The sequence below is a fragment of the Hydra vulgaris genome, chromosome 04, assembly GCF_038396675.1.
Source record: "Hydra vulgaris chromosome 04, alternate assembly HydraT2T_AEP".
NCBI classification, from domain to species: Eukaryota; Metazoa; Cnidaria; class Hydrozoa; order Anthoathecata; family Hydridae; genus Hydra; species Hydra vulgaris.
Window position 1 is genome coordinate 37,362,075 of NC_088923.1, and position 72,089 is coordinate 37,434,163.

General features: G+C 29.0%; 2 protein-coding genes across 8 annotated transcripts in view; both read right to left on the reverse strand.

Moving 5' to 3' along the window:
• Window positions 1-18,936: 18,936 nt before the first annotated feature.
• On the reverse strand, window positions 18,937-54,917 carry LOC100197310 (solute carrier organic anion transporter family member 4C1). 2 transcript variants are annotated; one of them, XM_065796231.1, is made up of 8 exons: window positions 54,782-54,917; window positions 45,333-46,130; window positions 40,928-41,321; window positions 35,775-35,952; window positions 33,255-33,399; window positions 33,004-33,164; window positions 19,854-20,039; window positions 18,937-19,583 (listed from the first exon to the last, which is right to left on the reverse strand). In XM_065796231.1, exons 2-8 carry the CDS (start codon window positions 46,077-46,079, stop codon window positions 19,439-19,441), a joined length of 1,956 nt encoding a protein of 651 aa, XP_065652303.1. In that variant the 5' UTR covers window positions 46,080-46,130; window positions 54,782-54,917; the 3' UTR covers window positions 18,937-19,438. The 2 variants fall into 2 exon arrangements, with proteins under 2 accessions (XP_065652303.1, XP_065652304.1); XM_065796232.1 differs by having other exon boundaries at window positions 19,301-19,583; window positions 45,333-46,117; window positions 54,782-54,895.
• Window positions 54,918-70,942: 16,025 nt separating this feature from the next.
• The window catches only part of LOC100212553 (solute carrier organic anion transporter family member 4C1), a 51,689-nt gene continuing 50,542 nt past the window's right edge, over window positions 70,943-72,089 (reverse strand). For all 6 annotated transcript variants that reach the window (XM_065796235.1, XM_065796236.1, XM_065796234.1 and 3 more), the window contains 2 exons: window positions 71,502-71,687; window positions 70,943-71,370 (listed from right to left, as the gene is read on the reverse strand). In XM_065796235.1, the coding sequence (XP_065652307.1) occupies window positions 71,223-71,370; window positions 71,502-71,687 (334 nt within the window). In that variant the 3' untranslated portion in view covers window positions 70,943-71,222. The remainder of the gene's footprint in view (window positions 71,371-71,501; window positions 71,688-72,089) is intronic.

Here is a 72,089-nt window from a genome sequence, read left to right on the forward strand (position 1 = left end):
TTTTAAAAGTGTCAATATATAATATTGTATATTGTATAGTTGTTCATATCATTCAAACAATTTTTGTTTATTTGCAGTATTAATTTGCAAGATCTGCTGTTTAGCAGATCTTGCAAATTAATACTGAATCTTTGGCAGAAGTTTAATTTTCCTGTTCTTTCCAAACAACAAGTGTCTGCTAATGTTGACAAACTTATCACATCATTTGAGAAACACAGAAAGCGACCAAATGCAGTATTTGAAGAAAATCTTGTTCATCTGTTCGATATAACAAAACCAGATGTAAAATTGGCTTTGTAGTGAGGACAAACAACTGTACAATGTACAAATTGAATCAGATGGCAGGGTGGGATATACAACTATGAAAGTGGCTCCTATGTCAACAATCCATCCATAAAAAAGGGCCAAAAGCACATCATAACCCTCAACAAACCAAGCGGTTATCTCCGTACCACTTTCCTGCGATAGTGAGGATTCTGAGGAAGGAAGCAGCAGTGGTGACTCGGAGGCAGTTCCAGGAGAATCTCCCAGAAAGCGTGAAACACGACAGTCAACTAAGTCTGCTGCCAAACTAGTGTCTAGTCACTCTTTGTCAACCAGAAAAACGTCACGGGTACTTCAAAGTCTGGCTGAGTATGGAGTTTGTGTCACACCATCACAGTCTGGAGTCTGGCGTCGAACAATCAGAGATGCAGAACAAGTTAAGAACGCCTCATGGAACTGATCTCTGAAGAGAAATTTTCTTTGCATTTTGATGGTAAGAAAATTGACAAGACTGAGTACCAAGTTGTGTGCTTGAAAAATGACAAAAGAACATTAAAACTTGGCATTTTGGTTTATGACAGTGGATCCTCTGCAAACATATATAAAGCGCTACAAGACCAACTTGATGATTACAATGCATAAAACAGTATTCAGATGATCATCTCTGACACAACAGCTGTTAATACTGGTGGCAAGAATGGAGTTGTAGTTAAGCTTCAGAAAACATTTCGAGACAAGGGATTCGATGAACCTCGGATGAATACATCGGCTGCCAACACCACATTCTTGATCTTATTCTACGACATGTGTTGGATTTCTTTTTTCTTGTACAGTCACAGTCGCCTAACATTAACTATAAATTTATTGATGAGATTATGGAGCATTATGATGATTTAAAAAATGTCTACAAGGGCACAGCAGTGGTAGCAGAGTATGAGAACCTTGGCTGGAGAGATGACTTTAAATTTCTTTTTCAGCTTTGTGAAGCATAAAAGTTTTACAAAAATGAGGAAAAATGGCCTCGCATCAAATGGCACAAGCTGCCATCACTGCAAAGTGCCAAGTGGAACTCAAGAGGCATTTTTGTGCTTATTGCATTTTTCATTCTTCCAAACTGGCGAGAACAGCTGAGGATAACTTGCGATTTCGTTGCAACTACATGGTCGCGGGCCTGGTTTTCAAACCAGCACTATGCAGAGGCGGTTTATGAAGACCTGCTGTCAGCAATATCCCAACTTAAGTGTTCCAAAGCTGTGAAATGCTTCTCTATCCACTGGGAGAAGGAACCATCAGTGCTTGATGTGCCTCGATCCAACATAGTAGCCGAGAGAGCTGTAAAGTTGATGGAGGACATTCGTTCTTCTTGCAGAACAAACAAATATCTTAACTGTAAATTTATTAATACTAATACACAAATCTGAAAGATTATTAACATCACTACAAATGCCGTAGGACAGTGTAGGTACTCATTCTCATGTATTTCTCATGTGTATTGTATATAAAGCTGACATATTATAATTAATAGCCTTTGGGCCGCTATGTGTTGTATGGGTAAATATGAAACTGTCTTAGGTGCGGGAATTTTTTTCAAGGTATGTTGAAATCAATGTCATTTCTGTGATTTATAGGCAAAAGTTCATTATTTAGAACCCCAGGCTAATTGATTTAAAATTTATCATATACCTATTGTACGGACAAGACAGACGGAATAATAGGGGAGGTGGAGTACGCATTAAGTCCATAAAAGCATCAGATCTTTAATTTTTCTAATAGTTGTTTACGTAACTAACAATAGCAATAAATAGTCATAAATTTTAAACAAAATATTTTTTGTTAAAATTTGAAATCTGTTATTGAACACTAAACTATTTTAAGATAAAAATAGAAAAAAAGATTAAAAGTTCACTTGATTTTTGAGAATTATTTAAGGAGGAGAGACGGGTAGGTAGATTTTTATTGAAAATTTTAAGTCGAAGCCTGAATAACAATGGGTTTTTTGTAAATTATCCTTATTTGACAACTGTATAAAATATCAAAATTTGCTTCATTAACTTTTAACTTTTTGCTTTTAACATTTAAAATTAAAACCAGAGTGAATGATGTTTTTCCATTTAAATTAATCCCAGACTAGTAGTAGTAATTACAAAGAATTTGTTTTATATTAGTGACCTATCACTAATATAAAACAAATTCTTAAATATTTAAAGAAAAAAAAATTAAAAATAATAAATTGATTTATATTAATTAATAAAAACATAAATGCATTAGATTATGTGCATTAGTATTTGGGTTCATCCATAAACGATGAGAAAAGAAAAGACCTCCATGTATATTCTTATGCAACAGTTTAAAGTTTTCAGTTGGATTTCAATAGGGTAAAAGGAAGGTGTCGCTTTTAAAAAGAAATGTCTAGATAAGAAGAAAAGGGGTAAAAATGTTGCTTTTAAGTTTTTTTGTTGTTGTTTTAAACTCTAACTTTTAATTAGCATTCTCAACTTTTTTTTATTTTATTTTGTACTGTTTAATTGGTCATGTTCTTTTTTATCTTTACAATGTCTTTAGTATGCACTTTTCATTCTAACTTTAATTTTTTGTGCTCTGATAAACTCTAGCTCCATTTCAGGAATTTTGAAACTTGCAGAGCAATTACAAGGTTAGAATTACAGATTGAAGAATTGAACAATGAGAACATTTAGAGTCAGAGCAAGTTGGATCTTCCTTGCATATAGTATTGTGTTTGCAGCAAAAAATATAAAATACCATGTCAATTTTATTATGTAATTTATTCTTTATAGAACATTCCTCAAACATTTGAGTAACTCTTTTCTATTATTTTTCAGTTCTCTGAACTATATATTGATTAGGCTGAATTTGAATATTGATATTCCCTTTTTTATAAAACTTTTCACTCTTCCCCAAACATTTGAGTAACCCTTTTCTATTCTTTTTCAATTCTCTGAAATATTGATTAGGCTGAATTTGAATATTTATATTCACTTTTTTATACTGCGCAACAACCTTAGTCAAATTAAACACTGTTCCAAAAAAAGGCTTCCTACCCAAACTTTCTGACCCAGAGAAACCTTGAGGAATGATTGTATGTACCAAGAGAATCAAAAAAATATTAAACTCAAAATCACTGATTGGCGTCCGAAAAGGAAAATTGCATTTAAAGTTTATGCTATAAATGAAAAGGTTCAAAGAAAATAAAATCAGTTGTATTAAAAAAAATTTCTGTATTAAGTCAAAGTAACTCTACATACATAAAAAACAATGCAATTAAATTCACTGTCAACAAAAAAAACGAAAAATCTTTTTAAATTTTTTTTCTTGAGTTAAGCGAACAAAGCTTTCGGAGTTTTGTAGCGCAACACAAACCTAAAAGTCGCGTAAAATTCTCGGAAAAGACATGTATATGTTTGTTTACATTTGTGTTTTTTAGATTTGTGTTTATTTAAAACAAAAGACATAGATTTTCATGACATTTTTAAGGACTCAAGAAGAAAACCGAAAATGTATCTGCTTTCTTTGTTTCAAAAAGGCTTCTATAGCACTGACTGACGATATGAAACACAGATCACAGGCTATTTTACAGAAACAAATTGATTTTCAAGACCCAAAAGTCCCTCTTGGTGTATGTGAGGCCTGTAGACCATCACTTAGAAGATATAAGGAAGGTCAGAAGGTCACTTTGCCAGAAATTCACAACTTTAATTCAATCAGTCTAAAAACACTGACCAGAACTTCAACCTGTGGTTGCAAGATTTGCTCAACTGCAAGACTATTTGGAAAAACTAAGCCTACTTTTCTTGAAAACTCATCCAACCCAGGACCAGCCAAGGTTACAAAAGCTTAAAATACTGTAGAGAAAAGATGTGGAAAATGCTTTTCAGTCATTGGCCGTGGTTTTGCTCATGTATGTATAAAGAGTACTCTACACAAGAACTTGGTTGAAGTCACATTAAAGGACAGACTTGCGGCTGAAACAGTTGCAGTGTCAGTCATTTCTTCATCTGAAGCATCTTTATATGGAACAATTCGTCTTAAACAAGCACAAGGAGGCAGTCCATTTCCAGTCCTTCAAGGTAAATAATGTCTATAATGTGATTAAGAAATATAATTGGTTTGTATAATAGTTGAGAATCTTGACAACATTTTTAATCTATTTGCAGGTTCATCACGATCTAGGTGCCTCTTTCCAGAAAAAAAAGTCCTTTGTGCTGAAGACTTAGCATAAGTACAAATGAACACGGGTCTTTCTAACTCTGGAGTGCAGAAATTGGTTTCAACCTTGAACAATGTGTCACAAACCTGCATTGTAGAAAAATTTTTTGCAACTAACTTTCAGTCTTTACTCACACTGAGGTTTTGTTTTCATCAGATAGCAAATCAGCAGAATCAAAAGTAGTTGCACATTGCATTAGTGCAAAGTCTCTTCTAGAAAAAACTCTACTCAAAAGAAACATTTCTTAAAACCACCTTGTGAAAGTGGGTATAGATGGGGGAGGAGGTTTTCTCAAAGTCAGTTTGGGTGTTATTGATTTGCAACAAACCCCACAACATGTCACTAGAAGACTTCTTACTCATCAAACTGCAAAGATTCCAGTGTCAAAAGGCAGCTTTTATTTGCTGTTTGTGAGGAACTTCCAGAAACCTATGAGAATGTGAAAATAATCTTAGAACTCGTCCAAGTGCACCAAATAAGTTTCTTTTAGTTTTGTGACATGAAACTTGGAAACATTATCAGTGGAATTCAGTCACATGCTAGTTCACACCCTTGTACATGGTGTGATATTAATGCAAAGAATCTTGCAAGCTGTGGAACTTCTCGAACCTTTGGTTCTGTCAAGTAAAACTTTGAAGCTTTCATTGCCTCTGGGGGTGATAGCAAAAAAGCAAAAAGGTTTAACTACACTATTCATTCTCCAATTATCAGTCTTTCTGATGATTGGTTCACAACTCCTAATAGCAGATGGAGCTCCATCTGCTATTAGGAGTTGTGAACCATCTGCTTAAGTCACTCAAAGACTCTTGGACTAATGTTGACAAGTGACTTTTTGCACTACACATTCAAATTAAGCCATACCATGGTGGGCAGTTGGCTGGACCAGAATGCAGAAAGATCCTGAAAAACATTGACTTACTTCAACAGCTAGCTGAAAGAGAGTCTGCATTTCAAGTTTTTGACTACGTTGACACAATGCGAAAATTCAATGCTGTTGTAGAGTCATGCATTGGCAATGAACTTGACAAAGACTATTCTGAAAAAATCAAAATTTTCAAGGAATCCTACATTGCTCTCAATGGGCCATCTGTAACAGCGAAAGTTTACACAGTCTTTCACCACATTCAACATTTCATCAACAGAAGGAAATGCTCTCTAGGCATCTCCAGTGAACAAGGGACAGATGCACTAGATCATGAGTTTAAGCTCCATTGGCAAAGATTCAAAAGTTTTCCTGGTCATCCTCAATATGCTGAGCACTTAACCAACTGTCTAGTTGATCTTAACAGCAAGCACATGTGAAGAATGAAAACTTCGAATTAAATTCAAAATTGTGATAAATTTTTAAGCTTGTCAAAGAAAGAAAAGTATTATTTTCTCATCTATTTTTAGAATTTTATCTCTTTTTCAATCTTTTGTGATTGTTTGATGAGTTTATGTAAGAAAATATATTTCTGAATAATAAAAATTAATAAATTCCTTTCATAGGTCCTTCAAATTTTAGGCATAAATTTTAAATCCAACTTTCTCTCTCGAACGCCAATCAGAAATTTTGAGCTAAATACTTTTTTGATCCTTTAGGTACATACTATCATCCCTTAAGAGGGTTTTCTGGGTCAGATGGTTAGGGTGGGAAGCCTTTTTTTGAAACAGTGTAAGATAAATAATATCAAATACAGTAATACAATAATAAAACATAATAATATAATAATAAAACATTAATATAATAATAAAACAAATTGAAATAAATACAATGATAGAATAATAAATATAAAAAAAATTACAATATTATATTAGACTAAGCTTACAAAATGACCTTTTGGCAGCTTTGTGAATTATCTCCTTTGACACATAATAAAGATTGGAGCCATTTCTTACAGAATTAATTTCAAAACTTTTCTGAGGGTTGTCAATTCAGAGGATAACAAATCAGCACCAAGACCAATAAACTCTTTAACTACTTTGCTGCCTTGACAAGAATTATTTTGTGTCCTTTTTATTTCATTCATATTTTTTAATAAACTAGAAGAAATAAACTTGAAAAATACATTAAATGTCTTGAATTTTTTAAAACATAAGCCAAAGGGCATTATGTTTTAAAAAAGAGCATTTAGACAAATTTTTTTTATATAATTCTAGGTTTTTCTTTTGAAACAAATGAATACTGTGAAATTCATAAAAATTTTTTCAAGTCGCAGAAAACATTTTTTATACGAGGCATGGGACTTTATCCTGAAAAAAAAAAGATTTAATGTTGTGCTAATACTGGTAAGTTAGTAAGAATAAAAATCGCAAAAAAAGAAAAAAAAAAAGAAAAAAAAAGGAAAAAAGGGGCAATAAGAACAAGTATACTCCAGGTATATATTTTGACCCAGACTTAGCGCAAATATTAAACTTCCATTTGATAACTTAAACATTTATGTAATTAAAGTCTTTAATATTGTATAATTTGCTAAATACGTAATAACAAAACCCATTTATTAATTTTATCTCCACTTAAATGATAACTACTGTTTCCACCTAATGGAAAAATGTTTGTTTTGTTTCAGTTAATCTCAAAGAAATAAACTAGTATTAGAAAGTTGAAAACAGATTTCTTTTTTGATAAAATAAAATTTTTGTATAAAATTGAACAACTTTTCATGCAGAAAAAATATGTCAGATGTCAAAAAAACAGCCATATAATGTCAAACACTGACATTGGGGCAAACAAGATTTTTTTAATGTTTTAGGTAGTACACTTTTCGGCGTTGTGCGAGCTCCAAATGTTATCCAGTATATTTATCCAAAAATTTATATCCAGTATGGGGCTGTCCATTAGTTACGTCAGCAAAATAGTGGGGGAGGGGTCTGGAAACTTTTGACAATTTTTGAGAAGGAGGAGGGAGGTCAAGAAAAGTTGACATCAACAACGTTACTTTTTTAAATAAATTTAGTTTCTTCGTTACTAGTCATGCATACTTACTTAGTTACTACTTAGTTACTAGTGGCTATTAGCCTACTGGCCGAGAAAAAAGATAACAAAACTATTTGTTATCTTTTTTCTCGACTATTACATGTCAGGATCAGACGGCCTGCCACTTGCAATCAAAGTTGCTCATTTGGAGACAGATCTTGGAGTTCTTATCTCAAATAATCTTAAATGTAATGTTCAAGTTTTAGCAGCTGTTGTAAACGCTAACCGCTCCTTAGAGAGGCTAAAAAAAAACTTTTCGCAGCCGTTGTTTTTCAGTATGGAAAGAAGTGTGCACCACATATATTCGTCCTCACCTAGAATACGCTATTCAAGCATTGTCACCTTACCAACGGGCAGACACAGAAGTGTTAGAAAAAGTTCAAAACCGTGCTACAAAAACCATTTCTGAGATTTAGCATCGCACCCCTGAACAGCGAAGAGTCATGTTAGGTCTGACGACACTCTTATTTCTTCTTTTGAAGAAAGAAGAATAAGAGTTGATTTAATTCTGGTGTTCAAGTTCGTGTGTGAATTTGATGAAATAAACTTTCACGTATTATTCAATCGTCCTTCTTTGTCAAAGTATATTATGCGTGGTCGTAATCAAAGACTTGCACAGCAAAGAGTACTCAATTGCATGCTAAGAGAGAAGTTCTTCACGAACCGTGTTGTGGTATATACCACAACACGGTTCAATTACTATTTGCTGTAGTAACATTTAAATTAGTTAAAATAGAACTTTTTAAATGATAAGTAGAAATAAACTCTCTCCACATATGTTTCCAGTATTCTATTATGTTCTTAAAGTATGGTACTTGTGTCGCAGATGTGCACAAGTATCTTAAGGCTGTTAGTATAGAGGTGCCTGATGCAGCACATCTTTGTTGGTAATTTAAACTTAGAGAACATTTATGATTTTTTAAAAGTCTATAAATTTATTACGGATTGTTGTAAATATTTTAAATTATTGACCACTAAAATAAACTAAACTAAATTTAAAAAAAAGAAAATTAGGCAGCGTTTGTAGTCTTGTGTTACATACTCACCCAACCTTTAGTATTTTAATGACATTTTTTGTATTCTACTTTTTTTAAACCGTGTTGTGCTTTAAAAACACCTGACACATACAGAACTAAATAAGCACAGGCGAGATGTTTACTCGTAACTCTATTATTTTTTCAAAGTTTGTGTTTGTTGGCCTGATATAAAAGCAAATAAAGATTTATGTAAATACATAATCTACATTATATTATTTAAATGTTTATACTAGAATCGGCAACCTGCTGCTCGCAAGCAGGTTGCCGACCCTGGTATAAATATTTGATGTTAAAATTTCAATGTTACAATGCGACTCTCCAGCCCCATGCACAAATACTATTATAATATTGAAAACAAGATGTTAGTAGCTCTTTAAAAACTTGAAAATTTTTATAAATTTTAAACTTTGGGTCTTCCGTCCTAAAAGATTCCTAACCCCTTGTTTATACAAATTATCAAATGCATTATTTTATTATGCTAAACTCTATTAGAATTAGTTTGCTTTCAATGTGGAATTGGATTAGGTCTAAAGTTAAAGTAAGGAGGATTGACACATTCACGTTTTGCGACTCTGCACTGTTCATAAATTATGAGAAAAATATTATGGTAAATATTTAACATTATCTAGGAGTAGGTCTGTTGACGGGCTCATTGGTTACTACCGTTATCCCAAATTACCAAAATACTGACGTTATCCATGCAAAAACAGTGTATATATATATATATATATATATATATATATATATATATATATATATATATATATATTATAACTTTCAGACTAATTATATATATATTTTTTTTAAGTTTGCAATTATTAATCGTAATATAAAAACTTAAAAATATAAACTTGTATTGTTAAAGAAGATCTTAAAGATCTAATCAAAAATTTCATTAGTTACGATTTCTTTATCGTAGTAAGAATTTCGGAAAACATCGAGGAGTACTCTCCTCCATCAAAGTTTTAATGTTTCTCTTTGTTCTTTTAAATTCCATAACTAAAACAATTTCTTTATAACTGACATAATATCGACTTGCAGTTCTTCGATAAGTTAAGTGAATTTAATTTTTTTTTACCTTCTATCATGCACTGAAAGAAGTTTAAACCAATAGTATAGTAAAAACCAATAGCATGTAGTAATCACTTTTACTCCTATTCACTTTTTGTTCAAGTAAGTCTTTGTAATTTTAAATGGTTATATATATTTAAAAAATGTTTATAAGTTAAAAGTTGAATTAAGTTTTTTTCTAAGCATTTTACTTTTAAACACATTTTCTTGAAGTTGTAAACTACTACTACAACTACGATTTAAAAATATATTTTTTTTTTTCATACTTTTTTAAATTTACATTAGAAGGAGGGGGGGGGGGGGGGAGGCGGTATAAATTAACTGTTGATGTAGTTTTATAGGTCTCTGAAAGTTTGACAAGTTGTTGACAAGTGGAAGGAAAAAGAGGTAAAAATTGCCAAAGAACTGTTGACGTAATTAATGGACAGCCCCTATATTCATCCGAATGTCAAATGAGAATGTTTTGCAAAAAATTGTGGTGACTTGAGCCTGTGGACTAAAATACCTTAACTTTTGACAACCTTATCCAATATGTTAGGGGCATAAGCTAATAAATATTATTATTATACTAAAACACATTCAAATTTATCATCAGGTTTTAAATTTGGTCTAATAATCTTTTAGTGATGAAAATTTAAGATAATGTGAGATTTTCACCCTCTCCAAAACGAGGGGGTTGCATATTTTACTTAAGAATAACTTTTGAATACTAAAAGATTATCAAAAAAAAATTAAAAATCTACAAATTAATTTAAATATATTATAAAGTAGTACAAACTATTTTTAATGCCTCATTGCCTTTACGATTGGGGGTAGGGAGAAAACATATTGGGGTATTTTGATTACTTGGCTCTAGCTCGTGCAATTTTTTTCAAAATGTTCTTATTTTATATTAGAATAAACATAATTAAGTTTCAAATTAACGCGTAGCGTTGAACGTGATCTTATGAGATGATTATTGAATTTAGGTTTCTTCACTGGTAACTGAAAATATCGGTTAAACAAGGGTGTGTCACTTGTATCCTTGTTTAGAGAAAAAATGCCAGCGTTTTTAAAACCATTCTTGGCTTGCTCCACAGTTAAGGAATTCTAAAAAAGGTGTGAAGTAGTCCTGGAAAATCTTTCTTTGAGACTGGTCAATTTTGTATTTTTATATATAGTGACGGATTCAGGAACTTTTGTTTTGGGGAGATTGTTGAAATATGTTTGGTTTTGTACCACATTTGCGTCTCCTAAAAAAAAAAAGAGGTCCTAAATTTCTAAGATAATTTAGGACTTTCAGATTTTGGTGGGAGGGGATGTATGCCTCCCATCAACCCCCCTTCCTGCCGGATCCGTTACTTACTTGCATGTATATTTTAGAAGTAAACTTTGTTATTTATATTTTACAGGTCGAAAAACAGATGCATCTAAAAGTTGAAGAAGATGGGTAAGATGAGCAGGAATGCGTAAAAGAATTGCACTATTTTTTTTGCTAAATCAATAAGTGGGAAACTAATATGAGAAGCGTGGCCATCAAATATAAGAACACAGCGGAAACCATTCCAAAAAATAAGGACAATCTATTCAGCTTTTATTACTAGTAGTATAAACTACTCCATCAGGGCCATTTTTAACCCAGTCCATATACAATATAGTGGCACTATCTGTCCACAATTTACAGTAATTTGCATCCGACATGAGTTACCAATGGTCTGCAGCACTCAAGCAGCATGTCGTTTTGCTAAAAAACGACATGCTGCTTGAGTGCTGCAGACCAATTATATTTGAATTTTCTATCTAGATAGTAGGAAATTTATAGGTGATTTAAATTCATGAGAGAGCTTTGCCATTTGTTACTAGTCAGGGCAGACATTAAGAGCAACCTATTTTTATATAAAGTTGTTTACTTTAATTAAACAAATAAATAAAAGATTTAAATATAAGCATCTCACATAAGCCTATTAACACAAATTGTTTTTTGTGTATAAAGGTATATGTTTAAGATGTGTAAACCTTTATTTGACGGCTCAACGACTTCGCTATTTTTTACTAAAAAAAGACATTTCAATTATTTTTTTATGTCAAATATTAAATAAGTAGAAATGTGTAAACTTAAGAAAAAACGTACTAAACTTAGATACTACTTTACTTTCAAGAATAATAAAAACAAACAACTTGATACTTTTTAAAAAACTAATTAAAAACTTAAAAGCACTGATTTCGGAAAAAAAATTTCATCAATTGCGAACATAATTAAAAATGCCGTAAAAATTATCAATGTTGAAAATCGAATTAATACTGGTTATAAAATAGTTGTAAACCCAAGAAATATTTTAAATTACTCTTTGATTAAATGAGTAAACCACTATCATGTAAAAGTAAGTAAATTCCTTTTTACAAAACAGCAAAAAAAACGTAAGTTAGTTTAAACTATTCTAAAACTGATCCTATTGCGCAGTCACAGTGCAGTGGAACATACTTCAAGACCATGGTAGACATCCCAAACAATTTTTTTTTTTGATAATGAACATTTTTGAAAGTTTGTGTGATAAAAAAATCACATGAAGTCTGATTTTGACGTTTTTTGTGTCAAAATGACCGTCTTTTAAAATCAAGAAGGTTCGTTTTTCTTCAACAATATTAACCGAGGTCGTATTCACTGTCAAATTGTCTTATACACATGAAACATGATGAATCCTTAAAATGAACATTTCTTTTCATTTCCGAAAAAATGTATAACCTATTTTATATCTAAAACATATTTTTAGAGTCAATTTGGTATTTTTGGTTTAGGAGGTACGTTAGGTTTTAGAAATGTGTCAATAAATTAAAAAATTAAAGGAGTTGTAAAAAATTATATTTATTAGATCAAAAATGTTTAAAGTTATAAGCAACAGTTGCTTTATTCAGTGCTGTAAGATAATTTGGGCTATGCTGCCTAACTTTTCGACTATCCCAAAACTGCTTGAAGTCTTGATGAATATACTCCAAGGCCTGCTCTGTCCAGTAACCTAATCCTAAACATCATATATATCTTGTATAAGGAAATAGGACTGAAAAATCAAAAATTAAATGTATTGTGTTGTATTTATATTCAATATTATTAAATTTACTAAACAAACAATGTAGAAATTTTACCTAACTGTCCTCCCTTCATTTTGATGAACTCCTCAATATGTTGTTCTACTATGTGTACTTTTAAAGGTACTGTGGCTCCCAGGTCCCTGTAGCTTGAGGAGAATTCCTTTATGTCGTCAATATATGTAGGACTAACAGATTTGCCAAAACATCCTTGAACTGTTTTGTTTAAGTTTCAAATTAACGCGTAGCGTTGAACGTGATCTTATGAGATGATTATTGAATTTAGGTTTCTTCACTGGTAACTGAAAATATCGGTTAAACAAGCGTGTGTCACTTGTATCCTTAAGTCTCGTAAAACTTTTATATACCTGGCTGATTGAATACCCAGGCCTTTCTGTTAGAAAAATACTCCCAAGCTCTTGATTTTTTTCAGGAAAAGGTTGCAAGCATTGCCTTCCAGGCAATGCTGCCCTTGGTAAGATACCCGGTTGAGATTATTAGATGCCAGAAAAGAACTTATAGATATAAATCCCTCCTCCTTGGTTTCAAATAACTTCTTTTCCATTTCTGAGATTAACTTGTCCACTACACCTAGCAGTATATGTAGACCTAGTATATTAACTATTTCAATTATCTTCATGGCTGGGTCCCCAGTTAATAAAGGTGGATGTACAACATTACTAAACTCTTTTGCATTTCCTAATTTTGCACCGTCCACCATCCAATCATCGTACAGTTTGCAAAGAGAAGACAACGTATAATGTTCAGATTTCATCATTTTGGGAGATGAGGTTTTACAGAATGGGCAAGGATGTTTAGATGCTGCTGTCTGTTTGCCAACTATCTGGAGCAAAACTTTCAAACCTTCTGATACAGTGTAGTCCAAAGAATTTATCTTCAATTTATCAAAGATTATTTTTAAATTTTCATAGCTTTTATTCATTGAGGGCAAAATGGCGAGAATGAGAGTTTTGTGAACACTTGAATCCTTAAAATCTTGGCTTGAATATCCTTTCCTAATTCGACTTTTTTTTTTGGGACAGTATGTGTCTTCATTTCTGGCTTTAAAGTAATTGACAAAGTCACTTTAAAGTACCCATCTACGCCAAGCTTGATATCAACATCATTAGGGACCTGATTTCTGTGTTGAAGAACCAGGGTTTCCTTCATAAAAATAGAAAATAAAAATAGAAAAAAAATAGATTTTTCCATTAAAAAGGTCTAGAATAGCATTATTATTGCTTGTCAATTTCTTACTGAATCCTGGTTCAACATTTACACTCTCAGACCGAAGAAACTGATTTATCTTAATCATTTTACGATCACTGCAGTGAAGTTTCAGTTGAAGTAGATTAAGTTTTTCTGATGTAAAATATGGTTTTTTTGGCTCAGTTCCAATCCTGACAACCATCTTATTCGGGCCAAAAGTCTTTAGAATTATTTCCTTATCTGAACTAAGATCTTTCAAAGATCTTGAAAGAACTCTTTGTTTCGTCACAGGGGATGCCGACTGTACAATAGCTGACAAATTCTTTTGTCTCTCTAATTTGGTGCAAGGATGAGACTTTCCTTTTCCAACTTGGGCATAGCATGTATTGCATAAATCTCTCTCTACAAACTGGTTTTCAGGACCTCGAGCAACTGAATTTCCGGTAAAGAATTCTACCATTGGGACTGTAACTTCAATTTTTCCATTCTTTCTTCCATTTTCACAGATAAAACATTCACATTTGCCCCCTCTAACAATTCTAGTGTTCAAATCTAAAAGAAAAAAATATTCTTGGCATGAATATGCAACATATTTATTTATATATCACCTAATTGTTTAATGAAAATTGTACTTATATTTGGTATTTACCTTCATAACTTGGTCTGGATTTAAAGGTTGGATCTACACTCAACAACTTTTTTCTACATTTTGAGCAAATCATAACAGAGAGATCTGGGTTTTGGCTCGCATAATCTTGCCAAAAGTGCATTTTGAGAAGCTGGCAGTAATAATGCTTTCCATTTGATAAATTAGTTTTCACTTTGCAGTTAATCAATCCTAAATCTTTTGACTTCTGAAAACAGCAAATGCAGAACAACTTTACAAACTCATCATGTGTTTTTGCCTCATGAGGCATTTTCTTAACTAATTAATCTATCTGAAAAAAAAATTCTTACTTGAATAAACTCTTTGTTAAATATAACAATGTCGACTTAAATATAATTAGTGCTGCACAATTTCACACAAGTTGATATTAATTATGTAAACATTTACTAAAATCAGCTGATTAATTGGTAAACAAAGTATTTAAAATAATGTTTATTAAAAAAACTGGTTATTTTATAAACTTTTATTAGTCAAAAGTATATACATAAAGTACATATTTTAAGTACATACATTAAGTATATATATTAATCAAAAGTTAATCAATATAAAATATTTCAAATTTTTTAGCTTGTTCTGAACACAGTGCAGTGGAGCATACTTCAAGACCATGGTAGACATCCCAAACATTTTTTTCCTCTCAAAACCTCTCAAAAATCTAAAATACCTAATTTATCAAAAAGCCCCCAATGGATGATTTTGTTTAATACTTTTTTGGAATCGGGAAATGGTCCCTGTTCATTATCAAAAAAAAAATTGTTTGGGAAGTCTACCATGGTCTTGAAGTATGCTCCACTGCACTGTGAGAATGAGGTTTTTTGGAAAAAATTCATAACTTTGTTAATTGTTTATGAAATCTTGTGAAAATTTTAGCATATTACTTTTTTGGGTCAAAAAATCTGATTGTGAGGCCAAATTTTCCGTTTGTTTACTCTGACCCAGGGAATAGGGCAACGGTGGGGGAGGGGCGCTAAGAGTCATGCCCCCACTTTTTCTAAATTTTTAAAATAAACTATAAATGATAAAATATTCAAAAATATATATATATAAAAAAATTTATCCCTGTGACAAACACACAAATATACACAGATAGTCTCATTCTTATAGTATTAAGTCTTATTGATTTTATATGATCACAGAAAACTTGAATTATCATTTTTTTCTCACTAAGGACATTGTTTACATCTGCTTTACACCCTCACCCTGGGGTATTTCTTAGTTTTTGACATGTTCTACATTGCAAAAGTTTTTTTTTATTAGCAACCATGGATGTGTTCTTATCATCAGTCTAAAGTAAATGTCATGTGTATCTATTTGTGATGAAATCTTAGAGTCTTGCCTTACAACTTGCTCCTGATTTATAAGTTTTTATCTATGGTGAACCCATATAGTATACATACTAGGTCATTTCTGGAACAGTTGCAGTAGTGGCAAAAAGCTCCAGAATCAACTACCAATAAATCTAGAATTAGCCATCAACCATACTTATAAATGTTTTAACAAATATTTTTAAACCATTTTCTAAAATGGTTTAAAAATAGCTTTGCTTTTTTCAATGAACTTAGTTTAATGTTCAAAGTTTGTAAAAATTTTTATAATTATTGAAATTCTCCTTTTTTTTTATCAATAACATTTTGACACAAATTATCAATAGTATCCTTGAACCGTCCGTAAAAGTTAATTTTGATAATCATGCAACCTCGAAAAACAACACGTACAAAAAAATGAAGTTCGAAATTAAATTACTCAACTTCCCGGGATAACCGGACTGAGGAATTTTTACACATGAAACTAGAAAGTCTATATTGCATAAAACAATTGAGTTTATACAGCGGCCTTTTTTTCCCGTCATTTTGTTTTTAATCAAATAAATTTATTTTGACGTAATTTAGACGTTTTTTAAGGTCAGACAGACCTACACATAATATACGCTTATACTTCAATATTTCTTTTTCTTTGAATAATTCACAAATTAAACATAGACTCCAGAACAGGATAGACAAAATTTTTTTAAATTCATGGAGTAGTTTTTTTTGTAAAGCACTTCAAAGTGTGTTAAAAAAATTAATAAAAAACAGTATTGGTGGAATTTTAAGATAAATATTTATCTTGGTTTTTTTTTCAACTTCAAACAACTATAAAAATGGATTTATATATTTCAAAAACTATTTTTGCACTGACCTTTATATGTTCGACACAATATAAATTTACTATTGAAAATTAAAAAATAAAAAAGTCAAAAAACGAGTTTTTTCTTGTTCTGGGCACACTGTGTATTGCCCCTCAGCTTTGCCCTATACATGAACTATGAAAGTTAATTTTTTGTTAAACCTTTAGATTAGGACTTGGTCACTTATTTTGAATATTGAAATTAAATGTTTTCAAACAATTTTTATTTCAATAAGTGATTTAACCTACAAACAAATTTATACAAACAAAAAGATCATTGTTATTATGGTTATTTTTATATTTATTTTTTGTTATCCCTGAATTTGTTTAAAATTCTACTAGGTAAAATAAGTCTGTCAAATTTCCACATAAAAATCAAGAAAACGCTTGATATAATTTTAAAAGTAAACATTGCATTTTTGATAATTTATTTTGAAGTAGTGATAAAAATAATTTACCCCATACCTTAAAATCTCTTTAGGCATCAGAATGTAATACTTAAGTTTTCAATTTCATAAAAAAAGTTTTTTCAGTTCACCCTAATAAAGCGTGTACACGAAATAAATGTGAAAGAATAAGCACGTCATTTTTTTCAGTGGTTTTATTAAAATCGCTTTAATTGTTTTGTATTTTGTTTACAACGCGTTGTGTTTTCAAAAAAATTTGTTTAAATTAGTTTTAAAAATGACAAAAGAAGAAGACGTAAGAGAAAAAATTATGCACAAATATTTACAAAATCCTAATTGTAACTACAATTAGATAGCAAAATCGTTGCAAACACATCCATACACCCTTAGTAGTGTTATTCAACGTTTTTTTCAAACAAAATCGATCAAACCCAAATCTGGTGGTTGAAGAAAGGAAGGTTTTAAAGATATAAAACTAGTTAGAAAACTGGTTAACAGTTTTAAGAATAACCCAAACCATTCACTAAGGGAACGCGCAAAAATATATGAATTTTCTCATAGTTTTGTTGCAAAAGTTAGAAACAAACATGGTTTTCATTCTTTCAAAGCACATAAAGTGCCCAACCGTTCTGAAACCGTTCTGTATTATTGAAGACGATGAAACTTATATCAAGTACGATCATCAACAAATTCCTGGTGATGTTTATTATATTGCCAAATATAGAGGAAAAGCAGATAAGAAATTTAAATACACAAAACATGACAAGTTCGCTAAAAAAGCTTTGATTTGGCAAGCTATATGCAGTTGTGGCAAAAAATCAGCACCTTATATTTCTCATTCCACACTTTCTGGTCAAATATATGTTAAAGAATGTTTACAAAAACGCCTTTTACCTCTCATTAAATTACACAATAACAGACCTGTGTTCTGGCCTGATTTAGCATCAATTCATTATTGTAAACTACCTATGGAATGGTATAAAAAGAATAATGTGAAATTTGTGCCTAAAACAGAAAATCCTCGAAACTGCCAAGAATTGAGCGTTATTGAAAAGTACTGGGCTATTATTAAAAGAAAAATGAAAAAAACAAAAAAGCTTTGCAGAAACATTAAAGATATTAAAATATCATTAAAAAAATCATCAAATAGTTTTGATTCTTATTCTGTGCGCAAGCTTATGGGTACCACTAAAGCAAAGCTCGAAATTTTATTAGATTCCCACAGGAATAATTAATTTTTTTTAATGTTTGATCTTCTTATATTATTGTATTAAAATTATTACTTGGTTCGAAATAAAAATTTAGGAGTGCTTTTTTTTAGTTGTTTTTCTACTTTCACATTTATTTCGTGTACACGCATTATGTAAGTTGTATGAAAAAAACAAAACGGGAAATAATATGCTTTTTTTCATAAGAGTTATACTTTGAACATAACAATAATAACAGGTTATATTCAATGAATAATTCGTATGAAAAAAACTAAATGGTAAATAAAACAGTTCAGTTTTATACGCTTTTGTTAACATCTACTTAAGGGCGTACGCCACATTTTTTGATGTTTTTAACTTGACACTTCTAGGCCTCGTACTAACTCTAAACCTAAAAACGCTCATGTTTTTGTAAAATTAAAAACCTTTTGAGAAAACCACGGTGATTATAGCCTGGGAATAAAAAAACCCTAAAAACTTTGCACACCATACCCCCAAATATGTAGGCAATCAAATTAAACTTTTTTTTAACTATTTTTTTTTTAATTTTATTTTAATTGCATCTAATAATCTTTTAGCGTTCAAAAGCTATGTTTAAGCTTGTAAAAAACCATGTAAAGTTTCCACCCTCGCCAAAATAAGGAGGTTACTCACGTATAAAAGTTTTTGATTATTTTCATATTTATTTGTAAATTTACTAACATCCTCACTTTTCTATTATACATTTCTTCAAATTTCTTTAAAATTTTTAACATTTAAACATTGTATTACAAAAGTTTCACAATAATTGATAAAAAACTATACAATAAATAAAATTAGAATTTTTTTTTAAATTTTTTACCCTGCCAATCAAGGACATGCGCAGAAAAATAGATTTTAAAATATTTGCCAAAAACATTTTAAAATTAGAAGAATATGTAAATATGTTTTTATGTTTTAATATTTTTCAACAAAAGTACAAAGACGCAAGCATAATTTTTTAGTTTTGTCAGTTTTTAAACATTTTCTGAATCATATTCAACACCTAAAACTCAATTTTTGCAATTAAGATGTTCTTGATCGGCAACGTAGTGTTGTTCAAACAAGTAGTTAAAAATAAAACTTGTTCTTAATGAAGTAACAGTAACCGTAATAACCGTAAAAAATAAATAACTATTACAAAGTACTATTCGTAATGTATAACTGCAATATTATTAGAACTTGGTAATGCTGAACTTTGTTTAGTCGGTAATTTGTAAAACTTATATGCAAGAAATAGAAATAAAGCTGCAAGAAACTTAACAACAACAGCAATTAGAAATAAGTTTAATCTAAAGAAATAAATATAAACATAAATTAACATAAACTACGATTCGAAAATAATAGAATCAATAAAACTTAAGAAACAAATAAAAAATAAAAAAGTAACAAATTAGAATAAAGAAGCAAATAAAAAAGTAACAAATTTGATAAAAAAACAAACAAAGAAGAATAAAAAGAAGCATAGTTGTAGTTAAAAATCTTTTAACAAAGATAGCTTTTTGTTTACTCTAGACTAAAGTAACCAAAAATTTATTGTAACGTTTAAATAATAAGTGTACCTAAAATCGGTATTATCATACTCAAGGCAGTTTGCAGTTTCACCTGAGCATTCATCTATTTCCCATAACTTGCAACTTGAATCTATTAGTTTGCCAAATATAGTAGGAGCGGGAATAAATCCAAGAAATCGAACAAAAACTTGTTGAAAACCCATAGCAAATGATCCTAGATCAGCTGGTACAACTCTAAGCAAAAACATAACTAATTGTTATTGATTAACATATTTCTAATCATAAATCCTCCCAAAGTGTTGAGTTTGCTAATGCATGCAAACTTATTCTTGTTCAGTTTTTCTAAATTATATTAATGAAACTTTATTAATGAAATTTTTTTACAATTTAACGACGGATCCAGATTTTCTTGGTAAGTGGGGTTATAGTGTTGGGATTTTTTGACCAAAATCCCAGCAGATAGAGGTTCTTAAAACAATCACATAAATATATAGAAGATTAAAACTTTAAAAAAATGTTCTACTTGAAAACCCTAAATTTATTGACTAAGTACAGAAGAAGAATTTTTAGGTCTTTTCAAGACCTGAAAGTGTAAAACGTTTATATTTTCTAGTTTAGGACCAATATTGACAAAGATTTTATTAAACTCATTGAGAAATAGAATTTGATTCATATATGCTTTTTTTAAGAATGGTAAGAAAGAACTAAATCTACCTCCAATAATGCTTCACAAACACAAGCAGGTTTATCAGCAAAAAAAGATTAAGAGTATCAAAACTGAGCAGTTTCAATCAAGGTGAAAAATTAGAATTCAGTGATTTTGTTATTAACAAGTGATATTGTAATGAACACATGACATTATAAGGAAGTTCAAAACTAAATAGCTATCATTTTTATGTAACAAATGTAATAAAAAAATAAAAAAATGAAATTTATTTTAATTTAACTTATTTTAATTAAAAAAGGGTAACAGACTGGGTTTGAAGATGTCTTCAATGTGACCAAGAAAACTATAAAAACATTAGATCTACTTGAGGGTACCCAGTGGGGACGGTACGTTTTTTAGACGTTTTTTTAAGGTTTTATCGTCCAAAGAAAATAAGTGCGGTATATATAATTATTTACCAGTGGTTATGCATTTTTGCATAAACACTGGTAAATAATTACGTTATTAATTCTATTTCTGAAAATACTGGGTTATTCAGTTATTCCATATCAAGTGGTTTATGATTTAAGTGATTTTTAATGAATGTGTACTCGTTATAACAATTGTTTATAATGTGGGTTTATAATGTGTATATATTAGAGCTGTGCGAGAGTAGGTTTTTTATTTTCGATCGAGTTCGATCAAGATTACAAAAAATTCGATCGAGTTCGAGTTCGAGATTATTAAACAAACTAGTGAAAGTATACATTCATTCATTTAAAAATTTCATCATAAAAAAACCATACTTATCCTAATGCTAAAAGTCTACATATTTTTATGAAGAAAGGGAAGTTCTTCTACATGCTCTGATAGAAGACAGCAGCTTATATTCTTATGATAAATTCTCAGGTGAGTAAATAAGGCAGTTGTAGATGAAGTAGGACATGATATTTTTTGACTTCATTTTCACCAATTTTTTACAGCAACTTTTTAAATATCGAACTTTAGGTTCGAAATTCGAATTATATTCGATTAACTAAACACATTTGATTCGAGTTCGACTATTGAATAAACTCGAACTCGAACTCGAAACTTCGAGTTTCGCACACCTCTAATATATATATATATATATATATATATATATATATATATATATATATATATATATATATATATATATAGTTGTTGCGCGTGTAACGTAAGTTAAAAATGGGATTGCCCATACATATACTTATACATATATATATATATATATATATATATATATATATCTATATATATATATCTATATTACATATATATATTTATTTATATATATATATATATATATATATATATATATATATATATATATATATATACATATACTTATACATATATATAAATATATATACATACATATATAAATATATACATATACATATACATATACATTACATGGGCAATTCCATTTTTAACTTACGTTACACGCGCAACAACTTTATCAAATATTTGCATATTTAAACTGTAAATTAAATTTTTAGCTGATTTTTATGAAAGCTGTCAGTCCAAAGAACAAAACAAGCTAAAAAGTTTTGAGTCTGGCCAAAAGAGGGCGAATTTATTACCGAAAATGCCACTTAGCTTACGTTACGCAGAAAACAAGGTAAAAAAAGTGTTGCAACTTTTAGGTCGAATATTTGCGAAGCATTAATGCGGATCGTGTTAGAAATTTTTACAAGACGTTGAGAATTCAATACTAATTACAATAATAATAAAAAAAGTTATCAGAGGTGACCGGCTAAGAAAGATATACTTGTTTTCTTGACACTAGGTTTTTAACTTATGTTACATCACTTACGTTACCTTGCGATTATTTTCGTGGAATTTTTATATCTATTATTTCGTGATTTTTTAGAGTTATGTAACAAAAGAACGGCAGTTGTATTAAAACTCATTTATTCAAAGTAATTAACAAAAGTAATTTTCAATAACTGGTGACTCTCTACTGAAAGATTTTGACGCTAAAACTGCTCGAATAATTTTGAAAACACCAAAGTGGATACAATCAAAATATTTAATTTCATTTAGTTTCAAGAGCGTGAAAAAAGGTTTGTTTGCTGTTGGTTGTTTTGTGTTATTTTTTTTGGGGGGTGCTGAAATATGCGACATACTTTTAATGAGAGAGGGGTGCATGTATATCTGATCGTTTGTGACAGGAGGCAGGGGTTAAAATTGACAAATATTGGGTGACATACTTTATGGACGCCCCCTTAATTCCATTTCCAAACCATTTGTTGTAGGAAAACAAAAATATAATGTGAATAAAAATATAACTTAAAACAAAAATGGTTACATCCTTTTAATTGTTTTAAATATTAAATACGGTGAAGTTTTTTCCGCTATGATCTGGCTCTTACCGGCATAAAAGTAGTGGGATTTATAGATATCTTTCACTTTTTTGGCTTGCTGGATAATTTGAGATAGTTTGAGTACACAATTGCGCACTGACTTTTCTTCCTCTGACAAATATAGAACTTTGACATTTATGTCTTGAATAGCATTCATAAAATCATTAGCTGATTGGATTTCAATTTTTCCAGACTTTACTCTGTTGGTTGCCAAACGCTTTACAGTAGCCCCAACGCCATCGACAACTCCTTTGCCGTGCATTGCTGCAAAAAAATGCCAAAATATTATTCTGTTAAATTTCTTTTCAAAGTGCATTATTGCGCTCATCACGACTTTATTTTTAAACTACGATGTAGCATTGTCGCTAAAAATGTGAATTTCTTGGGTATTAAATGAATAAACTCCAATAACTTATCCAAATTTGCAATTAAGGAGGTCTTTGTGTGATCCAGAGAGTCAGATGCAATGGTGAAAGTTTTAATATTTTTTTGCCAGATAGCTGCAGTTAAAAGAGAAATTTGATTTTGGCCACAGTGTGCTGCTTGAGGCTCATTCGGACTAAAACACTTAAAATTTTCTGCATAGTCAACCTGAATAGTAGCAACATTCAATGATGGATTCATGGATTTAGTAATGCTCAGTTTAAAACATTTAGATTAATTACCCTTGATATTGGCATGAGTTGTGAGTTTTTCTCTCATACTCATAATGTGAGCAATCAATTCTTTACCACTTCCAAACTTTTTAACTTTTTTGATTACAGCGTAACGCTTTTCATTTGGTTTCTGCCATTGGTACCAACTTGTTTCAAAATTAAGGGGTTCAATGGTGGCCAGGAATTGCTGGAAAAACTTTAGATCTTTGCATTTGTTGCATTTGTTGTAGAAACAATCATTTAATGAGTCCTTACAAACAAAATTTTGAGACATATCTTTCCCAATTTTAATGTTAGACAACAGTAAACGATCAACTTTCACCAAGGAATCCAAAGCAAATCGCATATTTTCGTAACTACTTCAGTTAAAGCTGGATTATTCACGCTATTTAATGGAAGAGCAGTTTCTTTGTTGAATAATCCATTCAGCAATGTGGCTAGGACTTTGTAACGTTGTGCGGGGGATCTTTGGGCAATGATTTCTGGACTTTTTTGAGCAATTTATTTTTTGTTTGAACACTCATAATGGTAGAAAAATTAACTGTTTTTGCAGAATCTTTCTTTTTGATTCGATACTTTCGGACTCTTTCCTTTATTTTTTCTATTTCTTTCTTTTTTTTTTCCGGATTTTGTTTTATTCGTTGACGATGAGCTTTTTTTCCGAACGGAAAAAATATATGAATGCTGATAGGCATTCATATATTTTTTCCGTTCGGAATCACGCTGGCGATAAGCAGCTTGTTAAGTTTTAACTCTCTGTTTAGAACTTTAGGCCAAAGTTTTGCTTGAATAACTTTTAATTAATCAAAACTTATTGACGTATAAAGAATAAAAAAAAAACCTTTAAGGAATGTAGAAGGAATGCGATGTAAAATAGTTTTCGTCTTTATAAACAACCGGACCTTTGAATTTTTTTTTGATTTTTTTAAACCCCTTGGGAGTTGCGATGAAAAACGTTTTTTTATGTTAAAAAACTTTACGAATAAAGCGCTTAAACTTTTGTAAATAAATGTAGTTTTAATTTACGTTACACAAATTCAAAATTAAAATGTGCCTTAACTAAGCATCGTTATTCAAAAATCTTAATGTATAAATATAAGATTTAATATTCTTTCACATATAATATTACAAAATTTAAGTTTTCAAGTTAAATTTTAGAAAAAACAAAACTTGGTCATGTTTTTGTTAACTTACGTTACATGAAAATTGCAAAAGTTATTTTATTATTTTTTTGAAATATATTTATTTTTTAAAGAAAAAAATCTGACCAACAAGAAATTGATCATCTTAGCTCCATTATCACTTTAAAATATTTCGGAATATACAAATAAAATCATGGGTAAAATAACATTTTACAGTGGTACTTTTTTAACATGCATCAATGAGAAAAACCGTAACTTTCGGAACCATAAAAATGACTTAAATACATTTATTTTAGAACTAAAGGTATATTTTAAATAAACTTTCATGAGTCTACATCAATATTCATTTGTTAAAAACTGACAAAAAAGAGTTTAAAATTTGACTACTTTTTCAGTTTCCGCCGTGGAATTGCCCATATTATGTAGCCATTATATTAGCAATTGGGTGGCTCCAGATGTTACTTGGTTAAAGTTTCAAATGAAAAAAGTTCATTTAGACATGGCTATAAAAGATATTTGTAACATTTGCATAAATATAGATATTCTAGTATTCTAGTATGCATAGTATTGTATAGTATAGTATCACTTCTAGTATTGAAATACAAAAAGCTGGTAATTTTCTGTTTAATTTTATCTATGTTCCTTTTATTATTGTTTTTTTGTTATTTATATACATCTAGTTAAAGTTGTTATAACAAATTATATATCAAATGTTGTTAATCTTGTGGTAAAAGTGGTAGAAAAATTAAACTGGGACTTATTGGGTTTAAGTAATACCATATAAACAGTCATTATGCTTAATGATTATATATTATTCATTAAAAATATTGTTGTTATTGTTTATTATTTCAGAATATGAAAGTTTTAAAACCGAGTTTCACCAAGAACCAAGCATTTGAGTTTGAGACTTGTAATAACTAAAAAGATTAGTACGTTCAAAACATAACCCTATTGCACAAATATATAAAAGAATTAATAAAATAAGCCATGTTATGAAGTTTTCTCAAAAAAACAATTAAATATAAAAATAATGTAAATATAAGATTAGGTTTGGAATTTATGAGTATACTATGTTTACTTTATTTCAGTTTCAAATATTTTATTATTTTTAACCTTTAAAAAGCAAATTTAAGTACAAATGTATTTATTTAAATTTTCCGGCTTTCTTTAGAGGTTGGTTAGTGGTTTAATGGTTATTACCGTTTTGCTCTTAATGTCTTAATGCACCCAATATAACTGATTGCAATATGTTTTAAAAAGTATTTATAATACGTCAAATAGATGATAATCTAAATATGAACTTAGTTTGGGTTTTTCTTCTTTGTAGGTGCACTGGCAACTATTTTTTCTATTTAAAAACTATATTTCGTTCAAATATAACGATTTGACAGTATCAAATCATCTATTTTCAACCCATTATTTCTTATTTACTTTTATTGCATTTCATATCGAGTAGTAAAATAGTAAATAATGGGTTGAAAATGGTTTAATACTGTTAAACTGTTACATATGGGCGGAAAAAGCTCCCAAATTAAACGCATCTAATACACGTCCAAAAACCGTTTTTTGAACGTTTATTAAAACCGCCCCATCACCATTTCCTTTAGACTAAGACAGCACCTAAATTAGATGTTTCTAATACACGTCTAAAAAACGTTTTCTAAACGTTACCGTGCCCACTGAGTAGCTAAAAATTAAAGGGTAAAATTTGAAATAAAATTAAGGGTAAAAATTGAGAGAAGCTAAAAAAAAGGTAAAAAGTTTTTTGAAAGAGAATAGTGCTCTCTTCTGTATTCATAAAAAAAAAACATTTGGTTTAATTAAAAGTTATAGAAATAGAGATGGCGAGAATAAGATGGAAGACTTAAAATTCTTGAGTCATTGTCTGAAAAGGAAAATAGTTAAATTTGAAAACATGGACAACAGATTTTGTTAAAATGCTCACAAGGCACAGGAAAAATAATAAAAATCTCAAAAAAGATCCAAAGGCATGAAGATAAATGTTACAGATGGAGACAGTCGAACTGAATGCGGCGAGCTTTATATACCTCCAGCAACAATGACGTTTGACGTTTAAATTTTTAAACATTTTTTTTCAACTTTTATTTTAGGTGCCATAAGAAGTCCTAACGGTCTTGTCACAGAGCACCGCGGAAGTGCATTTAACCAGGAAGTTCACGCCTCCTTCCTTACCGTGACGCGAAAATTGTCCAGAGCTCGTTTCGAACCTGGATCTCCTGCTTATAAAGCAAGCGCTCTAACCACTGCGCCACGGCCGCACTAAACATCAAAGTTTGCGTTTAGTTAAGTATGGAAGGCATTCTTCACAACTGGACTCCAACTGGTTTTGGACTGGGAAACTTCCATATTTTTACAAGATTTAATGCCTTTTTTTTTCAAAGCAGATGTTCCTTCTTGGAAATCTCTATCAATAAAAACAAAAGGTTAGACTGGTTTTGACAAAGTTTTCAAATTTTGACGTATGAATAATTTAAATCTGATTTCAGACTACTTTTTAACCAGATCTCTCAACTGTGGCATATCATAAAAAAATAACTTATTTAACATGTTGGTTTTAACTTCAGTTTTCAGTTCCTTATCAGCAAGAGCAAAAATTACTTGTTGAAGGGACAATTGCCAAGTGTGATGCATGAAACTCTGGTAAACAACTATTCTTACGGCTACAAATTTTTAAAACTCGTTTATTGTCATAGCTGAAAGGCAATATTGAAATGTCATTAAATCACTTAAAGGTGCTTGAAAAGTATAAGGGCTAAGTAAAAAGGAAAAAAAAATTTAAAAAAATTTTCAGAATAAAGAATCTATAAAAAATCAATGTAGTTGGTTGCAGCCTTCAGATGATTTAATGTTTTTTAATTAAAAATTTTGGAACTAGCAGGGTTGTACAATTGAGTCATTTAAATAACCAATAAAATAAGTCAATACTATCAGTCATAAACCTTGCTTCATGATGAGCTCCTGGCTATTCAAATTAAAAGAGAGTATGATAGTTGTGACACAGAACTTATAATAATATAAGAAATGATGAACTGGGATACAGAAGCCTTAAGTATTCCAGGCAATTTTAAACAGTAATGAGTCTGGTTTAAAGGCAACTTGAGACCATTCAAAGTATTCGATTCGTTTAAGTTTTTCTACATCTTCATAAATCTGTTGCCATAATTTTTGGAGAATTACACAAAGCTTCTTAATAGGACTACTTTTTGGACCAAAATTAGTTTTTATCACATGAGCCATGTGCTTTTCATAGATTTGATGTCTGCACGTTTACCAAAGAGCTGGTCTTCCTAGGACATAAGAAATAATAACGCTTACTGCACCTTTATTTTTTCTTGTTTTACAAGATGTTGTGTTAGAACAATTCAAAGAATCTGATAAGACATTTTGAAGTATTCAAGGATTGTTTAGATGGTAATGAATTGATCACTTTCCTTGGAGCTGAATGCCAAGAATTCAGTCTTGCGAACCAGACTCTAGCGATGATGTGTAAATCGTAACTCTATCATAATTTTGAGATTTTCCTTTTTCCCAATTGTATATTTTCAATATCAGATAATATATATATAGTGATAATATTCATGATCAAAGTTTATTTGAATCGATAACTAATTCAATACCCGTGATAGTATATTCAAACAAAAAACACATTTCCCCGCTTAAGTATGCGTGGCGACATTTTTTCTATAAGAATAATTAATAAATGGAACTCTTTTCCTTACAACGTCGAAAAACAACCTTCGATAAAAAGTATTTAAGATTTTTAGAAGTATTTAATATGTGGAAAGAAAAACTACGTATGCTCGAGTGATTACTTTTCCTTTTGCTACCCGATTCCATAAATAAACGGATAAGTGGAAACTTCCCTTTACGTCTAACTGATTACTCTTTTGAAAAAACCAATCGGCTTTTAAATGTGATTTAAGACTCAGAACTATGACCTTTATCGCAAAGATGTTGGAATGCGTAGTTCATAAATGGTTGTTACGCTCCGTTACGTCTCAATTGGTTACACCTTTAAAAGCTACTATCTCCTACTTTTATTCACGTTACGTCTTAACTGATTACTGTTTTGAAAACCAATTGGTTTTTAAATGTGATCCTCAGAATATGACCTTTATTGCAAAAATATTGGCATGCATGGTTCTTAAATAAATAAATATAAAAATAAAAAATAGCCATTATTTTTTCCAAATTGCTTTTGTTACTCAATCTAAATCTTTAATTTCATTTTAGGTTTAATATCTACCGTTTAAAATGGACCTAATGCTAAATTTGAGATCTTGTATTATATTTTGGGATATTTGGAATGAAATTGATTTTATTTTTGAGTCCGAAAGAATTGAGAGCGACATTATAAAATGGTGCTGCTTTATCAAAATATTTTTTGCGAGAAGGTATAATACCGATGTGATTAAAAATCATTTTTGGTATCGATTTAATGATGTTTGGTGGATAACTGAAATTGATGTTAATATATAAAAAATCACCTCATAATTTCTCCTTTGTTCATAGTTATCTGAATTACGCAAACATTGCTTGGTGTAGCACAAATCAAAACAAAATTAAAAAACTTTTTAATAAACAAAAACATGCAATGAGAATAATATCTAATGTAGGCCGTTTTACTCATTCCAAAGAACTATTTATAAAGCTGAATATACTCAATGTCTACCAAATAAATATTTTTCATCTTTTAATTTTCATGTATAAAGTTAATAAAAGAACAACACTAAACATTTTTAATTCGTTATTCAAAATAAATAAACATAGATACTTAACCAAAAACTCAAACAACACCTATATTCAGCCCACAACTGAGTTTTCATTATCCATTAGAGGACCAAAAGTATGGAATAAAATCCTATCTAATAAACTTAAAACTCTTGAAACTCTTGACGAATTTAATGTAAAATTGAAGCAAATGCTCCTAGTTAGTGATGGATTGCTTAACTTTTTTGGGTGACACAGATAAGTTTTTTCGATTTAGTTTAAAGTTTATCTTTGTCAACCCTTTTATGGATTTGGTTGAAGCATGCTTAAATACATGCTTAAATATATATTAATTGGAAAGGTTCAATTTCTTCTCAATTCTGTGTTTTATTAATAATTCTAGTATTTAATCTTAATTAATTAAAAAAAAAAAAAAAAAAGTTGTTAAAAACCTTTTTTTTTATTTTATTGCAAGTTTTACTTGGTGCAAATTTATATTAATCTTTATATACTTATTTATTTAATATTTATTTCTAAGAATTTGTTATTTTACTTTTTATTGATTATTTTCTTACTTTAAAAGAAATTAAAAAAAAAAAAAAAAAAAATTCTTTATGACCCTGTAACTTTTTGTTTTTGTTTTATCTTTTTAAAAATAAAGTCTTATTTTATATATATTGGTAACATTTACATACTCTATACGAAATTTTTTTTTTTTTACGGAATCAATCTCGGGACTTGGCGATAAGACAAATTGTGTCTTCTTCTTGCGCCGGCCATCTGTATATTGGAAATATTGGTTGTATTTATATTTTTTATACGGCAAAAAATGGAGAGAAAAAAAATAAATAAAAAAAATAATGATAAAAGATTATCTTCAAGTTTTCTATAAAGTTGAAAAGAGTTCTCAGAAAGGTTATACTGATATCAAGAAAATTTACAGTTTTTAAATATAGTCTGATAGTAGTGTTAAGATCAAAATTTTGATTTGTTTCTATTTTTTCCGATTGAGGACCGCTGATATTATAGAAGCAGCAAATACCATCATCTCAATATTGACCTGTAATATTAAGTCCATATTCTTTCGCAATAGTATATAAGGTAAAGTGGCTAACTATTTCGCTTTTTGTGTTTGGTCTGCTAAATTTTTTATCCACAAATTATTTTATGAAAAAGTAAAGATTTAGAGTAAATAAATTTAATCAATTTAATTGGAAATTTAGTTAATTGTTTTGCATGGCTTAAAGAATCTTGAAAAAGTTGTTTAAAAATTAAAAGGTAAAACTCGTCAATATCGTATTGAATGAAAGTATATTTAATTCTTTCAGGTATGGATTTGAACCATATTTATGACGTCATTTGTGTTATGGCATTTATTTATTTTTTTTAATTTTATTTAAGTGCCCCAAGAAGTTCTTACGGTCTTATCACAGAGCACCACGGATGAGCATTTAATTGGAAATTCACGCCTCCTTCCTAACCGATGTCGCAAAACTTGCCCAGAGGTGGGGTTTGAACCACTTATCATGGCTAGACGCTCTAGTCTGTCATCTATATATAAACATTTTAGTACCTGTGTTAATGCTTTTATATTGTGTAATGTCAGATATTTTATTTGTTTTATCAATGTTTTCAGTATTTGAAACAATGCTTATGAAACAATGCAGCTTATGAAACAATAATTTATCAAGCTTGTACAGGTTTCTTGATTTATCAGTGAATCACCAATACGGGTGACAGGAATAATGTCGAAAAATGAACTTCAGAATAATGTCGAATATATTCAAAAAAAGGCTTAATGTTGCAGAAAAAAAAAGGAATAGTGTCGCAAAAGGTTTTGAGAAATAGTGTCGAAAATACAATAAAGGGATAATGTCGTAAATGAATTTATTGAATAGTGTCAAAAACAAAAAAAAAGAATAGTGTCGCAAATAGTAAAAACGGAATAGTGTCGCAAACAGGTAATTTCAGCAATTGCTTACTCTTTTTGCTTATCTTTATAGCATATGGCTTTTACAGAAAAAAAAAAAAAAGAATAATGAAAGAAAAGATTGCTACCAAAGCCTTAACCCTCAATCGATATAGCGGCACTCCTTTGCGGCAGCAGGCTAGAAGATAATTGGTGTAAGTACTGGAGCCCCCGGCAGCAGGCTATTTCAGTATGACATCAGTCATGTTATCTAAACACTCATTTGTATTTATTTTTTTATTTTTGTTGCTATTCATTAACCTCTTTTAGAAAATTGTTTCTTTTTTCACTATATATTAAATTCATTTACAACACTACTCCTTTTTTTTTTGTTTTCAACACTACACCGTTTATACCATTTGCGACACTACTTTGTTTTTTTTTCTTTCGACACTATTCATTAAACTCCTTTGCGACATTATTCCTTTTTTTATTTTCGACACTATTCATTAAAGTCATTTGCGACATTATTCCTTACTCTGTTATTCGACAATCAGTAATGCGACAATTTGTAACACTATTCCTTTTTTACATTTTCAACAATCAAATTTGCGACAATAAAATTTTGCGCCAATCAAAATTTTCCGCCACACCGACAAATACATCTCGTAAAGGTTTTATTTTTGCAATGTTATTTTGCAACTGTTTTTGAAAACTGTTTTAAATTATAGTAAATGATATGTTCTTAATTAGCTTAAGCAAATCGTTTTCAAAACTTACTAAATCACGGTGTTGCCCAGTGGGCATGCGTCGTCTGGGGGACGTCTGTCGGACGAACGTCTTCCAACACATGCCAACTGGGTGCGGTGGAGACTTTCTTGGTTTGAGATCAAAATGTCAAGCAGACTCTTGCATATCGCTGTCTGAAACATGTTACCTTGCTTAATTTTACCTTGTTTAATTCATTTGAAATTACTTTTTGTTCAAATGAAGATTTTGTTAAAATAAAGTTTCATATTTATCAGTCTAACGTGTTTTATGTTTTATGCTTTATATATATGGAAAAATTACTTTACCCATCTTTAAAGATCTTACTTTGTAAAACCAATAAATAATTATATATATATATATATATATATATATATATATATATATATATATATATATATATATACATATATATATGTATATATGTATATATATATATATATATATATATATATATATATATATATATATATATATATATATATATATATATATATATATATATATATAAATGTTAATCAGTTTTGTCTTACATTTCGTGCATCTTTATAATTGTTTTTCTCAACTTTTATATTTATGATATTTTTCTAATCTTGAAATAAAAACTAAAAAACTTCATTCTCTCATTGGATGATGTAATCAGGTACTTTTAATAGTAACTATGTTTTTTTTTTATGTTAAAAACTTCCTTGCAAATTGTAAAATACATGTATACAACGTTGCATTACATCAGCTTATCTGTTATTGAAAGTTATTACACTTCGAAAAGGTTCTGATGATGAAATCAACACAACCTTTTTTAAAAAAATTCTTGTTTATAATTTCTAAAGTAATCAACCTACTATAAAAAAGCATTGAGCAGTAAAGTTAAAAAAATTCAAAATGTTCAAAAATTCCAGTAAAATCCAATATAATTGAATTAAATTAGAAGAAACTGTTTAAAAAAAAAAACTTACCTAAATGTAGCGTTTAATACAGGAACATTGTTCAAGAAGGTAAATATCATAAGAAAAAATGCGCACACAGCAAACAGAGGAAATAGCTTACAGCTTGGTGTGCATCTACTTTCAATAACTTTTGTGACGTTAGGTGGCAAGCAGGTACAGTTGTGGTACATCTATACAAATTATCAACTAATTGCATGCATTAAAAAAACACACTTTAAAAGTAGAATCAATAAAATAAACAAAGCAAGGAAACAACATACTCCATCTAAAAAATTTATTTTAGAGCATCCAGCATAACACGGTGAATAAAAAGTCTGCTGATCTTCAACTGAACAAACAGGCTTGTATTTTTTATTACAATTACAATCTATATTGCATTGATTTTCCAATGAGACTGAAACCATACTAAACACCAAAGAATAATAATGAATATAATTTTCCAAGATTCTTTTTAAAATCAGAAGTTTTCAAATTTTATATTTTTGTACTTTATACAATTTGTATAAATATATATACATTACTAAACGAAAACCAGGAACGTAAGACATATGGTATCTTTTCATTTTTATACATCATACATACATACACACATACATACATGCATACATACATACATACATACATACATACATACATACATACATACATACATACATACATACATACATACATACATACATACATACATACATACATACATACATACATACATACATACATACATACATACATACATACATACATACATACATACATACATACATACATACATACATACATACATACATACATACATACATACATACATACATACATACATACATACATACATACATATATACATTCATACATACATAAGCTTCACAATTGGCAAATCAACAGTCTATTATCAATTTGAACAAAATTCTCACACAATAGATAGCAAAAAGCATGTCACTACTGTTCTTGTAAAACTCATCATGGCATCATCATTGAGACAGGCAATGATCCTCCTAAAAATCATCCAATAGATACACGAATTTTTTGCTTCGTTTGAGAATTTGAAGAAATTGCCTGCATTCTTGAGACCAACAGAAGTTGTCTTAGTGATTCACGATGATAAAGTATTCTTTACTCTCTCTTGATCATTCATATGGAATATAAAGAAAGATTACCTAAATACATTTTTGTCATCTTACTCCATCAGTCATTGCTCGACTGAAAAGTGATAAAGATAGATTTGGAACTAGAAAATTAATGAGCCACTCAGGAAAATTAATACAAGAAAATTAATGAAAATTAAATAACACAAGAAAATTAATGAGCCACTCACTACTTATAGCATAGGAAGGATCTTACATAATATTCTGTTTTAAACCCGGCTACCGTTGATTTTATTATTAAGTATAGGCTATACTTAATTAAGATCAACGGTAGCCTGCTTTAATACCAAAACAAAGATGTTTATAAATAAACCTGTTATGTATTTAAAGTATTTATTATAATGCTTTTTTCAGCGACTAGCAATTTGTGAATGCCAATCTGATGTTCTTGGAGAACTGTTTAAAAATTTTTTAACTAAATTTTTATGAAGTGTTTACCACTTATACTAAAATAAATGAAATAAGCTTTACGATTTTCAAAAAAAAGTACATATTTTTAGTATTTTGACAGACAACCTTTTTTTTGTGGTTATTTTAAGAGTGCTTTTTGGTTACTCAGGAAACCGCATGCATTTTAATTAATTTTTAAAAAACGTAATGCATCGCTAAAAAGGCTGCCGACGGGTACCCGGGTACACGCCTGTTGGTTACAGCCCGGGTAGCATTTTCAAATGACGGGTAACCGTCGTTTTATAAGTTTAAAATTCATTTCATTCTATTTTTATTTCATATTTTCATTCATTTTTGTACTTTAAAACCAATAATCAAAATATAACAGTTTAACAATATTAGACTGGTGCGTGAAAAAAGATCTTGTTAAATGTTGAAGATCTTATGAAAGAAGATCTCGATGATCTTGTTGAAGAAGATCTCGAAGATCTTGTTGAAGAAGATCTCGAAGATCTTGTTGAAGAAGATCTCGAAGATCTTGTTGAAGAAAATTTTGTTGAAGAAGATCTCGAAGATCTTGTTAAAGAAGATCTCGAAGATCTTGTTGAAGAAGATCTTGAAGATCTTGTTAAAGAAGATCTTGAAGATCTTGTTGAAGAAGATCTTGAAGATCTTGTTGAAGAAGATCTTGAAGATCTTATTGAAGAAGCTCTTGTAGATCAAGATGAAAATTTTTAACAACTTTATAATATAACTTTTTTATTATAACATTTAATATAACTTGTGGAAAGTTTATTTATAACATTTAATATAACTTGTGGAATAATTTTTTATAACATTTAATATAACTTGTGGAAAGTTTATTTATAACATTTAATATAACTTGTAAAATGTTTTTTATAACATTTAATATAACTTGTGGACTGTTTTGAACGGTAAACTTTATTCAATTCACCGCTCGAAACAGCAAGACATATTTTTTAATGATGTTTTAGGTAACACGGATGCACTTTCATGTTTTGAGTTTTACTAATACAATATATATATGCACGGATGCTTTTTTATTTTGATAACATAAATAATAATTACTACTTTTAAATTTAATTTTTAAATTATTTATATAAGATTTAAAAATAATGCTCTTTGCACCACAACCTGGGATAGTTTAATTTTAATAATTATCTATAATATTATATATAAAAAATAACGATCAACAACTAACAATCAAAAAGTTTTTTCTATTTTTACCTGTTGTAATATGGAATTTCAACACCCACTACTTCACGCCCGTTGCAGCCAATAAAAACGGTGGCTGTAAGTGCGGTTGCAACTAATGCAATAACAGCAGAATATTTTAAGGTTGATTGACAGCTCCAACTGTAACGTTTGCTTAGGTATCCTCCAAAAATAATTCCGCCAGCAGCTCCTGTTTTAAATATACTTAATATTAACTCTCCAAAGTTAAACACAACTGTTTCTACTTACGCTAGAATAATTCACTTTCGGGTTTGATATAATTTTTTCTAAGTTAAGCTAAAAATTCTCAATAACGAAACTGTATATAAAATATTAAATATCATGAAGGGCGTTAAAACTTTCATTGGATATCATTAAGGGCGTTTCAAATTTTAAAACACTACTTTGATGAAACTAAGAAAAGTAATTTTGTTTAATTAATGTAGCTATCAATTTTTTAAATTTTCATACTTTATAAAATTATTTACATTGTCGGCATCGAAACAGAGCTAAATAACGTTTTGTTAAAATGAGCTCTAAATTTTGAATATTTATTATATATTTATTATATATATATTTATTAGTCTGGTTTTATGCAAGTTTCTTTTTTATTATTATCAAAACGATAGTTGCAATAGTAAAGCTATATTGTTCATAAAAAGTTAAGAAAACTATTTATATGAAGTCTAATTAAAACAAACACACACACACATACACAAATAGATCTGTATCTTCATTTCTTTAAAAAAATATATAATCAAAAAAATGTATTGCTTAATGTTAACTATTAACTTAAAATAAGAAATTGTTTTTACACAACCTAGAAGATTAAGAAAAGCTCCGCAAAAACCATCAATTTTTTTTAGTAGCAATAAGGTTTCTGATGTTTACTGAAGGGGAGAGTAGGTATTTGCGAACACTTAATGCATACAGACATACTATATCCTGTCAAATCTAGACAATATTTCGTCTGGCTTTAACGCGCTAAGTTTGGGAAGTCAGACGAGAAAACTTTGGTTATAAAAACGTGTAGAAGAATATTTTTTAAGCATCTTTAATGATACTAAATTGCTTTTGTAAAAAGTTAAATAAAATATATGAACAAAAAGAAATTTAATTTATCTCTTACTCTAAAACATTTTTTTTTTAATTATAACGCTGCTGTAACAACCTAATTTGAACTAAACTTAACTTTTCTAAAAAAGGTAGAAAATAAACCATAAAACCCCCTGAAAAAACTAAAACTTCGTAATATTCCATTGTTTTTTCTAACATCAGTGTAAAGCCGCAGGAACATATTTGTTCCGGTAGATTGTAAAATGCATTAACGCAAAAACCAAAGTTTTCTCGTCTAACTTCCCAAAGTTCACGGGAAAAAAAGTCAGACGAAATATCGAGTACTGTCGAACCATGCTATTATACTAATATCGTCTATGATACTGTCATACATTTGTCATCAAATGGTATCAATGCCTTCAGTTGAATGTATGTTTAGACCCATTTATTTAGAGGTTGACTACCGTGACAACCTCTTAATAGATGCTGTTTAGAGGTTGTTACGGTAACGATAATCATACAAAAATATGATAATCATACAAAAGTTATAAGTTTTATTTAAAACATTTTATAAAACTATTGAGCTTAGAGCACGCACAAAACCAAACTCCAAACGTCCTATGGATGCACTATTGTTATATCTGAATAACTTTATAAAATTTTTTGGATATACCTAGTAAACTGTTTTCACTTAATTCTTTAAGCATTTAAAAAAACACGCACAAAAGTGGTTAATATTGAGGTATTTGGAACTATTGCATTGACGATGAAGTTAATGATTTTTACATTAAAAATAACAGTGCACTAATGATCACAATGTTGTAAAGAATGTTAATATAAAAATTTCTAATTTTATTAAAAACTTATCATACTGAAAGCCGGAAAAAATTGCTAATTTTTTTTATTACTAGATTAAAAATTTCTTATTTTGTAAATATAACAACATTTATTTAATTTTTAGATATGATTACTGCTACTGTTAAAAAAAGACTAATTAAAGTTAGCGAAACGAAGGTTCGAAAAAAAATTTAGAATAAATAAAATTTTGTTAAATCTAATTTTCTGCAACTTAATTTTTTTTTGGTCATCAAGGTCCTCGAAAAAGGCCCAACGGTCTTGTCAAAGAGCACTGCTGAAGAGCATTTAACTAGAGAGTTCACGCAGCCTTCGCATATATGAACAATGCATTAACCAGATATAAGCAAGTAACTAGATTTTATTCCAAAGGTAATTTAGTCCTCTCTATATCCAACCTCAAAAAGACTTAAAATATATACCGTTTATAAAAAACAAGCATAAAGCAGGACCAGATTTACCCTAAAATTAAGTAAGCTTCCGTCTAGAGCATCACAATTATCAGGGGTCTCAAGAAAATTTAAAAGTATTTTGTTAAAAAGAAAATTTAATTTATAAAAGCAATCTTAGAAGCTTTAAATTTTTAAAAACTCAAATTCAGAAAAAGACCATTATCTAAAAAAAGACCATTATCTATAAAATACCGCCAAAAATGATTGGAGGAACTTTTAGTGATTATTATTCATGGGATATAATCACTAAAAGTTCCTCCAATCATCAACATTTATTCAAAAATTTTGGCGATATTTTATACGGAATAATTCATATTATGAGTTAAAATTCAATTTGCACAACTGATTGCGCTCAACTGCGGTAACATACTTTCTCAATTAAGCCTATTTAAGTGTGGTTAAAAATACTATAATTATTTAATATAATTACTTAATAATAATTTAAAAGCTTAGCAGCCATTAAATTATAGATTTCCGTAAAATATCCAGTGGTGCGCACATCCAGTGGTGGTGCGCACATCCAGTGGTGCGCACATGATTCAAACCAGCCCTGATCCTTTGAGAAGAGATGACAAAAATTGTGCTCCTTCTTGTCGTGATTGATCATTAGATCTGATAAGACCGAGGCACAGCTCTTTTCAGCAAATTCAAAAGTCTGTTTCTTCAACAGAAGATTCACTGTCCTGCTTTAAATATAATTTGCAATGAAGATAATTAGTTCCTTAAGCCTTCTTATATTCATATTGTATTTTGCTATGGAGTGAATATTAAAAATGAACTTGAATACCTAGAGAGTCTAAATGAGTTCTGTAATGATCGTGAGGGAAAATTAATCCCACCTCCAAATCTTGCTTTTCTTTGATCTCATTCCATACTTCATAGACATCCTTTTGACAACTGCCTTTTGTCTTTGTCGGATGAGCGTTGTTATAAAATTGTAACGATCGCTATTCAACTAATTCCATTTGGAAAATTTGGAAAGTTATTTTTACTTTGAACAATTATTAATGGTTGCTACACAAGCAAATTCCTTTAGACAAACTTTTGTAATAGCTTGTCTCTTTAGACAAGCTCAATTGCAAAAAAGAACATCACAAAGCATAAGGAGATCTATAAATGTTGTAAAAGTCACATCTTTTTTGTACTAGAAATACTTAACTGTCATAATATAAAAAAAATCAAATTTTGTTGTAGATAATCTGTATTATCTTTCCATTTCAGCAAAGAAATGTGAAACTTTTGATTTCAATTCATGAGTTTTGATTTGGTAATGTATTGTGGGACCAGAAAAATTATTATGTTGCTTCTTGTCTACATATTGAACCAGTGAAGCAATCGAGAGTAGTTGATGGCAGCAAACATAGAGAAAAATTTTTTTTTTAAATAAATGACAATGAAATTAGAGTATACAAGAACTTTTTTTAAATAGTATTTGTATTGACCATAAAAATTTTTTTTTTCCATTCTCCGGAAACAACACATGTATCATGTGTGATTCTTTTTTTAATGAACTGAAATGATCATAATCAGTAGAAAGGTCAGAAACAGAATATTCAAAAATTATTCATTTGGACAATGCGACTAATAAGTATCATTTGAAGGCTAAAGAGAAAAAGTTGCTGGAAATCCGGAATTAATAGTTGTAATGACAGTCCTTCTAAAATATTTGCCCGAACTTTACTTAAAAAATAGCCAGATTTTTTATTTTAAGAAACTCTGGATATTCAACTATGATTGATAATATGATAGCACAAGAAAAAAATTAAATTCATCCAAGAGACAATGACACTAAATATAAAATGGCCTACTACCTGGACAGATAATTATCCTGGGAAAAACCGCAACATTATGATAAAGATGTTGGATTTTATTTTAATGATTAAATACCTGGAGACCATCAATCATAAATTTTTATTAGTGGATACATGAAGAAAGATGATTTTCTTTGCTTTGTGAAAATAGAGCGTCAATAGTGGACAGAAAATAGCCCGACTACAGCACACCAGCATCTATATCAACAATGTTTGTAGGTACATAGAGGAGAAAATGGAAGCTCTTCTATAGAACTTCCTTTGAAGAAGAAGACTTCTTTGTAGTGGATTTGAGAAGAAACAAAAGGAGGATTGTCAAGGTTCCGGTCAGTCTTCCGCAATTGAGAGCGGAAAAAAATCCCATTTGCAAACAAAAATAACAGGATATCAAGGACGTAAGGCAAATTAGCCTATACCATTGCTTTAAAATGTAAACACAACTTTACATAAAAAATTAATAAAAATTTGTTGAAAAACAAAGTTTTTTTTTTTTGCCTAGTTTAAAAAAATAAAAGACTAAAATATATAAATAAAAAATCTAATTGATTTTAAACGTGTCAAAATAGGGTCTTAAGAAGCGTTTTTTTTTTAACTCTTTATTTGTAAATTCATAGCACACAATTTATTGACGGAAATTATAATTTAATCATTTCCAAAAACACTTAAACGGCGCATTTTTCTTAAAAAAAAGTAATATTAAGAAAGTGGTAAAATTAAGATGATATTGTTTGCTTTTTAAACCATTTTCCGGAGATAAAAACATTTTAACTGCTTTTAAAACCATTTTCTGGAGATAAAAATCTTAAGCCTACAAAACTAAATCGAATAACTTTTGCTAAATCTTAAAAATGTTAAAAAACTTGTCTTAAACATTTTAATAATTTGAATTATTGTTTTAATCATATTGCAAGGATTTATTGTGAAGAGATGTGTCTCTTCACAATAGATTATTACACTTTATATTCTGTACAAAAGTAGTTTAAAAAATTACCGGGTATAACAATGATGCCAGTGTACAAAGATGATTGTGAAGCTGGTAAAAAAAATTGAGTTTCTATAAACTTTGATAAAAATGTTGCAAAACCACCTGTAGCTAAACTTTCTGATGCTGTGGCTAATGTTATAAACAAAAAAGATTTGTTTTTTAGCAGGTTTTTTATTGAAGGCCAAATAGACTTTAAATCATGACGCAGTGTCTGATCTTCTTCTGTCGTATCTTCTAACTCATTTTTCTTTTTGCGGATTTCTTTGGAGTCTGAGAAAATTCGAGGAAATCCAAGCATAGGAAAAATAGGGATTAAAAGGATACCAGCTCCTATTAAAAAGCCAATCCACCATGCTCCTACCCAGTTACCATCTTGAGTCGTTAAGGCTGAGTTAGTTGGCTAAACAAAAGAAAATTGCTCTATTGTACGTTTCTAATACTTGCTGCAGCCAGTCTAAAAACGAAGCATACAAATCAATAACTCTTTTTAAAATTAAAAAGCAAAATAAAAGTCGTATCTTCGTAATCGTAAAGTTCTGAAGTTTTTCTCGTGTAACGGTTACAAAGCCTAAAACACTTGTCGAGTTACTACAGAGCGTTCTCATAAAAAGTGACCGACTCATTTTAACATTTTTTTTAATAAAATAACCACGGAAGTATATATGCAGCAGTTAAAAAGGTGACGAACTTATAATTTATGCATTTGAAAAAATTCCATGACGCAAAAATTATTAAAAAATCTATTATTGAAACAATGTTCGCATTAAACTGTTCTAATTATATCATTTTGTATGAACTTTTTGAAATCATTACCATATATTTTTTTAAATCTTGCTTATATAATATAGCAACCTGTAAAAGCAACCAATAGTAATGTTACGACATTTTGTGCATTGACAAATAATCTTAAAACAGACGTGATATTATGGAAGACTAGGGCTAGTTAGTGGTAAGTAGTAGTTAATAGGTAGTAGGGAAACTCTGACTAGTTGCACCACATTTCTTAAAACTATATTTATATCCTATAACTTTGATTTCTTTTTTAAAAAAAATTAAAGGGTAATAAAATAGCTCTTAGGGAGGTATTATTCCAACATCGTAATGGAAAACTTGCAGCTTACCCCGCTCTGGGACAAAACATCCATTATTTTATAAAAGTGCTTAACCTGAAGTTATATTATGGTTCAACTTACATCAAATTCATAACTTAACGTTAACTTACCCTTAACTAAATGAATAAATATAATAAAATTAAAAAAAATTCTTTGAATGGCATTGACACTTTTTTTTGCAACTTACCCTTGTTGTAACTAGCCCCAGTCTCCCTTACCAATTGAGTCAAAAAAACATTCCTTAAAAAAATTTTTTTTTTGTTTTTTCGTGGAAATGACTTTGACATATTTTTAAAAACATAAAGTAACGTCAAAGAAAGTTGGATATTTTGTTGAATATCCGAAAATAGCTATTTTCGGGCTTTCGGTAAAATTCTCGAAATTTAATGGTTGATTGTTTGAGCTTTTTCCGGGGAAAAAGTTTTGGAACGTTACAAAAAAAAAATTGAAATTTTCAGCACTAATCCAAATCAGATTAATGAATTAATTTCTATTCGAAAAAGCAGAAATAAAAAGATGTTTTTAACTTTTTTCCAATTTTGTTCCTTTGACTTTTACAAAAAAATAGAACTGCAGTATCATATTGCACATGTATGTATATAATATAATAATGTATGTATGTATGTATGTATGTATGTATGTATGTATGTATGTATGTATGTATGTATGTATGTATGTATGTATGTATGTATGTATGTATGTATGTATGTATGTATGTATGTATGTATGTATGTATGTATGTATGTATGTATGTATGTATGTATGTATGTATGTATGTATGTATGTATGTATGTATGTATGTATGTATGTATGTATGTATGTATGTATGTATGTATGTATGTATGTATGTATGTATGTATGTATGTATGTATGTATGTATGTATTTATGTATGTATGTATGTGTGTATGTATGTATGTATGTATATTTGTACATTTGTATTTTAGTGTACCCGACCGCAGGTGATTAGAGTGGATAACCGAGATGCTTTTAAACCAAGATTACAAGCTCACGAGTTCAACAAAATCTTCATTGATATCGGTTCTCAACTCGCAAATAAAATTCCTAATACCTAAGTTGTGTTCGATAACTTTTTAACACTGATGAATTTGCTCCAATGAAATATCTTCTGAGCTATCATTTGAGGAGTTTCAAGTGTCATTTAAATCTATTAAAAAATAAGCCCCTGGAGCTGAAGAAATATGCAAAACATAGTCTTAGAATGCTTTGAATAATTAAAAGATATTCTCTTTAAAATTTTCAAAGCATCAAAACAACAAGGAGTTTTTACTGATCAGTTAAAAATAGCCAAGATAATCCACAAAGAAGGAGACAGAACTAATATATGTAATTACCGACCAATCTCTATTTTATCAACATTTTCCAAAATCTTAGAAAAAATTATTTACAGTAGATTTTATTCTTATTTTAACGACAAGAATATTTTTAATATTAAAACCAGTTTGGTTTTAAAAGAAATAGTTCTACTGAGCATGCAATCATCCAATTCGTCCGTGAAATCTTTAATTTTTTCAAATATTTGCAATTCATATTAGATATTTTTTTAGATTTATCAAAAGCATTTGATACAGTAAAATCACTTGATTTATAAACTTAAACATTATGGAGTAAATGGCTTTTAATTTATAATTTTGAAATGGCTTAAAAGTTATTTAACAACCCGAAAACAATTCGTTTTTTTTAACGATTGTTATCAAAAAAATATTTTAGATTTTTCATGTGGTGTTCCAAAAGAATCAATTATCGGGCCACTTCTTTTTTTAATCGACATTAATGATTTGCATAATGCTTCTAATCTTTTAAATATTATGTTTGCGGATGATACTAATTTAATTTTGTCTAATAGCAATAATAATAAACTCTTTACTACTATGAACGAAGAACTCAAAAAATATTTCTAGCAGGTTTAAATGCAATAAACTTATCTAATGCCAATAGGGAGGTGGAAGTCATTAGTGGCTACCTCTAAATAAAATTTTGAAGGCAAAATCATGTATAGCCTCCGGTGGTTTCTGCCTCCCAGATTGCCGCAACCGCCAAATTGGAGGCAGAAATATTTGCCTCCCGCCGGTGGGTGTTTGTTTTTAAGTTGACTAACAATTTAAATATTAATTAAGAACAAATGTTAATAACTTGACATCAAAGTTTTTTTTTATATGGTTTATTGAAAAAGTTTTGACTATTTAATTAAAATTATAATTTTGTCAATTAATCATTAGTCAGAAGCGATTCTATAAACTACATTTCTTGATATTTTGCCAATCATGTATTTGCACTTGGTTCTTGATATTATCTACAGACAATTTGATCATTTATTACCTTTCATTAAATCAACTTTTGCTCTTTGAACTGGTCAAACAAAATTACCTTCAATAGGCCCATCTATGCATGAAAAAAACATCATCAGGGTGCTCAAAATTTGGGATATTGTTGCAAAAAGTAAAATGTCGATAACTTTCTTTTAGACGGTGCTAAAAAATTTTAAAAGTTTGTAAAATTTATGCCCAAGTAAAAACCAAAAAACTAGAACAAAAGGAACTTTACTTTTGACGAAATTAAACTTCAAAAAGTGGGAAGCACTAAAAAAAGAGTACCTTTTTTGGCTAGTTTACTTTTCAAAACTTAATTTGACATTGAGTTTTTTAAATTGATCCGTTTCTGATAAAAGTTGTTTTGTAAATCTTATACACAATCTCATTTTTTGTTACTTTATATACAATTTTATAAGCTCAGTATATATACTAATATATAAAAGCATATAATAAAAGCATAAGATCAAATATTTGAATTAATTATGGTTAAATTTGGGTAGCTCATATTTAAAGGTCTACCAGATGTATCAGGCATTAATAAACTACTACAAGTGCCTTTGTTTATTTCAGCCTTTCTCGTTCTTTCCTCTACTTTATAAACTGCTTGAACATTTTATATATATAATAGTATATAAATATTAATTTATAAATACACTGATAAAATACTTAAATGCTTGTGCTTTTAAAAATTTTTTAAAAAATTTACAAATAGATTTAAAAAACATTGTTTATGAGAAAATATTCGATTAAATAGGAGGAAACTTAGAAAAAAAAGGTTTACGCCTCCGTCGTTGCGAACGTCGCTTATCTGGCCAGACCCGGCATTAAACCTTTTGGTTCCACCCCAGATCTCTAGCCGCAATGACTGCTTTAAATATAAATAGCAAATTTAAATATAAATATAAAACATCAAATTACAAATAAATATTAAATTAATTATTCGAACGAACAAACTTTCACTTACGCACCTGTTTAATATCTACCCACGTATTAAGTATTGGAAGACCAATGATGAAACCAACCGCTGGACCAATAACTGCTGCAGCATAATAAATACCCAAGTACAAGCTTCCTTGACCTCTATGTGTTACTTCTTCAATATGAGCAGGTGCTAAAGTATATAAAGGTGTTGCACCAATACCCATCAAAACAAAACCAAGAGCAAATAAGCCTTTATAATACCATAAAGTTCCTTCATTACAAGTTGTTTCAGGAACTGTATAGTTTGAAGAAATTTGACAAAAATCTGTTGAAATTTGGACACCAGCAGTGTAACTTCCAACGATGTACTTTGGGATAGTTGTTATAAAACATCCACAAGCCATTACCAGCATACCTGCTGCAATAAAACGAGGTTTATGATTATGACCAATGTAGCTGACAAAAAGACAGCAAATACCATAAGCTGCATCATAAGTAACACTAAGTAAAAGCCCACTCTCTGTACTTTTTAAACCATATTGTTTTTCTATAGATGTAATAGCAGTAAATGTTACTCCAGTAATTACTAGTCCTTGAGAAAGAGAACATATGCATAAAACTACAATCAAAAACGATGGTTTGTTAAGTTTTTGTAATGAACTGCCTGAAAATCTTCCCCAGCCATATTTATACACATCAATGACGGGTTCTACAACTGATTCCACGTCAGAAAACAAAATATCCTCAAATTGTTTTTCTGCATCAGCGTCTTGGAAAACTGGATTATCAAACATTGCATGCTTTTTTTCTGTTTAATACCACAAACAGTTTTCTAAACCAGAATTCTAAAGTAAAAACTAAATTTTATATATATATATATATATATATATATATATATATATATATATATATATATATATATATATATATATATATATACAATTATAATAATTTTTAGTGTTTAAAAAATAATTTTCATAATTTTTTAACGCTAAATTATTACAGTATGAAATTTAAAATTTATTGATGAATATAAATTTAGTTAAGAATAGTATGAAAATCTTTTATAGACAGGTGTAAAAATATCTTATAGGCAGGTGTACCTAAAATTTTAAAGCCTTTTGGTCTCAGGCTCCAACCGCATTACGCAGTATTATATGGTTCAATGTCCCATTTAACAAAAACTTTACCACAAATGTTGCTAAAACATTTTTAAAATTTCTGGAAAAAAATTTCCTAAAAACTACAAACTACCCAAAATCTTCTATACTGATAATATCAAAAAAGTTATAAAAAACCATGCCAAAAACAATTTTTTGAAAAATTAAAAAAAATGAAGTAAAATCTAACTGCTGAAACAAGGCAAAATGCCGCGTGGACGAAAAGTGTATATCCACAAATTTTATTTATAAATACATATTGCAACCCACCAAAGTTTATTTTGGATAATTAATAACGGAAATTATATTTAGCGGAGGGTGAGTGAAATATCATATATAGTAATCAAAAACTATTATTTAAAAAGTTATATACAAAAAGTCCACCACCCAATCAAACTATGTTTGGAATTTGAAAACCAAATTTAAAGAAACCCCTATTTTCACGTGGTCAATCTTAAAATCTATACCCTCCAACTCAAATATTGCCAAAAGATGCCCACTATGCTTATATAAAAAATTTACAATTAAATTGTATACAAAACTTGAAGAACTTTTAAATAAACGAACGGAAATTATATCTAAGTGCTGTCATGAAATCAAACTTTTATAAAAAAATTGCAAAGATTGCTACAAATCAAACTAATCTCTAATAATTATTATTTTATTTTAGTTAATAGATTTCTAAGCCAATTAAAAAAACCATTCACATTCATATCTCAAGTAAAACATATTTCATAGTTCGTTTAATATCTTTATGTTTTTATATGTATGAATATATATAATATGTAATGTATATATATATATATATATATATATATATATATATATATATATATATATATATATATATATATATATATATATATATATATATATATATATATATATATATATATATATATATATATATATATATATATATATATATATATATATATATATACATATATATATACATATATATATATATATATATATATATATATATATATATATATATATATATATATATATATATATATATATATATATATATATATATATATATCATAATATAATGTATGTATATATAGAAAGAAAGTGCAGCATATTTGGAATATTAATAGTAACTTTAAATACTCAAATATCTAAATTAATATAAACGCCATCTATATTGTTTTTTTGGGAACACTAGATCAAATAGCACATAAAGTAAATGATTAATAAAAACAGTGTGTTACCTTGATGTTTTTGCTGACAGCCACACTTTAAAAAAGCGTCAATTTTGAAAACTTTTTTGGTTAGAGTGTAACCCTTCATAAATATTAATAAATGCATAAATAAATCCTCCGTTTAATCGATTAAATTATGAGGAAACCTTATCGATCTTTGGTTGCTTTTTGATTTTGGTTTACTTATGAATGTCAATGGAAAAAAAAGGTGAATACAATTTGGAATACTATGTTTTAAACTACCTGCACCTCAAGTAAAATCACAAATTTGGAGATTTTTATTTCTGTAGAAATTTTGATAGGGTTCACAGGCCAAATTGTAAACATCTGGACTTGTTGTCTAACTTTTTTATTTTGTCTGGTATCGTTGTGGCTCTGCGCTGTATTAGCTCAATAATTTGTTCATCCTTTAAAAAATGAGGGTTCCAAGCTGGAACTGCAAACTTAAGTAAAGGATGGACATAGGTGGAGTAGACCCAGCAAACATTGTTTAAGTAGATTTGCAGTGGATATATAGGCCTTTTTTTAGTGGTTCATTGAAGGTGGTTACATCCATTGTAGTTCAAGTCGTTATTGAACAAAGGTCCAATTCCTCTATTGATTACTCAAAGTGAGTTAAAAATTTTCGGCCTAAGTTTATGCCCTTGCATTTCTTAGCGTTTCGCACCATGAGCCAAGACTTGGTCCAATAAACAATTTGGTTTGTATCTGATTGGAGTTAAAGTTAAGCAGCAAGTGAGTTGACAATGCTCAGAATTTTAGTGTCATTAGTGTAGATTTTACAACTGTTTCCTTCTGCTATTACATCTGGCAGATCGTTGATGAAAATGACGAATAAAATTGGTTCTAAAGACTGATCCTTGCGAAACCTTTTTTGTCACAGGAGTTATTGAGATCTGTTGAGTTGAAAATTTTTTACCCAATTTAGAAGATTCCCTTCAATTTTTAATTTGTAAAGCATTTGCTGATGTAGCACATGGTTAAATGTTTTTGCAAAATCCAGTAATATGACATCAACTGGTAGTTTTCTGGCTATATTTCCAATCAGGAAGTCCATTAATTCAAGGAGATTCGTAATGCATGCTTTTTTTCTCTAAGAAGCCATGTTAACTATTTGATAGAAGATTGTTTGATTTTAAATGCTGCATGGTTGCTTTCTTAACTAGTTTCTCCATTATTTTACACAAATTGAGGTGAGGAATATTTGTCTGTAGTTTGATGGGTCAATTCTGAAGCCCTTCTCAAGTAAAGGTATTAAATTTGCTTTAGACCATGAAGTTGGTGAATTTCACCATTGTTGAATGACTTTTGAAAGATGAGAATAAGTGGAGTAGATATTGAAGTAGAAAAAGCGCTTAAAACGCGAGGATTGACATTGTCTTCACAAAGTGATATGGATATATCAAGTGATAAGAGCTCCATTAGAGTGGCCTGAGTGTCAAATGCTATGCTGTTGAAGGTTATGTTATTTCTACAACCAGCGATCAGAGTGGGGAAGACTGTTATTCAGTCAGAGCTAATAATCTCACTGGAACTGGTGATTCGCATAGATGGGATATGATTTGGATGGTTATGCGATAAACTAGACTATACAACAAAGTTGAAAAAAATTAGTTTATATTTAAAAAATGATTTATGTAGTGTTTCTTTGCAAACACCAAAATACTATAATTAAAATTTTTAAGTGCACTGAACTGAAATTACTTTCAATTTTTTCGGTTTAGTGGCTTTTGTTAAAGACTTTTAAACTTTGCGTCAAATTATCTGATTTCAACATATTCGCTATTTAGGCTGGTTTGGTGCTAAGTCATCCATTTGTTACTGAGCGTTTACTATTTATGTATGAAAATAGTCTTTTAGTGTTGCGCTTATCATTGGCTAGAGCAAATTTGAAGGTTTTCATAAAAGAACGACTTAATTTTTTAACAAACTTTCTAGTTCCTCTATATTCCTGGATCAGGGATGTGATTTTCCATTTTGAACTGACGTTACAAGCCTAGAGTCATTTTTTAAGGCGAATCAGAGAATATAGATTTTTTGATGGTTTTTTCGGCATACAAGGGATAATTTGAAGACAGCATTCATTGTATTTGTTGAGCCAAAGCAGTTTATGGGAAATTTAAATCATCGACAATGATGATGCCATTGTATTTTTTGGTCGATACTGATATTTTGTCATTAAAAATAGCAATTAAAATCTTTGAGAAGGCCTCAATACCTGATGATGAAGGTCTATAAATGTAGCCTTGGAGCAGAATTTCGTTTAGAAGCTTTAGTATATTAGTTGATATAATTTGTATATTGATATGATAGATTTGATATGATTTATATATTGATATGATAGATTTGATATGCTTTGTATATTAATATGATAGATTTGATATAATTTTATATTGATATGATAGATTTGATATGATTTGTATATTGATATGACAGACTTGATATAATTTTTATATTGATATGATAGATTTGATATGATTTGTATATTAATATGATAGGTTTGATATGATTTGTATATTGTTTAATATCAAATCTCTCAAGTATTTATAGAGCATAAGTCAAATAAATTTTAGAGATCTTTGGATATGATGCGTCATCAGCATATATAGAAAATGGTATATGTATATATATATATATATACACACATATATATGTATGTATGTGTGTGTATATATATATATATATATATATATATATATATATATATATATATATATATATATATGCCAAACATTTATAGTTTTTTTAGCTTGTAAATGAATTTAAAATTCACTTACAAGCTAAAAAAAAGCAAAAAATAAAACAATTAATCATATTAACTTTGTAACAAGCACTTGCTAGGGGGTATTTTATAAAAATCACATGATAAAATCTCTATGCTGCGGCCAAGATAGCAACATGGATTTTAGCTTACCTACCTCTAATAATTATTTTACAAAAAACTGATCTTAAAAAAATTTTTAGAAAAAGTAATAAAGAAAGAATCTTAAAAAGATCTTAAAAGAATTTTAAAGTTAAATAAATCAAGTGCTAATTAAAAAAAATTTGATATTTCGAATTTGTTTTTTGCCTTCCGAATCCATATTTTCGAATTACATAATCACGCAATGTATGATTGTATCATATCACTGTATGATATGTATTGCAAGGCAAATATGGATTGGGTGGGCAGTGGACCTTGTTTATGCTATAAAACAAAGCGCTTAAATAAAACGTTCTCTGTTGAAACCATACCAAGCATAATTAGAAGAAGTTGGGCAAAATTAAAAAAAAAAATATTCGTGCTTTTTTGTGTTTAGCATTTTATATTAAATATTATTTAATAGTAATTTTTAGTTGTTTCTGAAATATTGTTGATTTTTTTTTGGTTTTTAGAAAATATTAAAATAATATAATCAAAAAGTTGAATAACTTTTTTTGTATGTTTCCTACTTAATTTTAGCCTTTGAAAAATTTCTTTTGAAAGTAAAGTAAGTTTTGAATTAAAATTTTTCAATTTTTCAAACAAAAAGGATAAAGTAAAGGGTACACACTGACATTAATTTGGAGTTGATATATAGTTTTAGCACTAGGAGAATAAAACCTTCACTTTGGTGCGATAAAGAAAATTGTGATTTCTTGAAATGTGTCATAAGATAACAGTTATAAGAAAGTGTGTAACCCATAAGAGTGTGAAGGCATAAACATAAAATTAAAAAAAAGAAACTAAGTGTTAAGTAGATGAAAACTTTTAGAGCGTTTTGTATTATAGCGTTTTTAAATTGAATTTGAAAGATTACGCAACCACCATTTAAAAAATTACCGGCTGCGATTTACCAATTAAAAACCATCAACGTTCGGTTAATATTCGGAGCCTTAACAGCATGATTAGAATACCATTTATCTCTCCGTTTTAAAACCGGTTTTTTAGAGTTTTTTTTAAACGGACACTCAAATTTTTCTTTGGTTTAAAGTAGATAAGTATCTTAGCTTAGACAGAATGGCAATGTTCAACTTAATAGAGATTTTGTTATAATGGTAAGTCCAAGCTAAGTTTTCTCCTTTATATCCAAAAGTTTTTTTTCCTATTTAACTTAATTTTGATCTGCTGGTCTAATTTTTTGTGACGACATTTAAATAATATTATATCAGTTTTTTTTAAAGTTAAGGGAAATTTTGTAGGCTTTTAGCCAGTTGCATTAGTTTTATTATGGTCAACATATGGTCAACTTTATTAACATATTTGTTGATTTTTTTATGGACTTTTAAATTGAGAAAGTTTGTGTCATCTGCAAAGTTTTGGACTCTCAAATATTTTATAGCTTTAGACATTATTTATATAAATAAGAAACAGAATAGGTCCAGGCTCAATTTTAGGAATGAAATGAGAGAAGAGATGAATCCTTAAAAATACCGACTGCTTTCTAAAAAAAAAATTCTCAAACCACCCGACTGAAATGAATCAAATGCCCGACTAACTCATAATACTCGTCAAAATATCAATTATAACTTCGTCTTCTTTGGTGGGGGTTATAAAACACCATTCCACCTATCCACCCTCATACCCTTTCTCCCATAGAATTGCCCCTGAAAAGGACCAAGGACAGATCCCCGAGAAACACTTAACTAGATTTGGTTTAAGTTTGAGTTCACCCCCATTAATAGTGGCTAATTAAGTTCTATTGATATAAACCAGCAGTTTGAAACTCCTCTAATACCGTAGAAGTGTAGTTTATAACGTAAAATGTCAACATCAACTGTGTGAAATGCTTTTTGAAGGTCGATAAAAATAACACAGCTAAATATTCCTTTATCTAGAGAATTTTTAATTTCTTCTGTTGGACTTAGTATAGCAAGTGAAATAAAATAGTTTGTTTGAGAACCCAAAAAAAAAAAGATCCAAATTGTAATTCAAAAAACTAATATAAAAAGTTCAAAAAATCATGTAGCACGTCTTGTTAATTTAAAAGATCGTTTTACTCATGCAAAGCCTATCTTATTTAGCATGAACATTCTTATTATTTATATGAGGTTAGCATTTTAGACGTACTTTGTTTTATTTTAAATGCAAAACTAACTCGTGTTCAATTTCTTTTGGTGATTTATATTCATGTATAGAAAAAAACAAGTATATATTGCAAAATAATTTTATACGAGAACCAAAATTAAAATAAAATATTGGCAAATTTTGTATTTCAATGCGTGAAGCACTTTTATGGAACAAAATAGTTTTGAATTGATTTCACTCGTGAATGGAGTTATTATTTCTTAAAAAGAAAACTAAAAGAAATCATTTTTATGATTGATGACATATATCTATTTTTTTGAATACTTGCATCTTAAAATATTCTATTTTAGATGAAATTTTACTTTAACATTATATATATTTAATCACTGTTTGATATTTATATTTTGTCAAGTTTATTTATGTTTTTATTTTGCTATTTTATTTTTATTTAACGTTCCAGCGGTTCTCGATGACTAGTTCCAGCGGTTCTCGATGACTAGTTCCAGCGGTTCTCGATGACTAGTTCCAGCGGTTCTCGATGACTAGTTCCAGCGGTTCTCGATGACTAGACCAAGTGGTCCTCTATGAGTCTCTGCATTCTTTTCATTTGAAAAAAAAAATCTTATGACAAAATATAAATTAAAAAAAAAAAAGGTTTAAATATTTAATTTCGCTAACTTAAAATACAACAATGTTGTGTCAACGTTGGTGTTTTGTTTTGGCGACGTCGCATTTGTAACCAAAACGACATAAAAAACCCGTTGGCAACCGATGTTGTGCCAACTCACAACTGTTATAACGTTTTACCAAAGTATGTGTGAGCGCCTATTTATAGACAATTCATTCCGGAGTGTTACCTCATCACGATATATTTGACTTTGACAAAAATGCGATGGGGACTACTTCTACATGAAAGTGATTTACAGCACACTAAAAGTTTACTCATTTTGGAAGCTTTTTTATTGATTTTTTACTGCATTTATTATTCAGTCTTAAAATATAAAAACAAATAATTAATACAATCAAAGTTCACAAACTTTCATTTCAGGACCGACGACACCCGGTAGGTGGCCTGGGGGCACGTGTCCTCTCCCCCCACACTTTTTTTCTAAAAACCTTTCTTTTTTTTTTTTAGAAAATTCAGGGTATAGAGAGCTTTTTTTAGATATTGACTATTGTGACCCCCTCCTCCCACTTAGAAACCCGTGTCGTCGGCCATGCATTTTAGTTCATAAAACCAAAGTTTGTTCTCATTTTAGTCGTTTTTCCACAATTTTAGCAAACAATTGAAATATAACACTTTGAGTTATAGAAAAAAATGGTGTTAAATAGTGTTATTATCAATGAAATACAATGAATCTAGATGTTATAGATGTTGTAATAATATAGCTATAAGTTTAGACTTGAGTTATACACACATACATACATACATACATACATACATACATACATACATACATACATACATACATACATACATACATACATACATACATACATACATACATACATACATACATACATACATACATACATACATACATACATACATACATACATACATACATACATACATACATACATACATACATACATACATACATACATACATACATACATACATACATACATACATACATACATACATACATACATACATACATACATACATACATACATACATACAAGAAATAAGACAAATTTTTTCCACTTATTAAAAGAAACCATACTTTAAACAAATAAAGTTGCAAAACATGTTTCGACTAATTTATAGTAATCTTCAGTTGGATTTAAAATCCCAACTAATTTTTATATACAAATATTCTACGGTAATTAAATATAAAATTAAATTAAAAAAAAAAAAAATTGTTGTTTATCTTTAATTACCGTAGAATATTTGTATATAAAAATTAAATGAGTTTTTAAACTAAACTGAAGATGACTAAAACTAGAAATTAGTTATTTTTTATTTACAATTCTCAATTGTTTTATCTATTTTGTTGTATATATATATATATATATATATATATATATATATATATATATATATATAATATATATATATATATATATATATATATAATATACTAGTTAAAGTGCAAAATGCATTAAAATTAGACATATAAAACTTTACTAACCAGGATTTGTTGTAATTCTTTAGTTTTCTTTTCAAAAAAGTTGTTTATTTTCTAAAAACTATAATGTTAAAATTATTGTCATTTACACGCTTATTGCAGTAAAATTTTTTGAACAACAAAAAATGTATTGAGATAATTCACAGCATAAGAAAGTTATTTGTAATCCAAGCTATTAAGTGATTAAAGCACTTATTTCTAAATTAAAATATTCCATTGTCAAGAAAGTACAAAAGTAATAAAAAACGCTAATATCTTTGATATTGCTTGATTTTTTTTTTTTTATTGTACCAGTTCATTTTTTTTATTTTTTTGAGATATTAACTAAAAAGTGGTTTCAAGTTCATGCTCAGAATTTTACGAAATTGTTAACATGATGACGCTGCAGTGACACAGTAAAGAAATTTTAAAAAAAGTTTTACTTTTTCGTCGGTTAAAAGAGAAATGTTTTTCGTTATTTATGCATGTGATTTATCACAATCATACTTTCTTACATTTTCTTTGATATTTTTTCAAAAACAGAAATGTTACCAAGAAGACATCCATTAATTATGTCAACATTTTTAATGCAATTTCGTATCCTTCTACTCCCTCCCCCCCCCCCCCATACCTCTCCCTCTTGTCAACTTATTTCAAGCTATATTTAATCCCCTTGAAATTATGATGTCAAAACTTGTATCTTTCTTCCCCTAAAAATATTTCTGAGAGAAATTAAATTTTAGAAATAATATATATATATATATATATATATATATATATATATATATATATATATGTGTGTATATATATATATATATATATATATATATATATATATATATATATATATATATATATATATATATATATATATATACACACACACACACACACAATAGTTTAAAGCAAAAAATAAAAAGAGACTTATAACATTTTATATACTCTTAAATATTTTTGATTACTGAAGGCCCATAAAATATATTTTCAAATCAATACAGCTCAAAGTTGAATGGGGAGAGGATAAAAAATTAAAAATAGGCAAGAAACTGAAACTTTATATAAAAATAGGTAAAAAAAAACAGCTTACACAGAAAGTTTAAACGCATTCGTTTTTTTAACTCGCATAATTATTCCTAGAAATGATGGCCTGATAAAATTATGAAATTTAGCGACCATTTTTATGTTTAGTTAAGTATGGTTATACTTTAACAATTTAAATAAGTAAAATATAGTAAGAATTAATTTAAAGAGTTGGAGGATGGTTAGATTAATTGAGCACTTACTCTCAAGTGCTTAATACATGGAAGGAGGAGGGGGAATAAAGGAGTAGAGTTGAGCGTTGCTTAACGTATAAAGCATGATTTCATCGTCTGCTTAGTAAGCAGACGCTATCCCAAAGCAGGAGTATCAGTTGACTACAGAAATCAATAGTTCACCTGTAGACAAAATAGTGAGTCGTACAATGATAAACAAATTATTACGTAAGAAAAAATTATATTTGTTTCTTAATGTTACGAAACCTTTGCTGCTAGTTTTAGATTATCAAAAACTCTTCTATTACTTTTATCTCTTTATTACATGCTGCAATCTTTATATTTCTATATTGGATGATGAAGAAACTTAGATAATGAACAACTTAGATAATGAACAACTTAGATAATAAACAACTTAGATAATGAACAACTTAGATAATTCATTCTCGGAGTATTTAAACACGATTGCCTCATGCAACTTTCTTCTTTTTATATCTTTTCCAACAAGAATTACAAATCGCTCAAGTGGTTTAATTAATAATATATTTTCTAATTCAATTTCTAAAGATATTTTATTTGGCAGTTTAACTAACAAAATATCGGATCATTTACCCTAGTTTTTAATTTTTTCATCTCTTAAAAAAAGAAAATGAATTTTCGTAAAAGAAATATTTTTCTACGACTAAATATGAAAGATTTCAAAAATGATTGTTTCAAAATAAACTGGGATGGTTTAATCAAGGTTTATATTGTTAATATTACAAATGATATGAAGATTTTTTCACTAGTTTTAACTCTCGTTTAGATAAAACGCGCCGCTATAAAAACCTAAGTAATCGTGGCTTAACTCAGGCCCTTAAACCATGGATTACTTCAGTAATTTTAACCTCCATAAAAAAAAAAAAGATATTTAAGAGACTTCTTAAAACAAAAAATCTACTTAACAAACTAAATCTTGAAAAGACTTACAAAGCCTATAGAAATTTATTTGTAACACTAATTCGAAGAAGCATCCAGAACATTTTTAACAACAATAGTTTGAAGACTACATCTATTAAGTGTATCTTTTAACACCCATCATGTGCATCTTCAAACAACAGCATTATGTATGATCCAAGTAAAAAGACAGTTAAACTCATGCCAAGCCTCTATTATTTGAAGTAAAAAGTTTTAAGTATATATATGAGCTCAATACTTTTAATATTCTTTGCTTTATGTTAAAATGTAAAACCAATTCATCCGAGAGGCTGAATAAGCGCGAATTAGCATAAGAGCGAACTGGCAGATGTGCGAATTGGCATAAGTGCGTCAAAAGATTTTGCAAACATTGGCATAAGTGCGAATTGGCGTAAGCGCGAACTGGTACAAATGTGAGGCAGTTGCAAAAACTGGCACAAGTGCGAACTAGCATAAGTGCGAATTGGCATAAGTGCGCAAAACAAATTTGCAAACATTGGCATAAGTGCAAACTGGCATAAGTGCGGATTGGCATAAGTGTGCCGAATAAAATTGCAAATATTGACATAAGTGCAAATTGGCATTTCGCACTTATGCCAATTCACACTTATGCCATCTCGGACTTATGCCAATGGTTGCAAACTTATTCGGCGCAGCTATGCCAGTTCGCATTTATGCCGATTCGCACTTAAAAAATTTTTTTTATTTATTAATTTATTATTAAAACTTTTTCTCTTATCTTTAAATATATATGCTCTTAAATAAATCTTTTTACTTCGTTAAATTATCATTTATCTTGTAAATATCTTATCAATTTTAACACGAACATTACTTGGCGGTACTCGACGACAAGACCGTATGGTCTTCTGCGAGTTCCCGCGTTCTTTTATTTTTTAATAACGATCATTGTTTATTATTATATATTTGTATTTTAATAATTGTAACGAAATGTTTAATTAAAATATAATAAAAAGAACAATAAAAAAAAAAAAAGTAAAATCTAGCAAATTTTTTAAATTATTCTTTATTTTAACTTCTGAAGAACTGCAAAAAAAATATTCACTCATCCAATGCTGAGTTCTTAAGTGTTTAAAAACTTCAAACCTTGACTCTCTATTCTTTCTATTTAACCTTACTAACAAAAATGAAACAGTATCTCTTATTCTTTCACTAAATGATGACAAGGCTTCTGGTCCGAACAACATTCTAAGCTTTATTCTTAAACTTCTTGCTTATGATATTTCTCCAATACTTTCTAAACTGAAACTTAACTGAAAACTAAACTTAACTTCTCAATCGTAATTCGTATATTCTCTACTCTTTTAAAATCAGCATTTGTAAAACCAATCCATAAAGTGCCCAGCAAACATTCTATAATGAATTTCAGTGGTCTGCAGTTATCGCAGTTAAGTTTTAAGTCATCCCAGCAAACAGATTCGTAGTTGATTTGCACTGGTCTTATATAGGTATTTTGAGTAGTCGACTGTAATTTTGCTCATCATTTACTTATTGAACCATTAGTGATAGCCGCCAAAAGCGGCTAGCAGATAACTAGTCACTAAGTCACATGTTGGAAAGTTATTGGCTGACCACTTAGAGTAGATTCTACCAATGGTCCACTAAAAAACCGATAAGCAAAACTCCGATTAACCGCTCAAAATGCTTATATCGGACCACTGCAAATTGCCTATAAAAATGCTTACTGAGAGGACTCAAAACTTGACTTCAAAAAGTACAGACCAATATCATTATTATCAAAATCAGCAAAATTCTTGAAAAATTCATTCATTCAAAAATTAATTTTGTATCTACCACTTTCTTGATAACTCTAAAAGTTTCAATGGCTACAAGTATGGGTCTTGTTTTAAACACTCTTCTTCCCATGCTCTTATTAGCAATGGATCCAATCGGAACTCTTTCTCGTCGGATTTTTCTCGATTTTTCAGAGTTTTGGTGTTTGAGAGAATTCAAGAAATTTCGACTGAACTACGAAAAAATCATTTTTTTACCTGTAAAATATTTAAGTTCTTTTCCGATGCTTTTACAATAATTCTATAGTTGTGAAAAGCTTTTTTTTCTGAAAAAAAAAATAAATGTTCAATGGTAGCACTTTTTTAACGTCATAAAGTAATTGACTAAGTAACGCAATCAAGTTAGCAGAATATTTTATATTATTACCATTTAATTTTTAAAACACACACAGACAAAAATGTTTAGTTATAAAATCTAAAAAAAGAAAAAGGTACATGTAATTAAACATTAGTTTATTCAAAGTTAAATTATTTAATTTAAATGAATTAAAAACAAACCTCTGAGTTCATAATCAAATAAATATATATAATTTTTTTATAGTGAAAAATGGTTTTGGTAACATGGAATTACTTTAATAAAGTTACGGTAAATGATAAGAAATACGTAGGTTGCAAAAAATGTCATAAAAGAACCGCTTATTCAGCACAAGTGGCTTAATTAAACACGTCACACTGTTAGCAAAAATTCTAAGTCAGGTTTTCTTTTTTGCAATTTTGCAATTCTTTTTCGCAATTCCGCAAAATACCTCTGAAAACTTATGACTACGAGATTTCAAAAAAATTAGAACTTAAATCGCGCCCAAAAAAAGTTAAGCTTTCAAAATTTCTCTTATTGCACATATATGTAAAATGACAGCTAAAATATATGTAAAACGACAGCACATATATGTAAAATGATCTCTAAAATTTTGCATTTTTACAGTATTTATCAACAACGAAACTTTTTAATATAAAATAATAGGTTCCATATTTTTTTTACTGCTTAATTGTTTGAAAGTTTCTGGAAAATACCCTTTTTCCAGTGGCAAAATCCGAGAAGCATTTTTGAGACTTGTAAAAAAGTACAAAAATGCCTGATTCAGCAAAAAATCATGATTAGAAGTTTTATGACTTATGTGTCTCAAAATAGCAAGTAGATATCACACAACGTTTTTGCGTAACCAAAGTTTTATATCATACCACACATAGTTGAAAAATACAACCATACATAGTTGAAGAATTTCAGGAACAAAGTCTTAATGACTGTTTCTTTCAGACATCAATTGCATTTATGAAATCAGACAAATTATTTTCAAACTAAGTTGTTGCGCATTGTAAGAGCCTCAACTATATAATTACAGATTTACTTCTGTCTCCTAATTTAATGATGCAGTTTGAAAGATTTTTTAAAATTACATCATTAAATTAGTGGTTGATGGGAATGAAGATTTTTAAAACTCTGTCTTGAAGTTTCTAAATTGAAACCAGGGCACAATGATTGTTCACCTCCCAGCAAACACTTGCTTACCTTATACATAAAAGATATAGGTGCAAACAAACAACTTCTTGTGGCTGTGGCTGAAGACGTTAAAAAAAATTACACAAATATAAATCTCATTTTTTCCCTTCTTGACATTCAGGAGTTGAAATTTGTGATCTCTTGTGATATGATATTCGAAAATATTCTATGTAGCCTGCAGGCCCATTCTTCTTATCCGTGCATATAGTGTACAATTGAAATCTTAAACCTTGAAAACAATGGGACTTAAGTAACTTTGGCTCTTTGAGGCAGTCACTCTATGATATGTCGGCAGCAGGTTTAAGCACCAAAAGTGTTGAGAAAATTGGAAATGTAATTCATGAGCTTTTTTTTTTTGCAATTTTTTTCGGTAATGAATCTTATATTACCAATGGAGCTGCATTTTCTTCTTTGTGTATTGAATCATCTTTTTAAGATTTTCAAAGATGTAAAAAAGCCAAAAGCAGACAATTAGCTGCAATATTAAAAAAATAAAGCAGAGTCCTTTCATTGGGTCATTCATTCATGACTTTAATAAACTGCTAAAAAAAACTTCTGCAAACTACTGCTTTTTAAGTTTTTCCCATCATTGAAATTTTGCAAAAATTTGCTGATATAATATTTTTCTATTTTGCATTTCATAATTGCACTTTCAATGTGAAGAAAAATTGATACTTTTCGAAATTCTTTTCAATCCTTACCCATTGGAAGTGTCGCATCTAAATTTCATGCAGTATTTTTTATGTTAAAAACTGTCCGTCAGAATAAGATGCCAATCGGTATGTAAACCGAATAAATAACAAAAGCTTAGTTTCCTTATGTGAATTAAATCACCATTGCTTTAATTTACTTAGGAAATATACAAACGCCCAATAAGTCATCCAGAATACGGAAAAAGGGTTGTGACGTGTCTTAATGAATTCAACAGCAAACTTTTTTGAATTAAAACTTCAACCAAATAAAGAATACCAAGAATTGTTAAGTTTAAAAAAAAAATTCTTTCATTTAATTTGAGAATCTTTTAAGGAGAAAAGAATGTTGAGAAGAGTATTGAAAAGTTAAGTAGAAAAGTATAAATGCCTTAAAAATACAAAATTTGGAAATGCTGTTGTTTTACATATAAGTGCAATAAAAGAAATTTTCAAAACTGATTTTTTTTTAGGACGTAGACAGATGATTTAAATTTTGAGAATTCCATAGTCATAAACTTTCGCAAGTTGATCTCAGAAACTGGCTTGACAGTTACCTCGGAGTTTTGCTGGCAGTGGTCAAAAGTTGTAAGAAAATAGATATGAAACCCTTCCGAACTCGTTTTCACTAAAGCATTAAAGATGTCGTTAAGTTGTTTCTTGCCAAGTTGACAGCTTTGAGTGAATATTCGGTGAGATTCATAACTTAAACTGAAACACTAAGAATGCTTTTTGAAAATTATAGATATATTTTTTCCAAGTCAGCTTCCACAAGTTTAGAAAAAAATTAAGATGTTCCACGCCAAAGCTAAAAGCTAAATAGTCACTGAATTGGCGGTGTTGAAAGCAAAAAGAGAAAAATTAGGATTAACAAGTGACGAAAAGCAATAGGAGTAGAATATAATACAGTTTAAACGTTCACCATGACAACACTTATTGCTTAGGAAGATTGAGATTGCCATCTCATCATTCCACACCACTACGTATGTATTATTTTTACTAAAAGTATGTATTATTAAAAAGTATGCTTATCTGTGTAAAAAGTATGTATAAGTCAGTATGATTACTACTGATGTAGTTACATCTTTTCAGTTATCTAAGTATAACAACATCTGTACAACTACATCTGTAAATTCTTCAGATGTAGTTACATCTTTTAAATTATATTAAAAATAGCAGCAGGATTTTATGAAATTATTAAATTATAATACGTTATTTTACCTAGATGTAGCTACATGTAAGATTTTTTTCAGATGTAGTTACATCTGGAGGAAATTCTTCCAGATATTATTGCCTTTTTTTCGGATGTATTTACATCTTTCTAAAGATGTTGTTAGGGTCATTGAATTTCTAGATGATATTGAACAGATGTAGTTGGAGTAAAAAAAAAAAAAAAATGATCTTGGACAAAAGATAATCTTGGACTACTTTACAGATGTTGTTGGACAGATGTGGTAATCTTCTGCCTGCACTAATCTTGTTTATAAGGTTTATGCATGTTTCCTTAAACAATTTATTTGAAAACCGTATCGATACTCGTTTAAAATGTTTTAATATGTTTAATATTTATAACGTCTTTGGTAGATTTTTCTTTCTATGACAAGAAAAGAAAAATCTACCAAAGACTTTATAAATATTTGACATACTAAAAATTTTTACCAATATTTAAAACTGGAGACACCTTATTGCTAAGAAATTATAGACCTTATATCTTAATTCTTTTGACACATGATGGGTTAAAAAAATTTATTAAGACATTTGATCTATAATTTCTTAGCAAAGAGGTGTCTTCAGTTTTAAATATTGGTAAAATTTTTGCTATTTTTAATTTTGCCTCTTGTTTTAATTGATGAGATAAAAATATTAAAAGGAGGATCTTTTACAACGGATAAAATATCATATACTACAATGCTGGAAATATTGTGAATGAAAAGAGCTTTGCTTTTTTTATATATTTTTCGCTACTTCAAATTCATTTAACTTTAGATTACTTTCAGAAAGTGAACTAATTAAAATTCTAATTTTTGATGCCAACTTTGGCTCAATATTTACTAAAACATTTTTGGAGTTTCTTTGTCTGCATACTCAACTTTATTTCCCTCAATTCTGGGAAGTAATATCGGTTTTTATTTTAGTTTTTATAATAATTAAATATATGTGTCATCTCTTAAATCATTGTAAAAACTAAAATGAAAAATAATGTCAAAAATCTGCGCGGATGTTAGTAACATACGGATTGTATATATTTAAACAGCAAAAAAAATATATATATATGTATTTATATATATTAACATCCTTAAATTTCACTTAAGTATGTTTATGAAATTGTGTGCGTGAAAACGCATGCACTTTGCGTTTTACACTCAACAACAATTTGTACACGGTCTTTGACTTTCTTGGTTGCTTTAATCCATTTATTTTTCAAGTCTCGGATGTTTTTAGCTTCTTTTACATTGAACATTAGCTTTTCTTAGACAATAGCCTAATATCTTTCGAAAGGACGTAGATTGGGACAATTTCGTGGATTGTTGTGTTTTTTAACGAAATCAACATTATGTGCTCTAAGCCAGTTTAAAGTTGTTCCAGAGTAGTAACATAATGCTGAATTATTTTACTATCAAATTTAAAATTTATCGATGAATATAAGTCTAGTTGAAAATAGTACAAAAAATATTTCGTCAACTTGTTGCTCTCACATTGGGGGAGGGGGGCTAAATTTTTTGGGTTTTTTGTTCCCAGGCTCCAATCATAGCAATTTTTTGGAAAGCATCCTTATTTGATATAAGTATAAACATATAAATGTTTGGAGTTTGCTCCATATCTGGAAGTTAGATATCTCGAAAACCAAAAATTGCAGGCTCCGCCCCCGGCTCTTTTACGTGCTTATTTTACTTACACAAACAAATTATTTTTTATCAAAAAGTAAATTACATAAGTATCGAAGCTGAGAAAGCTCATCAAAAATATATCTTCCAAATCGAGAAATATATATTTTAAATCCAGAAATATATTTTAAATCGCAAAACTTTTTTCAAACCGCAATATATTTTAAATCCAGAAACATCTTTTCAATCATAAAATATCTTTCAAATCACGAAATATATTTTAAATCCAGAAATACTTTTTGAATCCAGAAATAAATCTTTAATTCAGAAATAACTTTTAAATCCGGAAACATAAATTTTGAATATAATACCTTCATATAACATTTTGAAAAATAAAAAGCTGATAATATTAACCAACAAACAAAAAACAATTTTAGTAAATAAACAATTAGAAACGATCAAATGATAAAATGCTTGTTAATTTTTGTTTTTGTTGTGGGAGAAAATATTTATTCAAAACTGATTTTTTTTGTCCTTGGTGCAGGGAACGAAGGAGACAATCAGAGATCATCAGGAGACACATCAATTCAAAACAACTACACTGAAATATTGATTAAGCATTACTTTTAAAGGAATGCAATACAAAAAAATTGTTTTACTGTTAAGTTGCTACCATGATTTGCGAATAAGTGTTAGTACAATAAATTAAATCAGTATGGTTTCCCTATTCATAGATGAATAGATGGGTTTTCTCGTAAAATAACTTGGTTAAAATTTGCCGTACAAATAATGACCCAATTATTCCAGCTCAATTTTACCTTATTGCATTGAAAGAACTAAGAGTGTGTCCAGATACTCTGAGAACTGATTGCGGCACAGAAAATGGTATTATTGCAAAAATACACTCTATTGTGCATAATGATATCAATGCACATAAGCACGGCAGTTCGCAGTCTAACCAAAGAATTGAAAACTTGTAGTTGAAATTTAAAAGGACATATATAACATCTTTTATAGAATATTTTAAAAGAATGATATTCCCAAGTCGTTGATTGGTTTAGTTGCTCTAAATTAATACAGTTTGAGCTCGATAAAATGAAAGAGGAATGGAATTCCCATAATATTAGAAAAGAATGTCCACGGAATACCAAACGAATTGCTTTATTTACCAGAACTATATGGCTATCAGCACTGTGGAGTAAATATAAACGGCGACATTCTTTCTAGTATACTTAGTCAAAGAAATATTCACGCTGAAGCCTACAAAACTTTAAATAAGTGCGACTTACAACTTACAACTACTTTAATAACGTAATAAACAACAAAGGACTAAAATGCCGCCGAAAAACTGGAACGAAGCCAGAACAATTTACAACACAATTACTTATCAAGCAATATATATAAAGTAAGCAATGTCTCCACGCATTTAAATAAGTCAAAAACGGTATATGTTTTTTACAGCTAATAAAAGTGGTTCTTACACAGCGTTCTCCGTATTTAAATAAACTGCCAGATTTGACTTTATTTCGCAAGTGCTAACTGTCGGTAAACATTTGCATTTTTTTCCACTTTTTGTTAACGGACATCTAGAAATATAGAAATATCTTTTGGAAGCCTTAATGCGGAATTGGACGGCAAGCCAGTCAAAAATTGCAAAACATCATTTGATGAAGGATCCGCCAATTCTAGATAATAAAAACACATTATCTACTCCTTTGCATTTAAGAGTTTTATAATAAATTTAACAGTAAAAAATGGTAATACCATTATTAAAGTTATACTCAACAACCTCTAGAAAAGCTTTGTATGTAGAAATTTTCAAATGATTTTATGTTCCCTTTGGATTCACTAAATTGCGGTTTTAACAAAAGTATAAAATCATCAAGTTTCTATTTAAAACTTTTGTTTGCACAAAATAAATTACGCATTACATTGATTTTTTTTTGACAGTTTTATAAAGGCGATACACTTGTAAACCAATCGCAATTTTTTCAATTACAGAAAAAAATTGCTCTATTTTACCTTTAATTAACATTGATCTAATGAAGAAGAAAAAAAAGATAAATGTCAATTTATCCCAGGAAGTTATATATAGATACTGTTGATATAGTAATTCTAATCTGCTTGGTGATAAAAGGAATTGCCGTATTTTCAAATTATGAAACCTTTTTACATTGCTTTTGACCACGTCACAATTGTATTTTATCAATTTAAAATTAAATTTTTTATCTTGTTTAATTTATATTTTCATGGATAATATTTTTTTAATATGTTATTTACCATTTTATTTATATGTTAAAAAAACAAGATTATTCAAAATTTTTGTTATTTATGCAATATTTCGTCTGTTTTAGTTCGTTTTTCTATTTCTAGAAAAAGATTTCTCTTTTTCTAAAAGAATATACTAAAACAACATAATAAAATAACATACTAAAATAGGAAAGTTTGATATTTGAGCTATATAGAATATAGTCATAAAAATTGAAAATAAGCCACTGCATTAAAGAGTGTCTTTATGTAATAAAAAAACAATAATCAATGACAAAATTAAATTTGAAAAAAAAATTAATTTGATAAGTTTGTTTAAAAAATACGAATGAACTTGTAGACTAAAATCACTTATAAAAACTTAATTTTCTTCGCTATTCTTCGACAAAGACGAAGTCCGCGTCATTTGATTACTTATTCACAAAAAAGAGTTCAATTAACTTTCGCTTCGAACTTTTGTTCGGAGTTTGCTCACGTCGTTACATAATGTTAAATTCTCAAACAAAAACAAAAAGCTTGCTACAGACATGATTTAAATATGTGAGAAAAAGCGCGCTCTAAACGAACAGTGACTTGGTCAAGGTTTACACGTACATGAATTACCCATAGCTTAGAAATTGTCTCCTTCCCCCCTACCTTCCTCCTCCGCCAAAGTTACATTATGGCCACTAACCTATTTTTGCTCTATAAAAAAAAAAAAAAAATCTATGATTATTTAGCCGCCCCTATTAGCACCCATGCGGCAGGGAGCCCGTCTCTACACTATTGGTGTACCCACATGTTGACTATATTTGCCCCTAATTCTAATAGAACTACCCTTTATGATATACGTGAAAAAAAATCTTTTTCCGATGCCCCACCACAAACACTGTCCACATACATCAGAGTATCACCTGAAGTAATATCCAGAAGTGCCCTCAAACAAGCAATGCAGTTAAATACGCTACCTATCTCAAAATGTATGCTAAATCAATATGAAATGGCTTTTTTTGAGAAAGTAAATAATATAACTTATATTTTACTTACTTACAAAGTAAAGTATAAAATATCAAAAACAAAATTTACTTTTATTTGTAATTGTAAATATCATTTTTTTTTCAAATTACTTTTATGTAAGCTGATTCTGCTAATTAGTCACTTTCACGCGTAAAAGTAATTTATGCTATAGTTTTATTTTACTTTGTATATATCATAATAATTTTTTTTTACGTATTAAAAATAAATTACATTTCGATGCAAATTTTTTTCATAATTATAACCAAAATTGCTTTTCAAAGTAAATTACTTTACACGACTTACCATTAAAAGTAAGTTACATTTACAAGTACAAATAAAAATGCAATTTACTTTTGTAAAAATATCAAGTAACAGTTACTCATTTAAAAAACTAAACTAATTATAGTGATGTCGTAGAGCCGGAACGGTCCGTAACGCCATTCATTCAGTTATATTTATATATATATATATATATATATATATATATATATATATATATATATATATATATATATATATATATATATATATATATATATATATATATATATGTAAAGGTTCGAAACGAGCTCTGGACATATTTTCGCGTCACGGTAGGGAAGGAGGCGTGAACTTCCTGGTTAAATGCATTTCCGCGGTGCTCTGTGACAAGACCGTTAGCACTTCTTGGGGCACCTAAAATAAAAAATAATATATACAGTGGTGTGAAAATTATTAAGACCATTGTTGAAAAAGTAAATTTTTTGAATATTTCCTTTAAAGACACGCACACAATGTCATAAAATGGGCATAGTTCAGTATTTTGTGGATGCTCCTCTAGCTGCAATAAGTTTTCAACCCTCTTAGGCATTCCATCAATCAGTCTTGGACACATGTCTTGTATTTCTGGATCATGTGTCCAAACCTCTATGAGCGCCTCAATCAATGCGACTTTTGTTGTTGGTTTTCTGTCGGCAATTCTCTTTTTGACTATCATCCACAAGTTTTCTATCGGGTTCATATCAGGTGAATTACCAGTCCATGGTAGGATAGGAACATTATTACGATTCAAAAAGTTTGTAACAGAGAGTGCCCGATGACACGGTGCACCGTCTTGTTGGAAGATGAAATCACCATCAGGAAAATGAATTGGAAGTTGAGGTAGAAGGCTTTTCTCTAACATGTTGATGTATTGATGTTGATTCATTCTGCCTTCAACAATTCTAAGGGCTCCTACACCATGGAAACTTATCATTGACCATATCATTACTGAGGTAGGATGCTTGACGGTCTTTACCAGACATTGCGGATGAAATTCTTCCCCAGAACGACGGCGCACGTACTGACATTTATCATCGAGTATCTCGAACATAGACTCGTCACTAAAGCAAACCTAAAAATACAAACACACTGTAAAAGCCTTGAGCTTACATTAGATTAACATCCTGTAATCACTGGTTACATGTTCAATTCATTTTGAATTCATGCAATAAACATAGCCATTGCTACAATGTTCGATACATAAAACAATTGCACTAGTGGGTAATGATATTAAACATCATTATTATATGAAAAAATATGTTACATTTTGCTTCAACTTAAAGTACATGATTGTAAGCTCTTATATAAAAAATGGTAAAGGGTAAAATACCTTTCTCCATTGTTCTGTGGTCCAATCTTTGTGATCCATGGCCCATTGCAGCCGTCGCATTTGTTGAGCATTGGTCAAGAGCGGTTTTTTGCGCGGTCGACGTGCTACAAATCCATCTTGTATCAGCCATCTCCGAACACAACTTGTTGAGACATTGATCTGGTGCTCCTGCAGCACACCCTGGAGCTGCTTGCTGGTCATTCTTCTGTTTTTTCGAACGTTTGCAAGCAGAACCCATCTTGCACGTGGCGTCATGACTGGTTTTCGTCCTGAAGTGGAACGTCTTGGAGAGGATGTAAAACCAAAGTCCAATCGTTTCTTGATGGTAAAAACTGCTGTTTTACTTAGTCCACATCTCTTGGCAATTTCCCGTTGTGAAAATGTTTCCAACTTTAATAATGCTTCAACTTTGCCTCGCTTTCTGGGACTAGGGTCAGCAACTTTACCCATATTTTGAAAATATAATATAATCTGACAAAAAAAAATGCTTAAATAATCAAAATCACATATTTAAAATCAGAAAAATATTAAACTGTATCACTAACAACAGCAATAATCTAACAAAAATCACTTATAGTTCGTTTGAACCATACATATTCACTTGTCTGCAACTTACATTTCACAAGGCAAAATATACCAAATGTTTACTAAAACACATAACTCTACAATAAAAGTTAATAAATTAAAATTAAAATTAATAATTTCAATACTCAGCCACACCCACAGCACGTTTATAATAAAATAAAGTAGTGCTGCAACTTTTTTAGAATCTAAAAAGTGGTATAAACTAAAAAAAAAGCTTTTTTTCTTGGTGGTCTTAATATTTTTCACACCACTGTATATATATATATATATATATATATATATATATATATATATATATATATATATATATATATATATATATAAATATATATATATATATATATATATATATATATATATATATATATATATATATATATATATATATTGTTCGACCGTTCCGGTACTTTTATTTTTTACATGACACCACTGACTGATTATGTTATTAATTTATGAGTAATTAAGTTTTACATGTAACACAATTTATGTAAAAAATACAAAAACGAAATGCTTTTAAATTTAAGTAAGTTATATATTTTTTATATGAGTTATGTAAAGTAATTTACGCTTAAAAAATAATTCACGTTTTTACATCATAAGTAAAAGTACCATTCCTACATTTGACCAATTTGTTGTCGATAACGGTTCTTCATATCTGCGACTAGAAAATCAGAAAATGTTGAATTGTTTTTTTAATGTTTGGGTTTCTGTTTATTAAGGTTAAATTTCGAGAAAGTAAAAATATTATTTGAAAGTGATCCGATAAATCTATTTTAAGTATCCCTGTTTTTAGAGATCTGAAATGAGTCAGTTTATAACCTAATGTAATCGTAAATATTTTCTAGATCATTCTGAATATATAATTAAACAATAGTTCCTATATATATACTTATTTTTTAATTATAATAACTATATTTCTTATATATGTTCAAATTAAATATATGTTATATATATTCTTATATATGTTCAAAATAAATAATTCATCAATTTTCTTCTTATTTTTATGTGCATAAATGAGAAATTTTCTTTATATAGTTTTAATTGGGATAAAGTTTTAATTTTAAAATATTCTGTATTGCAACATTTTAATATTTTTTTATCCGCGTAATAAATTTCTTTAGCTAACGTAATATTTGTGATTTTAAAATATTTGGAGCAAAGGATTTCTAATTCTATTGTTTCGCAAGCAATAACGTTAGTTCAAGAATTTTTTAAATTACAAATGTAACGGTTTTTGTGGCTTTTTATTTATGAAGTTCTCTTACAAATATTTTATTATATTTGGTAATATCGTAATTACTTTTCTTGCGAAATCTTTTTTTTTTAAAAGTTATATATTGTATGCTTTATGTGAAATCATGTACCAATTTAACTTATTAAAGTTTGATGAATACGCACCCTAGTGCGAATTGTCAAGATTACACATCAAGCTCTTTATTGCCACTTTGGGTTTATTAATAGGAATGAGTCACTTGGTTAACTTGCTATTTAGAGCGGAAAATTTTAATTTTCATTATAAATGAAAAAAAGCACTGTCAAAGCGTAAAGAATTTGTTCTAAAGATTTTTTTTAGTAACCTAAAGCATTATGGGATTGATATTTGGACACCAATTGCAGAGAAACAATAAAATTTTAAAAAAAGTAAATACCAAAACGCACGCTATTAAAATTAGTTAAATTTAAAAAAATGTATTTCTTATAAAAATAATTACATTTGATAAAAAAAATTTACAACAAATATTTTTAAATATATACAACACTTTTCCTAAACTTTGTTTAGACAAAGTAAACAAAGTTTTTTGTCTAAAAAATGCGTATAAGAACTTATACACTAATAAATAAAAGTATTTACAATAAATAATGTATAAAAAAGTATAAATATTACTAAATAAAGAAATTATTGCAACACAAATTTCTTTGTTCAATCCAAATAAAAAAATTCGATAATAATATCTATTCACTGTGTACAACAGCAACATTTGTAACATCTTTTAACGATATTTGTTTTGTTTTATTTGGAAGTCTGTAAAACTTGAAGGCCAAGAATATAAAAAATGTTGCCAGAAACTTAACTACCACTCCGATAAGAAATAGATTGAATCTGAAATGCACGTTTAATAACAATAAATAATTTTTAAGCTAATAAACAACTAATTGGAAATAAATAAAAAAACAGGCATTAATACACGCTTAAAAAACTAATTAAAACTTTTTTTTTTTTTTTTTTTTTACCTAAAATCGGTATTATCATACTCGAGGCAACTTGTAGTTTCTTCTGTGCATTCGTCGATGTCCCATAACTTGCAACTTGAATCTATAAGTTTACCAAATATAGTTGGTGCAGGAATAAATCCAAGAAACCGTGCAAAGACTTGTTGAAAACCCATAGCAAAAGATCCTAGATCTGCTGGTACAACTCTAAACAACAACAAAAAGCTGTTTGTTATTCATTATCAAGTCATATAAAATGTGACCATGGCTCGCATAGATAGATATTTATTAGAAACATCAAACACATGTTCTAAAGAACACGAAGGCCCATACAAAGATGGACACTAACAGCGTGCCCATAAATAAATTCAAAAAAAAAAAAAAAAAAAAAAAAAAAATGCACCACTACAAAACCAATAACAAAATTATAAAATTACAAATATTATAAAGAAACAAATTATTGTTCCTTTTAGAATAAATATTTGTTTAAGTCAAAAGAGTTAATTTTATTTTTAAATGATAAAATACTTTTTGCATTCACAGCATCCGAGGTCATATTGTTCCACATAAAATCAAGTCAGGATTTGAAAACTTATTTACTTTCTTTAA

What these genes read in the sequence shown, in the direction of transcription:
- LOC100197310 (XM_065796231.1), bottom strand. Translation starts at nt 46,079, where the DNA reads ATGTTTGATAATCCAGTTTTCCAAGACGCTGATGCAGAAAAACAATTT. An exon ending in GAAATTCCATATTACAACAG is followed by an intron (nt 33,400 to 35,774) that starts GTAAAAATAGAA and finishes TTTGGTGTTTAG; the next exon opens with TATGGTTTCAGTCTCATTGG. An exon ending in TATGATAATACCGATTTTAG is followed by an intron (nt 19,584 to 19,853) that starts GTACACTTATTA and finishes TTATTTCTTTAG; the next exon opens with ATTAAACTTATTTCTAATTG.